Raw genomic sequence first — 72089 nt, forward strand, 5'->3', positions numbered from 1 at the left:
GTCAGGAGCTGGATATCAGTGGGAGTGGTTATGAAGTTGGGGGGAAAATCATTCAGCCAGTCTCAGTATATCTCAGGGAAGGAGGGAAAGACACAAACAGGATCTTTATGAGATATTGCAATCATAGGGCAGTGAACACCCTACCGGCCTTACCCTGCTCCTGTGAGTAAACAGTGGTCTGTCCATGGTCAGGGAGCAGAATAGCCCCCGTGTCCAAACTGACTGCAGGGAAAGCTGCAGGAAACCCAGGAAATGAAGATGTAAAAACTGAACCCCAAAGGTGAAATTGTTTTCTCCTCATCACCAGTGACTGGGAGATCAATCTTCCAATCCAGTGGATTCCCAAACCGGGAAGAGTGACAACCCTGACCACGTGAGTGGGTAGCAATTACAAAAACAGTGTTCCCAGGAGCCAGCACACAGAGAGTTAATTATTTGTGAATCCATTGTAATGTAAGAGCAAAGAGAAATTTCCATAAAAAATCAGCTGGAATGTTTCTCCACCATGACGTTCCTACCTAAGAATAAGCTGTATTCAAAACCATCTTCATCAAAGAGTATATAACGAGTGTAACTCTGTGCTCAAACTGCAGATCCACCTGAAGGTGCTGAGAGTCAGTCAGTGCGTTCACCAGGGATCTGAGAGAACACCAAGATGCTGAGAATCTTCTTAACTGTGTCTGTCCTCTTTGGGCATCAAATTGCTGCACGGGACCCAGAGCAGGAGGTGATCGACCTCTGTAAGGGTGTTGACTGTGTCAGGCCAGATCAAGTCATCCAGGACAAGGTCAGTACAGCTGAGAGTTTCCTCTGTTCTGTTGTGTTTGTACCAGTGGAAATTATTCCATGTTGTTTTTAGTCCCTAACCTGCAGTGCACCGACAGTGCACATCCCAACCCTGAACCATGAGACTGGACTGAAATTACTCCTCCGGCCCCATTAACACTTTCTACATGAGCTGCCATCGCCTGCCTGGCTCCCACTGCCAGCTTGTGCAGTAAGAAGAATATCAGGGCTTCCATCTCCAGCAGCAGGTGAAGGGAGGGGTCAGTGTGCTCACAGAGAGGGGGCTGGTGGGGGACAACACAAGGACTCAGGAGTCAGGGAGCTGTCCCACTGCACCTGTCTTCATTCAATCTAACCCTGTTTCTGAAAGGCAGCTGATCACAGGCTGAAGGTCTCTGTGTTCAATGTGGAAGAGGCCAAGTCTGGTTGTGAGTGGAATCCCCTCAACCCCAACCCTGGATTGCCCCTTAATTCCACATATTTGTTTCAATGAATTCAAATTCTATCATCTGCCCTAGTGGGGTTCAGTCCAGGTCCCCAGAACATGACCTGGGTCTCTGGATTAATACCCTTGTGATAAATCCCATTTGGTGATCATTCCTCACACCTCAAAGAATTTCTCTTTTCAATAATGTGTTAAAACAGACAGAGAGATGCACAACACCGGGACATGTGGGCATTAACATTGGCTCAATGTAGAAGCATTTCAATAACATTATCTCAATGTTGCTATTGATAACCCAAAGGGACGGAACAGGACAACATGAAAGATGAGCGAGTGAGAGAGAAAGGGAATGAATCAGGAAGTGCTGCTGTCAGGAATCCCATTAAAAACTCCAAACTCTGTTTCAGACTCAGTCCCTCCAGAACATGAAGGCTCTTCCACACCTGGACACTTGGGACAGTTCTCTCAGCATTGATGTACTTTGGTGGGAGTTCAGTTTATACCATACAGTGACATTTTTTACTCTCATTTCAGAATTATGATGAGGTGACATACATAAACTTACAATATGTTGAGACAGAGGTTCATGGAACGGATTTGGAGCAAGTAGTGGAGCTTGGTCTGGACAAACTGTTCAAGTATTCACGTTTTGGCAATGCTGAAGGTATGTCAGATATCCCATCAAAGTAACAACAGAATATAGTGACTGTTCACTCTTTCACATTTCTTGCTTAATACTTTCTACATTGACAAATACATTGACAAAAGATTCCTCAACTGTCAATCCCTGGGGATCCCTTGGTCACATGCTGCTATTTAGTCAAAGTGTCACCCTCTTTTGATACTTGGTTTTATGGTCCCAGAATCTGGGAAGGTTTCCCTCTTGTGGTGGGAGTGGGATTTCAATCTCACTGTCTGACTTCAGCCATGATCGCTGAATTGTCCTCACACAAATAAAGGCTCCCTGCCAGGCATGAAGCCTACTGTTGGAGTCCTTGTGGAAGGTGACACACCACCCATTCACCATCTGCGATTCCCTCCATCTCTCCCAAAGACCCACAAACAGCCTCACTCACTGACGTCTCTTTAACATTGAACATTGTAATACAATTAAAATAGCTCTGATGGCTTGGACACTATCCAAAACTATACTGCTGTCCTGTTGGTACGGTATTTGTCCTGTGAACAGTCTCCTTGTGGTCTCTGGACTCTCCTTCTAAAGATGACAAAAGTAATCTCAGCATTGTAAACACTGCAAATCAATTATTTCACCATTTAGGGAAGGTCTAATTCTTTTTTGAAACAGCTGTTGTGAACCAAAGTGTAAAACGTAATTTCTTTGTTCTGCTTCTCACAATGTGATCTATTTCACGCTGGGGAAATCGAACAGAGAGAAAACCTGTTTACTGCATTGTAAGAGGCCATTCAGCCCATCATCCTGTGCCAGCTCTCTGAAGGACCACTCACAAAATGCCACTTCTCCACCTTCTCCTCATAGCTCAGCACATTCTCCCCTTTCAGCATTGAATTCAATTTCTGCACAAAGCGGATTTTGGTCACATTGGGAAACCTTTATGTGTGAACAGGGGAAACAGATGTGTATTGTGCTCTCGTTTATGAGGTCAAGGATGGATTTTGTTGGTGGGCCAAAACTCCTGTCATTTGGGAAAAAATGGGATTGGTTTATGGTGTTATGATTTAGCTTCTATTTGGGGATTTTCTGCAGTGTTCTTCACTGATGGCAGATGTATCAAACAGTTGCTCAAGACAGAAAGAGAAACTAAAGTTTGCTGAAGCTCTGTACGGATGATAGAGAATGTCAAAGGTGTTTTTGGAATAGAAATACTTTTGGGGTATGTTTTGAAATCTTTAAATGTACGCTCTATGAAAATAATTCACTTCAATCTGTTTTATTTACACACCTTATAAATATTGCCTGCTTTACTGTTCAAAGCAATCTGCACGTTTGAGTGCTTGTGGTTTTTGTGACTGGTCTCTCTCTGAACTAAGAACAATTCACAATATGATCGATCCAGCCACAGACCCATCTGGGATCTGATTTGGGCTGTAATACCATCAGCTGGGATCATAATGTTTGGATTTCTGGACATGAATTTTGTTAAATTACTGCATTTAAGAAAGATCTATGTCTTTCTTTTTAAAGTCACAACTTGGCGGTGGTTCGGGACCTAAAACAGCAGCATTGTGGTGATGTTTGTTGCACAGTTTAATGTTGCTGACAGCTTTGTAGGAGTTAAAGTAATAACAGTGGGTTATTTGATCAAAATTAAAACTGGAGAATTATCAGATAAATGGAAGGTACAATGCAAAGTAGGATCTCATGCAGATGAGATTGTTCAAGTAATGATCCAACAATGTGAATGTGTTTCATTCATTCCTGGGGTGTTGGCATTGCTGGCTACACCAGCCTTTATTACCCATCCCTCCCTGTCTAGACGGCTGTTAAAGGTCAACCACTTTGCTGCAGGTTTGGAGTCACATATAGCTCAGTCCAGGCAAGGGCAGCAGTTTCTGTCTCCAAAGGGGTATTATTGAACCAGAATGGTGTTTTATCCCCAATAGTGGTTACATGGCTATCAGCAGATACTTAATTACAGATTTTTGTTCACCTTTGAACTCAAATTCTACCCTGACAGGATCTGAACCAGCGTCCCCAGGACATTACCAAGCTCTCTGGATTAATACATGAGCAATAATACCATGAGACCATGACGTCTCCCTAGTTGAAGAAAGGAAAATGAAAGTATGATGTCACAGGTGAAAGTAACACAGCTAGAGATAGAAATGACAGGCCTTCAGTTTGGAGAAGAACAGAAATAAGGGAAAGAGAGTTCAGAGAAAGTTGAAATAGAATGGGAGGTAAAGGTAAGAAAAATTAAATGGAGGCAAGGTGAAACCAAGGAATCTGAAAGAAAGAAAACTTGAATTCTAAAGAGCCAGGAACTCTGAGAACTGGAGGAGCGAAAGAAAAGCTTCAGTGGGAAAATGAAGAAAGAAGGAGGGAGGAGCTTGGAGGATGATTCTGGTTCCAATCAGGGATTTCCTTAAACCAAGAATCTACACAGAATCCTTACATTTACTGACAATGGAGTCAAAAGGTCTTGTGCCTCATCTGAAAAGGTTGTTGAACAGAGGATGTGGCTTCGAGAGGTCTCGACCTGAACAGGAAAGTGTGTTTTGGCAGGTACAGCTCTGATTGTGTTTGTCAGATTGTCAGAGGGACAAGCGGAGTAGAACTGCAGAGTACAACACAGTCAAAGACACAGTGCTCAATATTTAGGAGATTGTGCCTGAAGCTTCTCAATTAACAATTAGGATCGCAAAAAAGAAACCTAATTAAAAATTGTCAAATTTGCAAAAGAGAAGGAAATGCTGTGGGATCAGTGGTTCAGGTGTGAGGGGTTGAATGGCCTTCTCCTGCTCTCCGTTTGTATGGTTGTGTCCACGTGTGTTCCTGTATGATGTGGAATTCTCTGCCTGGAATAATGCAGGAAACAACTTCAATCACAGCGTTCAATGATGAACATCTAAATAATGGGAGAAAAGATGTGGATGTTTGGAAAGAGAGCAGGTCAGTGTAATGAGCTGGTTACCTCAACCAAACAGCCAGCACAGGAGTCCCCTCCCCCAGCGCTGTGTCTCACTGTGAGGCTATTATTCAATCTGTTACATCAGTGTCTGCCCCACTTCAGCAATGTCACCCTGACCCCTCACCTGTAACCTCTGACTCACTGTCAGTGACACCACAAATGATCACCGAATAAAATGTTATAACAGGGTTTTTCTCTATCTGCAGAAACAATAGTTCCTATCACTGCACCTTGGGTACTCACTGGATACTTGGTAAATGAAACATTTCCACAGAGATTCAATGTAGGTGTGACCATCGTTCCTGAAGTTAACAGTCCGCCCACACCAAACAGATCAAACCAAACAATAAAACAAAGATCGTTCTTTTCGGGTCAGTTCTTTGTGAGTTTTGATGCTGAAATATTGTGATTAATGTTTCTTTATGTATATTCCTGTTCGGGTGAAAGGAAAGACTGGTATTTTTAGGGAATGCTGGATGACTAAAGAAATTGAGTGTTTGGTTAGGAAAAAGAAGGAACCATATGTCAGGTATAGACAGGACAGATCGATTGAATCCTTAGAAGAGTATAAAGGAAGTACTTAAGAGGGAAATCAGGAGGGCAAAAAGGAGACAGGAGAAAGCTTTCGCAAATAGAATTAAGGAGAATCCAAAGAGTTTTTGCAAATACATACAGGACAAAAGGGCAACTAGGGAGAGAATAGGGCCCCTCAAAGATCAGCAAGGCAGCCTTTGTGTGGAACTGCTGAAAAAGGGGAAGATACTAAATGAGTATTTTCCATCAGTATTTACAGTGGAAAAGGATATGAAAGGTACAGATTGTAGGGAAATAGATGGTGACATCATGCAAAATGTCCATGTTGCAGAGGAGGAAGTGCTGGATGTTTTGAAACGGGTAAATTTGGATAAATCCCCATGACCTGATCAGGTATACCCTAGAACTCTGTGCGAAGCTAGAGAAGTGATTGCTGGGCCTCTTGCTGAGATATTTGTATCATCAATAGTCACAGGTGAACTGCCGGAATGCTGGAGGTTGGCTAACGTGGAGCCACTGTTTAAGAAGGGTGGTAAGGACAAGCCAGGGAACTATAGACCAGCGAGCCAGACGTCGGTGGTGGGCAAGTTGTTGGAGGGAATCCTGAGGGACAGGATGTACATGTATTTGGAAAGGCAATGACTCATTAGGGATAGTCAACATGGCTTTTTGCGAGGAAAATCACGTCTCACAAACCGGATTGAGTTTTTTGAGGAAGTAACAAAGAGGTTGATGAGGGCAGAGCAGTAGATGTGATCTATATAGATTTCAGTAAGGCGGTCGACAAGGTTCCCCATGGGAGACTGATTAGCGAGGTTAGATCTCACGGAATACAGGGAGAACTACCAATTTGGATACAGAACTAGCTCAAAGGTAGAAGACAGAGAGTAGTGGCGGAGGACTGTTTTTCAGACTGGAGCCTGTGACCAGTGGAGTGCTACAAGGATCGGTGCTGGGTGCTCTACTTTTTGTCATTTATACAAATAATTTGGATGCGAGCAGAAGTGGTACATTAGCAAGTTTGTAGATGACTCCAAAATTAGAGGTGTAGTGGACAGCGAAGAGGGTTACCTTGGATTGCAACAGGATCTTGACCAGATGGGCAAATGGGCTGAGAAGTGGCAGATGGAGTTTAATTCAGATAACTGCGAGGTGCCAATGGTAAGCTACTGGGGAGTGTTGCTGAACAAAGAAAGCTTGGAGTACAGGTTCATAGCTCCTTGAAAGTGCAGTCACAGGTTGATATGATAGTGAAGAAGGCATTTGGTATGCTTTCCTTTATTGGTCAGAGTATTGAGTACAGGTGTTGGGAGGTCATATTGTGGCTGTACAGGACATTGGTTAGGCCACTGTTGGAATATTGTGTGCAATTCTGGTCTCCTCCCTATCAGAAAGATGTTGTGAAACTTGAAAGGGTTCAGAAAAGATTTACAAGGATGTTGCCAGGGTTGGAGGATCTGAGCGACAGAGAGAGGTTGAACAGGCTGGGGCTGTTTTCCCTGGAGCGTTGGAGGCTGAGAGGTGACCTTGTAGAGGTTTACAAAATTATGAGGGGCATGGATAGGGTAAATAGACAAAGTCTTTTCCCTGAGGTCAGGGAGTCCAGAACTAGAGGGCATAGGTTTAGGGCAAGAGGGGAATGATGTAAAAGAGACCTGAGGGGCAACTTTTTCACGCAGAGGGTGGTACGTGTATGGAATGAGCTGCCAGAGGATGTGATGGAGGCTGGTACAATTGCAACATTTAAGAGGCATTTGGATGGGTTTGGAGGGATATGGGCCGGGTGCTGGCAAGTAGGATTAGATTGGGTTGGGATATCTGGTCGGAATGGACGGGTTGGACCAAAGAGTATGTATATCTCTATGGCTCTATGACTTTATGTCACCATCATTCCAGTGTGGGGTGTACAATCTTACAAATCACACAACACCAGGTAATAGTCGAACAGGTTTAATTGGAAGCATGAGCTTTCGGAGCGCCGTTCCTTCATCAGGTGAAGACACACACACACTCTCACACTCTCACATGCACTCTCTCATAGACCACATTACACACACACACACGTTGGTGGGGTTAATTTGTACTTGCAGAGTTACTTTGTACTTTGCTCAAAAACTGCATGAATCCATGTAAGACTCTGTTAGCTCACTTTTTAGGATAGTATCAGTCTAAACACGACGACACAGACAGGGACCACAGGGGGCTAACACCTTCAATGGCGCAACATCTTATCTGGGCTGACACCAATTGTTACAGTTAACCTGAGAATGTAACTTTTTAAAAAAATGTTGTGATTTACATCAGAAAGAAGTGAAACTATCATGGTCATTCTAACAGATGAGAGACTGAACAAAGAATCAAGGTATTTTTCCATGTATAATTTCAGTTACATCACACTGTCAACTTTTGCTATAAATTCTGTGTCTGACAATTGTGTACTCCACAACCACCTGATGAAGGAGCGGCGCTCCGAAAGCTAGTTCTTCCAATTAAACCTGTGGGACTATAACCTGGTGTTGTGTGATTTGTAACTTTGTACACCCCAGTCCAACACCGGCATCTCCAAATCATTCTCGTCAGGGTAAGACTGAGATTAACAGGTCCATCCAGTTACACTGGGACATTGGTCAATATGAATGGTGTTGTGGAGTGGTTCATATCTCACAATCTCCAGCTCCACCTCCTGAGAACACAGCCAGTCCTCCACATTCACATTACTCCAGTTCACACAGAGCTGGCTCCTGGATTCTGAAATTCTCATCTGCAGCATGGTTCACATTTTTCACAGAAGACTTTCACTTCATTTGAACAAAGGGTCTTTGAAGCAGCCCCTTTAGTCAGCTTCACCCTTCTAGGTAATGGCAGCTCATCCACTTCAATGAAATATTCCCACAATATTCCCATTCCTATTGATGCTGTTATGGTCGAGTCATAGAGTCACACAGCACGGGAACAGACTGTTCGGCCCAACCAGTCCATGCTGACCATAATCCCACACTAAACTAGTTCCACCTGCTTGGGCTTGGCCCATGTCCCTCCAAACATTTCTTATTCATGTCCTTATCCAAATGTCCTTTAAACATTGTAACTGTACCCATATTCACCACTTTCTTTGGATGCTCATTCCACACACAAATCAGTCTTTGTAGAAAAGTTGCACCTCATGTCTTTTTTAAATCTGTCTCCTTTCACCTAAAATATCTGTGGGCGGCATGGTGGCACAGTGGTTAGCTCTGCTGCCTCACAGCTCCAGAGACCGGGGTTCAATTCCCACCTCAGGTGACTCCCCGTGTGGAGTTTGCACATTCTCCCCGTGTCTGTGTGGGTTTCCTCCGGATGCTCCGGTTTCCTCCACAATCCAAAAATGTGCAGGTTAGGTGAATTGGCCATGTTAAATTGCTCGTAGTGTTAGGTGAAGAGGTAAATGTAGTGGGGTGGGTTGCACGTTGGTATGGAGTTGTTGGGACGAAGGACCTGTTTCCACACTGTGAGTAATCTAATCTAATCTAATCCCTGAACTCACCATCATACTCCCCCTTGTCTTAATTCCCCACTCGAGGGAAGAGACACCTGCCATTGACCATATTTATATCCCTCATGATTTTATAAACCTCTGTAAGGTCACCCTTCAACCTCCTCTGCTCCAGTGAAAGACATCCCAGCCTATCCAACCTCTCCTTTTCGCTCAAATCCTTCATTCCCGGAAACATCCTCGGTAATCTCTTCTGAAACTTCTCTCCAGCTTTAATAATATCCAGCCTATGACAGAGTGACCAGAACTGGACACATTACTCCAGAAGAGACCTCACCAATCTCCTGTACAACCTCAACACAGTGTCCCAACTCTGATACTCAAACATCTGAGCAATGAAGGCAAGTGTGCTCAACGCCTTCTTAACCACTCTGTCTACATTTGATGCAAACTTCAAAGAATTTTGTATCTGAACCATTGGGTCACCCTGTTGTACAACATCACAAAATACCCTACTTTTAATGGATTAGATTCCCTACAGAGTGAAAAAAGGCCCTTCGGCCCAACCAGTCCACACTGCCCCTCCGAAGAGTAACCCACCCAGACCCATTTCCCTCTGACTAAAGCACCTAACACTATGGTGTAATTTAGCATGGTCAATTCACCTGACCTGCATATCTTTGGATTGTGGAGGGAAACCCATGCAGACACGGGGAGAATGTGCAAACTCATACAGACAGTCACCCGAGGCTGGAATCGAACCCGGATCCCTGGTGCTGTGAGGCTGCAGTGCTAACCACTGAGCCACCTCATATTGCACAACTCATATGAGGTCTACCTGGCTGACCTCATTACAATCACTGCATCCTGCCCTCTCTGAATCCGAGACCAGAGGCCTGACCTTTTTCTTTTGTAGCTGCTCCTGGGATGTTTGAGCATCAGGTCAGGTTCCTTTAACACTGCCCCTGAGAGAGGCAGCTTGTGATTGGCAGTAACTTGCCTCTTACCCCTGGAGCATCTCTGAAGACGTTCATTCTGATCTTCAGGTGACAATGGCATCAAGGTGGTGACACCCGTCATGTCCATCTCAGATTCCGAGGTCTCTTCATCGCTTGATGGACAGGGAGAACCCACGGCTTCTGTCAGCCCTTCTGATGTGTCTGGCTTCTCGGGTCAGTTTGGATTCCACACTGTTTGCGCGTTTGCAGCTTTCATGTGGACCATGTGCTTGTTCAGGAATGTCGGACCAACATGAACATTATACATCACTGGCCCTGACCTTGCACTGACCATGCCTCTTACCCATTCAGGGATCATCCTGTGGTTCCTACACTAAACATTGTCCCCTGAAGTAAAGTGTCTTTCGTTCACCAGTGTCTTGTGTCCGGCATTGACATTCCAAATGCCACTGACATACCCCCATTCCCACAAACCCCCCAACCCCACCCCACCCCACGCAGGTCTGGGAAGATCAGGTTTAACGTGGTGTGGCATCTTCTCCCCATTAGCAACTCTGTTGGATATATCCCTAGAGTTGTAAGCGGGATGGTCCTGTACTCAAATAGGAGCCAATAAGTTTGGTATCTAATGAAGCCATTGGCTGTTCGTTAAGCATGTCTTCAAAGCTTGTACTGTTCTTTCTGCCACACTATTGGATGGTGGATGGTGTGGAGCTGTCATTATGTAAAATGCTATTTGACTATTCTCCAATTCTCTGCTGGTAACTGATGGCCCTTTATCTGTGACCAACAGTACTGGGAGGGCGTGTAGTGCAAAAGATGCAGCTTTTCTATTGTCGTCCCCATGTTTGATGAATGTACTCTATGCACATCCATCCACTTTTTGTGGGCGCCTACAATGACTAAGAACATTGAGCCTGTGAAAGGAGCCTGCAGAATCAATGTGTAACCGAGTCCAGGGTATACCGGCCATTCCCAAGAACGTGGGGGAGCTGCTGGTTGTAATTGTTGCCCTTTTTGGCACTCTGGGCACTGCCCCACAAGTGTGGTTATGTCTGCATCTAATCCTGGCCATCCGATGTAAGTTCTTGCCAAAATCTTCATTTTGAAAACCCCTGGATGACCCTGATGGAGTTCAGCCAGTATCTGGTGGTGACCTTTGCTCCCCATAACAAATCGCCATTGTCTACTGTGATCTGGTCCGGCCAGGTCCAAAAAGGTTTCAGATCTGGTTGTGACGGTCCTTTGGTTTCACCCATCACCACCAGCTGTTTTAGTTCTGCCAGGACCAGATTTTTCTGTGTCTAAAGTCTGATATGATCAGCTGTGAAGTGTGTCCATAACATTTCAAACCACGACGGACTCTTCCAGTGGTACTACCACCAGTGGTGTATCTGCCATTAGGAGGTGGCTCAATGCATCTGCATTTGTTACTTGACCTTCCTGATGGTGTTCCAACTTGTAACTATACACACTTAGTATCATAGCCCACCATGGGAGTCAGCCTGAAGCTACGGCCAGCACTGCCTTGTCCTCTTTAAGGAGACCAGAAGGGGTTTTGGGGTCTATTCTTATTACACATTTACATCCAGGAAGGTATTGGTGGAACTTCCTGACTCCAAAGTATGACCATCAAACATCCCTTCTCTATCTGGGCATGTTTACGCCTTACATTAGCCAGTGTCCTGGATGCGTACGCTATCGGGCGTTGCTCTCCATGTGCCACCTACCAGCCAATGGGAGCCTGATTGCTATATGGGGAGGCATCACATGTCAATAGCAGATCTCACTTGGGATGATAGCTGTTTCTTCACTTCCCTGAAAGCTGTGCCTTGGCTACATTCTCATTTCCAAGCTAACCCTTTTCTAAGAATTGATGCAAAGTGCTGGGAAGGAGGCTCGGTTATACACGAGCATTCCGTAATAATTCACCAGCCCAAGCAAGGACCTAAGCTCCCATACAGACATGGGAGCCGGGGCACCTTTGATCGCCCTCATTCCAACGGGTGTAACCTGGTCTTGTCAAAGCTGTGTCCCAAGTAGGTCACTTGGGGGTGCCTGAACACATATTTTTCTCCACTCTAAGCTGTATACCCACCTGGTAGAAACGTCTAAAGAATATGTTAAAGTTCTCGAAGAGTTCTGTATTGGTCTTCCCTGCTATTAGCGTGCCATGGTGGAAAATGTTCTCCATCATCCGCTGAAAGGTTACACAGGCTGACAATACCCAAATGGCAGTCCCATATACTGGTACAATCCCAAATGGGTATTGACTCTAGTATACTTCTGGGAATGCTCATCTAACTCCAATTGCAAGTATAGGTGGCTCATGTCCAGCTTTGTGAAGGACTGGCTCCTGCCAGCTTTGCATATAAACCACCTGCGTGAGGGATTGGGTATTTATCCAGCCGCAAGAAGCGGTTTACCATTTGTTTAAAATCCCCACAAAGGTGAACCAACCCATCTAGTTTCACAATCTAGTTTCACAATCAGTCCGATTGGTGCTGCCAATTTCCCAAACCGGACCGCTCTGATGATTCCATCACATTCCAGCCTCCTGATTTCTGCCTCGACTTTTGCCCGTAAAGCAGTTGGCTGTGGGCGAGCTTTCCAAGGTCGTGGAATTGCTTCCTGGCCAACTATCCCTTGATAGTCCCTAGACCTTCCTGAAAAACTTCTAGGTATTTAAACCTTTCTAATCAAGCTTGGGCCCAAGCCTTTTAGAACAATCAGCGGTACCTGAACCAGCTTATAAGAGACACAACCAAAGTTGGATCGATAATCTGTAAATGTTCTGTGCTGTGGGTCCTCAATCTAGCCGAGGTCTTGAGTAAACAAGTGTTGAAGTTCTAAGTCAATTTTGCTATCTGTGATCACTGAAATGGCCAGGCTGGTTTCAACCTCCATTAGAACCAGGTGCCCATTTAACTACATGTTTATTTTAATTCCTTCGAATTTGGAAGTTGTTAAAAAATGTAACTGTTCCAAACCAGATGTGAGTGGACTTCCCAGGGTGTGCACTCGCCTGGATACTGACCTATAATTTTCCTTATTCAATTTAGGTCGAGTGGGATACTTTTGCTGTCACAAGTCCTAATACCGGAAGCAACGACAATTGCTTGCTGGCCTGGATCCCGAAGAAAATTTTAACCCTTTGGTCAAGGCTTGTCTATGTCTTGGGGTTTTGATGTGATCTGACCTGGTGGCTCTCTGTTCAGTGTATGTCCTGAGTGAGGCTTTGCAATTGCCTTCACTCAAGTGGTGTTCCCCAAAGTCACTTAGACTGGTGAGGATATCCACTTCCATCGGAATATCCCGCAACTTATATGCTCCACTCACCACATTTGCCAACGATAAAGCCAGTTGTAGTCCCTGTTTGAAGTCCAATTGGGCTTTAAATAGTAGGTGTTTTTGCATAGTTACATCATCATTAATGAGTGTCTCAGCATCTCATTACGGATTAAACCAATGTTACCTGCCTCTGCCAGTTGTCTTAACCTAATCAAAAATACTGATATGGATTCTCCAGTTCTCAAATTGCTGAGTAAAAACGATAGCAATTCAGAATTAGATGAGGCTTGGCATTGTAATATTCCTTAACTAAATCCATCAACTCGTGAAAGGTTTTAGTATCTGGTTCTTCAGGCTGGGTTAGGCTCCTAATATCTGAAAAAGCAGCAGGTCCAAAAGCTATCAGGAGAATTAATTATAGCTTTACATCTGTCCCAATGTCATTTGCCCATTTAAAAATAAAACAAGGACGCATTCTCTCCACATACTGGGTCCAGTCATTGGCAAGATCGAACAAATCAAACTTCCCAAATAACAGCATGATGCCAGAAATGCTCACCCCAGCTCAAAGGCACCTGTTGTAAGCAAACTTCTTCAGGAGCACACTTTGCTCTCATCACCACTCAACTCCACAGAGGCCAGTATCCCGTCACCAAGTCACCCTTTATTTAATCATGGAAAGTTCTTTGACACTGATCCAACTTCCTCAGAACCATCTCAGAGTGTGAGAATGTCTGATACTCTTGTCCTTGTCTGTCAGCCAGGGCTCCCTAATTGTGGAATGTTAATCTGGTCCAATCAAGGAACTCCTATTCTCCTATCTTGTGCCTTTCTCTTTAATATGCAAACTCCTGATTCAGTTTGTCGGAGGTTCAGAAATGCTTGGGGCCAATGCAGAGGTCAGGTACTCTTTAATGATCAGTTCACCATTTTGGTAAATCCTTCAAATCTCACCGTTATTTACATGGCCAGTCAGAAATGTGGTCTACTACCCAGCTGGACAGGTGCAACAAGATTCATGAAGCTCAGTGCTAGCCAGGACTCAGCACTGCATTGGAACAGTGTAGCTGTTACCACCAGGGAAGTCCATCCTCTCGGTCACTGACACATCAAGACTGCATTAATGTACAACTCATAAGGATATTGTTCGCCAAATTGATTTTGTGCCTGATACCAACACTCCCAATGACCTTTACTCCTGAGAGTCACACGAGCAGAGATATCATAATAGAATTGTACAGCATGGAGACAGGCCTTGCAGTCCAACTCATCTGCGCCAACCAGGTGTCCGAAACTGAACTCGTCCAATCTGCCTGCGTGTCCCGCTAAACCTTTTTTTTTAGATTAGATTACTTACAGTGTGGAAACAGGCCCTTCGGCCCAACAAGTCCACACCGACCTGCCGAAGCGTAACCCACCCAGACCCATTCCCCTACATTTACCCCTTCACCTAACACTACGGGCAATTTAGCATGGCCAATTCACCGAAACTGCACATTTTTGGATTGTGGGAGGAAACCGGAGCACCCGGAGGAAACCCACACAGACACGGAGAGAACGTGCAAACTCCGCACAGAGTTGCCTGAGGCAGGAATTGAACCCAGGTCTCTGGCACTGTGAGGCAGCAGTGCTAACCACTTACCTATCCATGTACCCATGGAAATGTTTTTAAATATTGTAATGGTAGTCAGTTCTACCACTTCCTCTGGCAGGTCATTCCATGCACACACCACCATCTAAGAAAATGTTGCCCCTCAGGTCCCTTTTAAAGCTTTCCCCTCTCACCTTTCAACCTATGCCCTCTAGTTTTGGACTCCCCCACTGTGGGGAGAAAACCTTGGCTATTTTCCATATCGATGCCTCTCATGATTTTATAAACAGAACCCATTCACTTCACTTTCACCTCCAAATTCCTCTCCTACTCATGTATCATCTGACTTGGCCATTTGTCACTGATCACCGAACCATTTCAGAATTCCCTACCTGAACACATTCTGGAGGGGTGTTGATGACATGATCTCTCCAGTCTTGTGAGGACTGAATCCACAGCGCAGCATATGGTCCACACCTCAGATTGAAGAGATACAGAACCTCTGATCCTGACCACCCTGTGTGAAGGATCAGTGAGAAGAGGGTGGCATTTAACCTGGTGGAGCAGCAAAGGTCATTGACCTTCCTCTACACTAACCCAGTGGCTGCCACTGACCAGGCTGGCAAGGTCAGGTGTTGTGCCTTCCTCTGGCAGTGCCAGGAGAACAGGATGTCCCTCCTCTGCTCTGCCCGATCCACAAGGATCTCAAGGTCGCTGTCCATGAAGTGAGGTGCTGATTTCTCCTTGTCTGTTTCCATGCCAAATATATGGAAGTGGGCAGTCAGGGACTGACTGCGCTTGTCCGGATGCATGATGGTCCTTAAATATGGTGCCTGTGCTCGGGATCCCAGGATATCTCCACAGTGGAGGGTACTTCTGTCTACAGAGAGAATTGGGCTAGCATCAGACAAGAGGCGAATATTAATGAGGCAAGTTTGGAGTGAACCAAGAAAAGTACAGCACAGGAACATGCCCTTTAGCCCACCAGACTGTGCTGCCACGAGATGCCTTTCTAAACTAAAACCATTTTGCTTCTCCACTGTCAGTATTCCTTTGTTCTCTGCCTATTCATCTGTTCATCAATTTGAATTTCAGAACCATGAGATCATACTGCAGCTGTGCAAAACTGTTGTGGCCCCATTTGGAATATTGCGTACAGCACTGGTCACCGCGTTATAGGAAGGATGTGGAAGCTTTGGAAAGGGTTCAGAGGGGATTTTTTCCAGGATGCTGCCTGGTATGGAGGGGAGGTCTTACGAGGAAAGGCTGAGGGACTTGAGGCTGTTTTTCATGAGAGAAGAAGGTTGAGAGGTGACTTAATTGAGACGGACAAGATAATCAGAGGTTCAGACAGAGAGATACTGAGAGCCTTTTTCCTCAGATGGTGATGACTAGCATGAGGGTGTGTAGCTTTAAATTGAGGGGTGACAGATATAGGACAGATGTCAGAGATTGTTTCTTGACTCAGAGGGAGTAGGGGCATTGAACGCACTGACTGCAACAGTAGTAGACTCGCCAACTCTAAGGGTATTTAATGGTAATTGGATAGGCATATGGATGAGAATGGAATAGTGTGGGTTAGATGGGCTTCAGATTGGTTTCATAGGCTGATGCAACATCGAGGGCTGAAGGGCCTGTACTGCGCTGCAATGTTCTATGTTCTATGTTCTATGATCTAAGTCCTGCTTTTGCTTGTTTTACCAAAATGCAACAGCATAATTTATCCAAATTAACTCGATACGCCACTCCTCAGCCTATTGACCCAATCGATCAATAACTCTTTGCAATCTTACATAAACCTCTTCACTGTCCACTACACCACCAATTTTACTGCCATCCACAATCTTACTAACCATGCCCTCTATATTATTTCAAACTGTATCAATATCTGTCTGATCAGACTCAGTGACTGAGCTTCCACAGTTCAGCAGGCAGTCTTCCAGAATCAATAAAACTGTGAAGATTTCAGAGTAAAACCCAATACATCCACATCTCTCTAGCCAACTCTATCAATATGATGGGATATGGATAGTCAGGTCCAGAGTTGTGTCAGATTTCATCCGATCAATTTGTGCAATACTATTTGTTCACTAAGACTAATCTTCTCCAACTCCCTATTCTCACCAGTCCCTTGGGTTTCTGTTATTTTTGAGAGATTATTTTATCTCCCTTTCTGAATGCAGACACAGCATAATTGTTATTTAACTTCAGTGGACAACCCCAAACATCTTCCTTCTTTGAGATGTCTGATATCTGAGGAAGTGAAAATGTACCCGTTATAAGGACAGAGGATGATGTCAGAGTTTGAGATGTCAGTCCCATGAGGAACACCCTCTCAGTTCCCAGAAAACTCTCTATAACCCGGGAAGAAAACAGTGAGTCCTGTGGGAATTTTGTTTGATTTCAAATAAATCCCTTTGTAAATCAGATTTTGTAGCAGAAAGGATACAGCTGAGGGATTTCTTTTTCCCCAAGGCTGTAGTTCTAATAGATGCGACTGGAGTCAGTAGCTCACAGGCAGTAATTGAATGGAGGTGATCAGTGTCTGGCCCACTGACTGGAGAGCTGATAAGAGCCCCACATCAGCCCTCTCAGGGAAAGCTTGCTGCATTCAATGACCCTCAAGCACTGCTGGCTCCTGACTGCTGATGGCACTGTACCTGAGAGACCAAGCACTGACTCCCAGGCTGATAGGTGTGTGATACCAGGGAGAGGATCACAGGACACTGTCATGGGGATGTGGTGTGAGTGAGGTGGGTCAGTAGAAAGGGCAGGAGTGTGGGTCCCGCTAATGGCCAGATCCTGATGTTGGTTTATTTTCTTCTTCGTTCATGAGATTTGGGTTTGACCCATCCCTAATTGCCCTGGAGATGGCGACGGTGAGCTGAGTTCATGAACTGCTGCCATCCTTTGGGTACTTGGGCATCCACAATGCTGTCAGAAAGGGAGTTCCAGGTATTTGATCCAGTGACACTGAAGGAACGGTGATATATTTTCAAGTCAGAGTTGTGTGTGGTTTGGAGGGGATCTTGCAGGAGGTGGTGTTCTCATGTAATTACTGCCCTTAGTCCTTCGAGAGAGTAGAGAGCACAGATTTGGACGTTGATGCCAAAGGAGCAAGCTGATTGGTTGCAATACAATCTGAGGGATTTTCCAGCCTTCCCTATACAGGCAAATGATGTGTAGTCTACCCCACTCCTGACCTGTACCTTGTCGATGGTGGACGGGGTTCAGTGAGATACTGCAGTGTATCTTGTAGATGGTACACGTTGTTAACTTTGTGTGTTTATGGTGGGAGGAGACATTTCCAAAGGAGCTGATTTCCGGGGCTGAGGTGGGAGAGGCTGTCCTTGTCATCGAGGCTGTGTCTGAACAAATGTGATATTAAGGAGTTCCAGCAAAACTGGAATCAATGGGAACTGGGAGGAATTTCCACTGGTTGGAGTCATACCTGCACATGCTCACTAACCACCTCCCTCTTCAATGGGACTGACTGAAGCCGTCTCAAAGCTGTCTCTGTTACCAGTTTCATTTCATTCTTCATCTCAATTGACCCCTCCTGAGAAATCTTTTCTGTCCCTTTCAGGTGTTAAGGAACACCAGCCCAAATAAATCTCTGAAGAAGAGTCACACTGAACATGAATCACTAACTCTGCTTCTGTCTCCAGAGATTCAGCAAGACCTGGACAATATCTGGGATTGGGCTGACAGGTGGCAGGTGAAATTTAGAATGGAGAACATAGGACATACAAGAGTGCAGCACAGAAACAGGCCCTTCAGCCCAACATATCTGTGCTGACCATGATACAACTCTACACCATTCCTAACTACCTACACAAGGTCTATATGCCTCTGTTCCCTTAAATGTCTCTTAAACTTTACTCCCATATCTACATCTTCCAGCGCCCTGGGTAGCACATTCCAGGCACTGACCACACTGTGTATAAAAACCTCCCCTTGCACATTCTCCTCTCACCATAAACCTGTGCCCTCTAGTGTTTGAGATTTCCTCCCTGGGATAAAGACTCTGACTATCCACCCTCTCCATGCATCTCATTATTTAATATATTTCCATCAATTCATCCCTCAGCCTCTGATGTTCGAGTGAAAACAATTCGAGTGTGCCCAAATTCTCCTGATAGTGAATACACTCCAATCCAGGCAACATCCTGATAAATCTCTTTTGCACCATGTCCGAGGCCCCCACATCCTTCCTGTAATCTGCAGCTCGACATTGCAACTTTTATTCTCAAGCCCCAGATTGATAAAAGCAAACATGCCACATGTCTTCTTTACAACCTTCTCCACTTGTATTGCCACGTTCAGGGAGCTACTGACTTGACCCAAGATCCCTCTGCAGATCAATTCTTGCCATTTATTGTATAATTTTGAATTCTTCCATTTGACCTTCCAAAGTGCATCATAGCCTGGATTAAACACCACATGCCATTTCATTGCCCATCTTTCCAAGCGATCTCTATTTGTTGCTGTATCCGTTGACAACCTTCCTCACTGTCCATAACTGCACCAATTTGGATTGCACCACATAACTGTCAGGCACTGACCATCTCCAACAAGAGAGAAGGTAAACATCACCCACTGACATTCAATGGCATCACAGTCACTGGATCCACCACTTCAGTGAAAAAAGACACAACTTATTCATTCAGCTCCTCGACCACTTCTGTATTCCTGAAAATAAATCCATCCAACTCTGTCTGGAATGGACCCACATCCGTTTTAGAGAAATCATCACAAATGGAAGCTTTTGCAGTCCATTTTTGATTTTTATGGATTGCATTCATACTCAATTCTCCTGTTCCTTACAAGTTTCATGGTCCTCCTTTGCGGAACCATTCTAGTGAGAACCCTCTGCAACCTCTTAAGGAGACTCATGTATTCCCTAAAATGTGATCATCAATGGCCACAATGGTCATAACAGAATTTCATAGGGGTTCAGCAAAACTTCCTCGATTGAGGAATCAATCATCTCGTTATAAAGTCAAGACCCTGTTTGCTTTGCTATTCACTCTCTCAATAAAGATCGGTGCACCAAAATTCCCCTGCCGTCTCTGCCATGCAGTTTTTTGAACAGTGCCCTTAGGTTTATGTCGACTCTCAGAATTCCTCACCAAAACTGTATCCCCTTATCGGCCACGGGACTGTCCATTCTGGGAGCTTTTCGATTCTGTTCCTGTAATCATGATGGGACGGAATGATGGAGGGTTCCCAATGGGCTGAAAGCCTGACTCCTGTTGCTGTTGCCCTGTAACCTACTCTGATTCAGACAGGTTTTGTCACGAGGAATGAGAATTAAATGTTTATATTCTTAATTCCGTTGCAGGACTATTCCCAACATAACTGATGGGAAACAATATGAAGAACTGGTCCTTGATTTCCTGAGAGACTTGGAAAAAGACAAGTGAATATTTAATGGGAAATTTGTTATTGGTTGGTATAAGAAATATGGACTAACACAAATAGCTTTAGAAAAGGAATTGGAATGAAACTTTTCTAGAAGGTTCTGTTACCTTTATACATTTTGAACAGTGAGATGTGCTTAATTCTAAAACTGTTTTGTCTTCCCCAAACTACACATTGCATTAACCTAGACTACTGTGCCTAACTCTGGTCTCCGTACCTTGAGAAAGATATACCCTTCTCCCTCACTTCCAGTGAATGCAGTGACTGTTCCTTAGACATATTATGGACATGTGCCCACTTTGGGCTTATGCCCAAAACATTGATTCTCCTGCTCCTTTGATGCTGCCTGACCTGCTGCGCTTTTCCAGCAACACATTTTTAAGCAATTCCACCAATGTCCTATCTCAGAAATCCCGGTGTCCTGTTTATAAACACTGCCCTCTACTGGCAGTCAGTTATTGTATTTCCAATCAAGAATACAAGCACTTATTCTTCATTCAAAATTATTCAGTTGCATTAACATCAAAAGAGAGTATTTTGTTCTCCATTTACAGTCACTTTTCCCACTGGTTTTTTAGTCTAATGATTCCAATCAATGGAATTATCCAAGTTACACTTCATTGGCCCCGGAATTCTGATTGGGAATCAGTCGTTGTCAACGATACACTTCCCCCATTCCCCCTGACCCGACAACACCCCCAACATGACCGTGTCAGACCGGACAAACCCCCCTCCACCTGACACCCATGACCTAACTGGTCCCGAAACTCCATCACCTCCTCACCACTCCAGGATTCTACAGATCCCTCATCACTGACCCACTACTCCCCTTCACCCCAACCACAGCCCCATTGGAATGGGATACCTTCCCCCCACCCCATTACCAGCAAAACAACAGCCCCTCCATTTCACCAGCCTTCACACCCCATTCAGCCCAACCACACTGGACTGGAAAGCTGCCCCTGAACAGACACCCCTGATCCTGCCAATGGGATTGGGACTGACAGCCAACTGCATTCCCCAATACCCACCACCCAATACCCACCCAGCCCCTACCTCACTAACCTGAAACCCCACCCACAGTGACCCAGGTAGAAGTGACCCTCCGCCCCGCACCCCATCCCTAAACCATCAGGACCTGGAATATCCCGACCCTCCATACAATCCCAGCAAATCCATTAATCCCATTCCACTCCATTCTGATCCCAGAAAAACCAACATGCCCCCTCTACACCAACCTGATCTCTTGTCAGACCCCAAAGGTTCTCTCACTTACTTGACAATATACCCCTCCACCCTGGCACCATTTTCTCCCACTATCCTGGTCCTCTACCTTCCTCACACACATTTGATTGAAACCCCTCACCCACCTGCCACTTTGTCCATCCTCCTTCCCAGCCTCTCACCAACTGCAGTCCCTCCCGCTCCTGCCCATCATTCACCCTCCACACTACCCTCCACTCTCACCTCCACACGATGGTTTTCAGCTGTCCTGGGGGCTGTACCATTTTGTCTTTCCCCTGGGTTATAAAAAAGAAGATCCACCATTCAATGAGATCATTGCTGATCTTCTCCTTCCAATCCACTTTCCCACACTGTCCCTTGATTGGGTAATCTGTCCAATGATGTCATTGCACTCACTGTAATTCACTCTTGGGTACGGAGAGTAAAACAACTGACGTCATCCACTGCTACAACTGAAGTGAGATTTTTGTACTCATCACTCCCTTTGTAATAAAGGATAAGATACTGTTTGTTTCTCCAGTAGCTTGCTGAACCTGTACATTAACGCTCTGTGCTTGTCGTAGAAGGACATCCAGGTCACTCTGAATGTTACCATTTTCCAGTCACTCACCAATTCTAAACATTGCCCTGGGATATTTTTTCCACATTTGGCTACCATTACATTTCCCCAAATTCTATCCCATCTGCCCAGTTCCTGCCCCCTCCCTCAAACCCATTTGGAGGAACCATGTGGTCTTCCAGCCACACATTAACCAGACATCAGGTTCCAGCTCTGGTCGCTCTGACTGTCCCTGACAGAGCTGTCCTGGATGCTTGTGTTCCTTTTAATATCCTTTATAGTGAGGATTTCTCTTCAAAACTAAATTATTGCCTGGTGTTTCAGATTCATTTGGGCATTGGGGACATTAGTTTAAAGACTTCTTCCAGCACGTATAGAGGGTTAAATTCAATTGTAGATGGGGAGCTGGGTCCTTCACTGGGAAGCAGGGATTAAATGTTCTTTTCTCTAATCTTGTTTGAAATGAATGAATCGTGTACAGCCTGAGACAGGATGGTCCTGGTGATGGATTATACTTCTGTTTAATCTCAGTCATGCTGGGTCAGAATGTTTCACGTTGATGTGGTCAGAGCTCATTGACAGTGGGAGGGATTACAGAGCCTGGTTGTTTGAGGTTGGTTGGTGCTGGAACTGCCCTGTGGAGTATTCCTACATGGAATGGATTTGTATTCCATCAATACTCATTGTTGTGACCCTTTTGGAATGATATCCCACCTTCATCTGAAAGTTAGTGATACATGAAAATCAGTCTGCTTTTTGCTATGGTGTCTGGGGTCAGAGGTTACACTTGTTGAACTCTGCAGCACAAGGGGAGGGGGCAGGAGAGTGGGAGGGGTCAGTGAGAGGAGGATGAGGGATGTGGAGTGGAGCCGAGAGGAAGGAATGAAGCAGCTTCAAACTGATCTCTAAAATGGCGATAGAATCCCAACGTGAAATCAGAATCCAGAGTCTGATGATAGAATAAAATTCAGCTTCAGATCTCCTCGCCCCACACTGGTAGCTCCCACTCACATACAGACTGACTGAATGTGTGATTGAAGAAATGATCTATTCCAATATGATTCCTGTTAAAAGGCCGTTCATTCACAGGTTTCTCGTGTGGAGTGAAGAAGCCATTGGCTTCGAGTCAGTGTTTGTCTGTGTTTTTCTTACTGCTGGGAATGTATTCTCACTGTGAAATAAAGAGGGTGATGCATCACAACACTCAGTCTCCTGTTCAATTCTCACTCTGGGGGAAATCCGGGTCACTGATCACATCACAATTTTAACATTAGATACAGCCTTCCACATTTCAGTGAAATGCATGTGTCAAAGTATTGAAGATTTAAAGTAATCATTCTATTTCAGAAAATGATCCCACATTAATGGAGGGCATTTGGCCCACTGTGCGCATGAGCCATGGGCAAGGTGAGATTGGGGATATAAAATCATGGAATTACATGTGTGGTTCAATAATTAATGTGTATGGAATGGCTTTCAGTTTCACAACACTCCAGGTGTAGTCTCCCTGATGCCTCGTAAAGTTTCATCACCTCCTTTCATCCTGCCTTTCTCCTGGAATTAATGCCAAAATTCCTTTTCCTGTATTACACACTAGTTCCTATAATCCACGCATTAGGACACCCAGATCCCTCTGCAATGAAGCTCACTGATCTTTCTTCCCTCTCACTAATCCAAGGTAAATTCCAATCTGTGAAATTTTAGCCATTCATTTGTAAATTTCTATTTTTTTTCATTACAGCCTACTTTCCCATCAATTGTTATGTCATTGACAAATCCCAGATCCTTTGGAATGGGAGAGCAGGTTTGAGGGGCTGAATGGCCCACTCCTGTTCCTATTTCCCATGGTATTGTAGTTACAGGGAAAGTCACTATCGTCCCAGAGGCTGTTCTCTCCCATTAGACAGAGGTGGCTGCTGGTGCAGAGTTATACCTGAGGGTCAGCAGGCCTCAGGCAAGGGGTGAGGGGGAATATGATGCGGTAGCATTGTTGGTATGGGATAGAATAGCAAGGATAGTAAGAAATGATTTGGAATCAGAAGATGTAGAATCCATAAAGGTGGAGGTAATAAATGAAACAGGTGAGAGGATACTGTGACAAGTTGTCTATCAGAAGTACCACAGAATCCCTTCAGTGTGGAAGCAGGCCTTTTAGCCCATTGAGGCCATAACAACCCCCTGAACAGTATCCCACCCAGTCACACCCCCTACCTATCCCTGTAACCCTCCATTTAACATGGCTCACCTACCTCACCTGCACATCCCTGGGCACTCTCGGCAATTTAAACTATTCACCTTTGGACTGTGGGAGGAAACTGGATTACCCAGAGGAAATTCACACAAATACAGGAGAATGCATAAACTCCACACAGACAGTTGCTGCCATGGGTGGAGCTAAAGGAGACAGGCAGGAGGCTGGAGGAACACAGCAAACCAGGCAGCATCAGGAAATGGTGATGTCGATGTTTCGGGTGTAGCCCTTCTTCAGGACAGGGGGTGGGTGTAAGGGGAGCTGCAGATAAAGGGGGTGGCAGGGGCAGGGTGGTGAAGTGGGGAGAGGTGAAGGCAGGCAGAAGGTACGACCTGGTTGGTCAATGTGAGGAATGAATCTGGATGGTGGCTGGGGAGCAGTGGAAGGGATGGGGAGGGGCTGGGAAAGGAGTTGGGGAATGGGAAGTGAGGATAATTGAAATTGGAGAACCCAATGTTGAGTCCCCTGGGCTGTAGGCTGACCAGGCGGAAGATGAGGTGTTGTTCCTCCAATGTGCGGTGTGGTTCATTGTAACAATGGAGGAGGCCAAGGATGGTCATGTCGGAAAGGGAGTGGTTAGGGCGAAGTGAAATAGGAAGTTACTGGGAAGTCCAGTCAGCCCCTACAGGCCCAGCTGCAATGCTCGGTGAATGTTCCCTCAGTTTACATTCTTTCTCCCTGATATAGAGAAGACCACACCGGGAGCACCTGATGTAGTAAACTAGGCTGGAGGAGAGGCAGGTGAACCTCTGTCTCACCTTGAAGGACTGTTTGGGACCTTGGATGGACGTTAGGGGAGTGGTGTACCAGCAGTTTTTGCATCTTTTCCGGTTGGATGGGAAGGTACCTGGGGGTGTGGGGGGTGTTGATGGGGCAAGTGGTGTAAACCAAGAACTGTTGAAGGGAACAGTCCTTGTGGAAGGCAGAGAGGGATGGGGGAGGGGAAGGTGTTCTTGGTGGTGGGGTCTCGTTGAAGTTGGCGGAAGTCTTTAAGGATGATGCGTTGGATGAGGAGACTGGTGGGGTGGTAGGTGAGGACAAGGGGGCCTCTGTCTTTATTATGTTGAGGGGCTGGTTTAGAGGAGTGTAGTGGGGAATGGGGGTGGTGTGGTGGAGGGCTGTCTGGATGACAGAAGGAGGAAAGGCACCGGGTTTGGAATAGGTGGACATCTGGGATGCTTGCGAGCGGAATGTCTCCTCGTTGGAGCAAATGCGGTGGAGGCAGAGGAATTGGGAGAATGGGATGGAGTTCTTTCAGGATACTGGGTGGGAGGAGGTGTAGTCCAGGTTTTAGGGGAGTCTGTGGGTTTGGAGTAAACAATTGTCTGGAGAATGTCACAGGAGATGGAAATGGTGGGGTCAAAAATGGAGAGGGAGGTGTCCGAGATGGACCAAGTAAATTTGAAAGCGGGGTGGAAGTTCTGGGTGAAGTCGATGAACTGCTCCAGTTCAGCCTGGGAGCAGGACACTGCACCAATTCAGTCAGCGAAAGAGTTGGTGCACAGTACCTGAGTACGTACTGAAGAGGGACTGTTTGACATTGCCAACAAAGAGGCAGGCTTAGCTGGGGCCCATCTGGGTGCTCATGGCCACCCCCTGGGGTTTAGAGGAAATGGGAGAGTTGACAGAAACGTTGTTGAGGGTGAGGACTGATTCGGTGAGATGGAGGAGGGTGTTGGTGAAGGGAGACTGGATTAGTCTGTGGGAGAGGAAGAAGCAGAGGGCCTCAGGCCATTCTTGTGGGGAATGGATGTGTATAAGGACTGCACGTTGACAAGGTGCAAGGCAGAAAATACAGTTGTGAACCTGGAGGAATCCTGAAGGTTCAGAGGGGAGGGGAAAAAGCAAATAACTGAAGCAAAGGGGAATTATGAGAAAAGACCAGCAACTAACATGAAGGGGAATCCCAAAGTCTTCTGTAGACATAAAAATAATAATTGAATGATTAACGGAGGAGCAGGACTGATTAGGGACCAACAAGGGGATTTACACAGAAGCAGGAGGGTATGGTTGAGGTGTGAAATGAACACTTTGCATCTGTCTTTACAAACGAGGAGGATGGTGCCCAGGCCCTGGTGACAGAGGAGGGAACACAGTCACAAAAGGTTTCAATGTTAATAAGGTCATGGTCTTGAGATACAAGCTGTGGTTAATGTCTGGTTCTTGTGATTGGATTTTTTATCTGAAGCAGTACAAACACCAGGGGGTGCCATTGTAATGGAAAGACTGGAGCAGCTGATGCAACCATCGAGAAGTGCTGCATTAAAGTGAGATTGACAGGGACAGAGTTTAGGAGAAAGTGAGGACTGCAGATGCTGGAGATCAGAGCTGAAAATGTGTTGCTGGAAAAGCACAGCAGATCAGACAGCATCCAAGGAACAGGAGAATCGACATTTCGGGCTTATGCCCAAAACGTCAATTCTCCTGCTCCTTTGATGCTGCCTGACCTGCTCCGCTTTTCCAGCAACACATTTTTCAGGGACAGAGTTTGCTTTACATAAACAGTGAGAATCCTGTGGTTACATAAGGAGTTATTTTAATTCACTCCCAGGATGTGGGTGTGGCTGGCTGGGAGAGTATTCATTGCCCATTTCTTGTTGACGTTGAGAAGGTGAACTTCTTTCTTGAACTGTTTGGAACCTAAAATGGCTGGTCAGAGAAGTTTCTGATGCATGCTGGGAAGGAGAATGGCCAAGTGAAGCTAATTCAAAACCACTGAAAGAAATCTGAATTAGTTGCGTTGTAAACAGTTCACAACAACAGAACTCTGTAAAGAGATCAGCCATTCAAGAAAGTCGACAGGTTCGAAGGCAATGGACGTGATAAACAGTTAATCCTGCACACAGAACTCATATCTTGTGAAAACACAGCATTACATTGCTCAAAGACAGTCAGATCAGTGACAAAATTACTAGTGAGCCCCGTGGATGACTTCACAGCTGGAGGGGGCACTATTACAGTCACAGAGCTGTACAGTGTGGAAATAGACCCTTCCGTCCAACTCTTCCATGCCAACCAGTTATCCTAAACTAATCTCGTCCCATTTGCCAACATTTGGCCCATTTCCCTTGTCACAAAGCTGGTTCCTTTTTTCTAAAAGCTGTTCCTTTTCTCAAGGATACTGTGTCCTTGGTTTTTTTAAAAGAGGGGCCGTAAACACTCCCGGTGCTGATTAGACTGCTATTAAACGGTATTGAGAGGAAAATTGACATTTCACACAAAAGCCCTTCATCAGGAATGGGCTTCCTCTCACTGAGCAGTTAAGTTCAGTCCAGAACTAGTTGGGACCTCAGCAGGGGACTGTGTGAACAGGCTCTCTCTCTTTTTCTGCCCTTCTAACTTCAACTTGTAAACACCTGTTCCATTTTTTAAACTGTGTTTTAAGGGGGTTTGTTTATTGGGACTGTTGTGTATATTCGGAGCCACATAATTAAGTCTTGTGTGGATAGACGGAGTTCTGTAGGGGTCCTTTATTCTGTTCTTTGTGTTTCATTGTATAATCTTGTGAATGAATTTTTATCTGTTTTAAAACCTGTTCGTCAACCTAGCTACCTCACTCTGGGTAACTTTCACTGTACACCTACCAAAACAAATTGTAAAGTTGTGGTCTGGGCTGCCTGTTTAAGAATGTTTTGAGTGGTCTGGTGTAGCCTATAACAGATTAGGGGCTCTTTGTGGGATTAAAAAACGGAGAGTGGTCGGCGCTAGTGTCTTTATTCCTGGTGGTGGTTTGGTTGGGGAGACACAGCTTGGAATAGTAATGGCTCGTTCAGTCGCCAAAGGTTTTCTGGAAGTGGATGTGGGGACTTTGGAAGGTTCGTAAAAGGTGAATAAGACCAAGCTGCAGGAATTTGCAGACAAGCTGGAATTGGAACTGCCTGCTTCTGTGAGGAAAGGAGAGAGAATTACAGCAGTAGCTCAGTGTTTAAACTTGCTGGAGAAACCATCAGAACTATAGAGATGGCCAGAATTCAATTGCAATTGAAGCAGCTTGAGTGAGAGGCAAGAGATAAGGAAAGGGCAGCAGGAATGGGATAGTTTGAGTTACGATTAAAAGCAGAATAGAGGGAAGAAGAGAGAGTAGCAGAACAGAGAGAAAAAGAGAGAACTTTTGAACTTCAAAAACTGACACTTAAAAAGGGAAGTCAGCTTAAAATGCTGGAGATAAAGGCTGAGGGTAGGCTCAGCGAGGAAGAGAGTGAGGAGGAGCAAGCCCCTGGTGGTCAGAGGCCTAGTGAGAAAATGCTTAAGTATGTTCAAGCATTGCCTAAATTTGATGAGAAGGATGTGGAAGCCTTTTTCATCTCATTTGAGAAAGTGGCTAAACAAATGCAGTGGCCAGTGGCAATGTGGGTTTTGTTGATCCAAATGAAACATGTCAGTAGAGCATGTGAGGTATTCACATCACGATCAGAGGAGGGATCTGGGGAGTATGAGGAGGTGAAAAAAGCCATTTTAAATGCATCTGAGCTTGTACCAGAAGCCTATAGACAACGTTTCAGGAATGTAAGGAGGGACCCTGGTCAAACCTATATTGAGTTTGAAAGGATCAAACGGAGTAATTTTAATAGATGGATAAGAGCTTTAAATATCGAGCAAACCTGTGGTTTCCTGAGAGAGGTAATTATTTTGGTGGAATTCAAAAATTCATTACCCGAAGTCATGCAAAGGAAGAGCAGAGAGTTAAAATGGTAAGGTGAGCAGCTGAAGTGGCTGATGATTATGAGCTGCTTCATAAAACTCAGTTTGGCTTCCAGAATCAATTTCAGTCGATGAGGGATAGAAACTGGGACAAAAAGGGAAAGGTAGATCTCCGTGAAGGTCATAAGGATAACTTACCACAGGGTAAAAAAGAAACCCTTGAGGGGGACAAAGAAGTATAAAAGCTCTGGTGTTTTCATTGTAATAAAATGGGCCACACAAAATCACAGAGTTGGTGGGCGAGGAGAAAGCCAGATGCAGGAAAACCAGACAAGCCTGGGAGTTTTGTTGGACTAGTAACAAAAAGCACAAGGGAAGTTGGACAACTGCCTCAGAGTGGACAAGATGATCAGAGATTGATTAAGGAGGAAGTGCCAGATCTGCTTAAAAAATATACATGCAAGGGTAAAGTTTATTCACATTGGACAGGAGAACTCGGTCAGAAGGTTTTAATATTAAGGGACACAGGATGCTTTCAGTCTGTAATGCTGAAGGATGAGGAGATATGTACTCCTGAGAGACTATTGCCAGGAAAGGGACTGGTTACAGGAATTCATGCTGAGAGAAAAAGTGCTCAGTTATGTAAACTGAGAGTCCAGAGAAGAGTGGAGAATTTGTGGTAGGAGTACTGGGCAAACTCTCAGCTCCAGGAATACAATTTGTCCTTGCAATTGACATAACTGATTCACCGGTAGGTGTGCTGCATACACTCGTTGAAAAACCAGTGGAGACTCAAGCAACTGAAGCCCTGCAGGAGTCTTATTTGGAAATGTCCCAGATTGTGTCTTAACGAGGTCACGGAGGCACATGTTTTGGAAACAGGAGAGATCAAAAGGCACAGGTAAGGAAGCTGACATTGCTTTATCTGAGACTTTTCTCGATTAGATAAGTGGAACAGGAGCAAATAAGTTAACATGCAAGTAACTTTAGCCCTGCTAGGCTGACTGAGTAATAGCAAAAAGATGAGAACTTAAAACAGTGAGATCGAAAGACATTTACAGAGGAGAGTGAATGCATCACTGGGTGTTATTACTTAAGAAATGATGTCTTAATGAAGAAATACAGACCATCACACATTCAATCAGATGAGAAATGGGCAGAGATTCATCAAATTGTTTTGCCAATAGGGTATAGGAAGTGAATGCTATGATTGGCGCATGAGCTACCATTTGGAGGCCATTTCGGGGTGAGGAAAACACAGACTAAGATATTTTTACTGGCCTGGACTAAACAAGGATGTAGTTGAACTTTGCGAGATGCCTAGTCCAGAACACCCTCTAAACCCTTCCTATTCATATGCTCATCCAGATGCCTTTTAAATGTTTCAATTTTACCAGCTTCCACCACTTCCTTTGGCAGCTCATTCCAAACATGCACCACTCTATGAAAACGTTGCCCCTCGGCTCACTTTTAAATCTTCCTTCTCTCACCTTAAACCTATGCCCTCTGTTTTTGACTCCCCTACTCCAGTAAAAGACCATGACTATTCACCTACCTATGCCCTTCCTGATTTTATAAACCTCTATAAGGTCATTCCTCAGCCGCTGACGCTCTAGGAAAAACAACCCCAGCCGAGTTAGCCTCTCCTTATAGCTCAAACCCTCCAACCCTGGCAACATCCTTGTAAATCTTTTCTGAACCCGTTCAAGTTTCACACCATCCTTCCTATCGCAGGGAGACCAGAATTGCATGCAACATTCCAATAGTAGCCTAACCAATGTCCTGTACAGCCACAACATGATTTCCCAACTCCTTGTGTCAATGCACTGATCAAGAAAAGCAAGCATAGCAAACACTTCTTCACTATCCTATCTACCTGCAACTTCACGTTCGTGGAATTATGAACCTACACTCCAAGGTCTCTTTGTTCAGCAACACTCCCCAGTACCTTACCATTAACTGTGTTTGTAGAATCCCTTTGGATTCGCCTTTACCCTAGTTGCTGTGTCAAACCCTCTTTTTACCCTCCTGATTGACCCCTTGTGTATAGTTCTACAGCCTTTATATTCCCTTAGGGATTCACTCAATCCCTGCTGCCTTTACCTGATTTTTGCTTTCTTCTTTTCTTGACCTGAGCCTCAATTTCTCCAGTTATCCAGCATTCCCTGCACATACCAGCCTTGCCCTTCACCCGAACAGGAACATACTGTCTCTGGACCCTTGTTTTCTCATCTTTGAAGGATTTCTATTTTCCAGCCACTTTACCTGCAAACATCCGCTTCCAATCAACTTTTAAAAGTACTTGCTCAATGTCATCAACATTGGCCTTCCTCCAATTCTTTTACATCCACTTTATTCTTTTCCATCAGTGGTTTAAAACTGACAGGATTATGGTCACTGGCCCGAAAACAGAAGCCAATCTTCCATCCATTTACACGGCTTGTTGCCACGGAAAGGCTTCCAACATCATCAAACACCCATCACACCCCAGCAATGCTCTCCTCCAACCTCTTCCATCAGGCAGAAGATACAGAAGCTTAAACACAGGCACCAACCGGATCAGGAACAGCATCTGCACTGCTGTTATTAGACTGATGAATGGACTCTCTACCTTCAAATCATGCTGAGCTTGCTAATGTTAATCTAGCCTGGCGCACACCCTGTGTCATGTAACCTGTATGTTTCTATCCATGTTTTTTATTACCCTGATCTGTATGTCCTTGCTTACTATGATCTGTCTGTATTGCTTGTACACAAAGCATTTGACTGAACTGAGGGACATGTGATAATAAATAAGTCGAATCAAATCAAAATGCTCCCCCACTGACACCTCAGTCACCTGCCCTGCCTTATTTCCCAAGAGTAGGTCATGTTTTGCTCCTTCTCTAGTGGGTATATTCTCATACTGAATCAAAAACTTATCTTGTTCACACTCAACAAATTCCTCTCCATCCAAGCCCTTAACACTATGGCAGTCCCAGTCTATGTTTGGAAAGTTAAATTCCCCCACCATTACCACTCCATTATTCTTACAGATAACTGTGATTTCCTTACAAATTTGTTCCTCAACTTTCCGTGAAGTATTGGAGGGTCAAAGTTGACCATTCCTTTCTTATTTCTCAGTTCCACCCAAATAACTTCCCGAGACGTACTCCAAGGAATATCCTCCCAAAGTACTGCCGGAATATTATCCCTAATCAAAAATGCCACTACGCCCCCCCCCCCCCCCGCCCCCTTCCCAAAGGATTTGTATCATGGAACATTAAGCTGCCAGTCCTGTCCATCCCTCAGCCACGTCTCTGTAATTGCTATGATATCCCAGTCCCATGTTTCTAACCACGCCCTGAGTTCATCACCCTTAGGCCTCTTGCATTGAAATAAATTCTGTTAATTTATCAGTCCTACCTCATTTTCTGTTTTGTTCCTTCCTGCCCTGTCTGTTTGGCTCACTCCTTTGCCCAACTGCACCAGTTTCAGACTGATCTGCTTTCTCACTATCTCCCTCAATCCCACGTGACCCCACTTTACTCCTCCCGAGCAGCTTCAGCAAGTCTCCCCCCAATATATTAGTCCCCTTCCAATTCAGGTGCAATCTGTCCTTCCGACACAGTAACCTCCATCCCAGAAAAAATTACAATGATCCAAAAATGTGAACCCTTCTCCCCTGCACCAGCTCTTCAGTCACACTATTCCTTCTCTCGCCATGTTGTGGCACCAGGAGTATCCAGATATTACTACCCTCAAGGACCTATGTTTTAAATTCCTGCCTAACTTCTCTATTCTCTTCTCAGAATCTCGTCTATTTGTCTTCCGAAGTCATTAGTTCCAATGTGTACAATGACCTCCTACTGGTCTCTCTCTCTGTCTCTCCTTTGAGAATATTCTGCCCCTTCTCTGAGATGTCCTTGATCCTGGCACCAGGAAGGCAACTGACATCTCTATCTTGGCCACAGAAATGTCTGGCTATGCCTCTGACTGGAGAGTCCCCGATCACAATCGATCGCTTGGAACCTGACGTACCCCTCATTGTATAAGAGCCAGTCTCGGTACCAGAAACCTGGCTGTTCATGTTACATTCTACTGCGAGTCCATCACCCCGACCTTTTCAAAAACAGCATACATGTTTGAGATAGGACCAGCTACAGGAGACTCTTGCACTACCTGCTTCCATCTCCTATCTTTCCTGGAGGTAATCTATCTATCTGACTGCATCTGCGTTTTTATCTCCCTTCCTACAACTGCTATCCATCACACCCCCATTGCCTTTAACTGCTGCTACAACTGATCCATGCGATCTGATAGGATTCACAAACAAGCCCACTTCCTGCAGACATAACCATCAATAGCATGGAACTGGGGAAGATATTTCTGAAAAATAATCCAGTGAAATGATATTGGTTGAAATTGAAAATAAGAATGGAAAGATCACTTTGATGGGATTGTACTGTACATCCCCCCAATATCAAGAGAGAAATTGAAAAACAAATATATAGGGAGATCTCAGATATATATGTGCATAATAAGGTTATAATAATGGGAATTTGAATTTTCCAACTATTGGTGGGGGCTACAACAGTGTTAAAGGACTGGATGGTGAAGAATTTTCTTCATAAATATGCAGTTGCTCCTACGAGAGAAGGTGCAAAATTGGAGCTTCTTTCGGGCAATAAGGCTGGGCAGGAAACTGAAGTAAATGTGGGGGAACACTTTGGGTCCAGCCGTCACAATTCTAATAGCTTCAAAATGGTTATGGAGAAGGATACACCTTCCATAAAGGTTAAAGATTTGAATTGGAGTGAGGCAAATTTTAATGCTAAGAGATAAGAACTTTCAAACGTTGATTGGAGTAGACTGTTGACAGGTAAAAGGATGACTGACAAGTGGCAGGCATTCAAGAGGGTGATGATGAAAGTTTAGAGACATTTTGTACCTGTTAGAGTGAAGAGTAAGGTGGGTAAGATGAAGGAACAATGGACGGATAAAGGTATTGAGGTTCTAGTCAAGAATAAAAGAGAATCTTATTTTAGAGAAGGACAACTTGGTTCAACTGAATCTCTTAATCAATACAAGGAGTCATAGGGGCATTCTTAAGAGAGAAATCAGGAAGGCAAAGAGAGGATATGAGATAACATTGGCAGATAAGGTTAAGGATAATCCAAAGAGATTCTACAAATACATTTAAGAGCAAGAGGGTAACTACAGAGAGGGTAGGGCCTCTTAAAGATCAAGGAGGTTGTCTTTGTGCTGAATCCCAGGAGATGGGAAGGATAATAAATGAATATTTTGCATCAGTTTTTGCTGTGGAGAAAGAAGTAGAGTCTAGAGAATGCAGAGAAATAAACTTTGATGCTTTTAAAACAAAAGAATTTCTCTGCATTCTCTAGACTCGATTTCTTCAGTTCTTGGAGAGGTCATGAGGTCACCAGGGAGCAGCGGAGCCTGTTGGGATACATGAGTGTACAGTTTAAATTTCTTTATCATTCTGGTTTTCTTCAGTTCCTGGAGGCAGTCAGAGAGGTCACGAGGTTACATATTTGGACAGTTGCTTAACCCGAAACACTACCTGGGTCGTGTCTCTCACCCATCCTTCTCCTCTCACCAAAAAAATAGTTCTGTGTGTCAGTGTGTACGGTGACAAGTGTTTTCATTCGTGTTTTTTTTCCAGCGGTGTTTTTGGGAATTTAGAATAGCGGGAATGGAGGTTAGGGCAGTTGAATGTTCCTCCTGCAGTATGTGGGAGGTAAGGGTCACCTCTAGTGTCTCCGCTGACTTCAGTCGTGGGACGTGCATCCAACACCAGCTCCTCGAGAACCGTGTTAGGGAACTGCAGCTGGAGGAACTTCGGATCATTTGTGAAGGGGGTTGAGAGGAGTTACAGGGAGGTAGTTACTCCACAGCCGTGAGAAGAAGGTGAATGGGTTACTGTCAGGGATAGGAAAGGGAACTGGCAGCCATCCTGTGGTGGTTCCCCTCAACAACAAGTATACCATTTTGGATACTGTTGAAGAGCGACTCCTTACCATGGGTGAGCAATGGGACACAGGTCTCTGGCACAAAGTCTGTCCCTGTTGCTCAGAGGGGAAGCGGGTAGAAGAGCAGAGCTTTAGTCATTGGGGACTCCATAGTTCGGGGGACAGAGAGGAGGTTTGGTGGGAACAAGAGCGATTCATGATTGGTGTGTTGCCTCCCAGGTACCACGGTTTGTGATACCTCTGATCGTGTTTTTGGGATCCTTGAGGGGGAGGGGGCACAGCCCCAATTTGTGGTCCACATATGCACCAGTGACATAGGTATGAGGAAAGGTGGGGATCTAAGGCAGAAATTCAGGGAGTTAGGGTGGAAGCTCAGAGCTAGAACAAACAGAGTTGTTAGCTCTGGTTTGTTGTCCGTGCCACGTACTGGTGAAGGGAGGAACAGGGAGAGCGCGGGGCTGAACACTTGGCTGCAGGAATGGTGCAGGAGGGAGGGTTTTGGATTCTTGGATAATTGGAGCTCTTTCTGGGGAAAGTGGGACCTGTACACACATGATGGCCTTCACCTGAACCATAGGGGTACCAACATCCTGGGGGGGGGGGGGGGAATTTTGCTAACGCTCTCTGGGAGTGGAGGGGGTGGGCGGGCAATTAAACTAACACAGCAGAGGGATTGTATTGTAGTTGCTGTGTACATGAGGTTGAGGTTAGTGAGGTCAGGGATCGGTCAGCAAGAGGGCACTGGCAAGCAGGGTGTTGGTTTGAAATGTCTGAACTTCAATGCCAGGAGTATCCGGAATAAGGTGGATGACCTTGCAACATGGGTTGGTCCCTGGGATTTCGATGTTGTGGCCATTTCAGAGACATGGCTAGAGGAGGACCAGGAATAGTTGTTGCAGATTCCAGGATTTAGATGTTTCAGCAAGATCAGAGAAGATGGTAAAAGAGGTGGGGGTGTGGCATTGTTAATCAAGGGTAGTATTACAGCAGCTGAGATAACGTTTGAGGACTCATCCACTGAGGTAGTTTGGGCTGAGGTTAGAAACAGGAGAGGAGAGGTCACCCTGTTGTGAGTTTTCTATAGGCCTCTGAATTGTTCCAGGGATGTAGAGGAAAGGACAGCAAAGATGATTCTCGATAGGAGCGAGAGTAAAATGGTAGTTGTTATGGGGGACTATAACTTCCCTAATATTGACTGGGATTACTATAGTTCAAGTAGTTTAGATAGGTCAGTTTTTGTTCAATGTGTGCAGGAAGGTTTTCTGACACAGTATGTAGACAGGCCAAGAAGGGACGAAGCCATATTGGATTTGGTACTGGGGAATTAGATTTGGAGGTAGATGGACACTTTGGCGATAGTGACCATAAGTGTTTACAATAACAATGGGCAGTGATAGGTATATACCACAGGGAGAGAGTATAACTGGAGGAAAAGCAGTTATGATGTGATTAGGCAAGATTGAGGATGCAGAGGATGGGGAAGGAAACTGCAGGGGATGGACACTCTTGAAATGTGGAGTTTATTCAATGAACAGCAGGTCCTTGATAAGTATATACTTATTAGGCAGGGAGGTAGTTGTCGAGAGAAGGACCATGGTTTACTGAAGAAGTTGAAGCTCTTGTCAAGAGGAAGAAGAAGGCTCAGTTAGGGGGCTTGGGAGGTAGAAGTTAGCCAGAAAAGATAGACAGAGAGAGCTAAGAAGAGTCGGTGCTAATCAAAGATAGTAGTGGAAAGTTGTGTGTAGAATCTGAGGACATAGTGGAAGCACTTGATTCTTACGTTTTGACAGTATTCACATTGGAAAAGGGCAATGTTAGTGAGAACACGGGGAGACAGAATTAGATGGGAATGTGGTTGACAAAGAGGATGATGAAGCAATTTTGGAAGATCTGAAAATAAGACCCCTGGGCTAGATGGGATTTATCCTCACATTCTCTGGGAAGCCAGGGAGGAGATTGCTGAGCCTTTGGCTTTGATCTTTATGTCATCTTTGTCGACAGGAGTAGTGCCAGAGATTGGAGGATAGCAGATGTTGTTCCCTTGTTTAAGAAGGAGAGTCGGGACAACCCTGGTAATTATAGGCCAGTGAGCCTTACTTCGGTTATGGGTAATATGTTGGAAAAGATTGTAAGAGATAGGATTTATAATCATCTGGAAAGGATTAATTTGATTAGGTTTTGTGAACGGTACATCATGCCTCACTAATCTTATTGAATTCTTCAAGATGGTGACAAAACAGGTGGATGAAGGTAAGGTGATTGATGTGGTGTATACGGACTTCAGTCAGGTGTTTGATAAGGTTCCACACGGTAGGCTATTGTACAATATTCGGAGTTTTGTGGTTGAAGGTGATTTAGTGGTTTGGATCAGAAATTGGTTAGCTGAAAGAAGACAGGGGGTGGTGGTTGATGGGAAATGTTCATCCTGGAGCTCAGTCACTAGTGGTGTGCCGCAAGGATTTTTTTCGGGCCCCACTGCTGTTTGTCATTTTTATAAATGATCTGGAGGTGGGTTAGGAAATTTGCAGATGACACTCAGGTAGACAGAGTTGTGGATAATGTCAAAGGATGTTGTGGGTTACTGAAGGACAAAGATAAGATGCAGAACTGGGCTGAGAAGTGGCAAATGGAGTTTAATGCAGACAAGTGTGAGGTACTTCACTTCGGAAGAAATAACAGAAATACAGAGTACTGGGCTAATGGTAAAATTCTTGGCAGTGTAAATGAACAGAGAGATCTCGGTGTCTGGGTGCATAAATCCCTGAAAGTTGCCTCCCAGATTGATAGGAGCTGAAAATGTGTTGCTGGAAAAGCGCAGCAGGTCAGGCAGCATCCAGGGAACAGGAGAATCAACGTTTCGGGCATAAGCCTTTCTTCAGGAATGAGGAAGGTTTGTCCAGCAGGCGAAGATAAAAGGTAGGGAGGAGGGACTTGGGGGAGGGTCGTCGGAAATGTGATAGGTGGAAAGAGGTCAAGGTGAGGGTGATAGGTCAGATTGGGGTGGGGGCGGAGAGGTCAGGAAGAAGATTGCAGGTTAGGAAGGCGGTGCTGAATTTGATGGATTTGACTGAGACAAGGTGGGGGGAGGGGAAATGAGGAAACTGGTGAAATCCGAGTTCATCCCTTGTGGTTGGAGAGTTCCTAGGCGGAAGATGAGGCGCTCTTCCTCCAACCGTCGTTTTGTTGTGGTCTGGCAATGGAGGAGTCCAAAGACCTGCATATCCTTGGTGGAGTGGGAGGGGGAGTTAAAATGTTGAGCCACAGGGTGGTTGGGTTGGTTGGTCCGGGTGTCCCAGAGGTGTTCTCTGAAACGCTCCGCAAGTAGCCGGCCTGTCTCCCCAATATAGAGGAGGCCACATCAGGTGCAGAGGATGCAATAGATGATGTGTGTGGAGGTGCAGGTGAATCTGTGGCGGATATGGAAGTTTCCTTTGGGGCCTTGGAGGGAGGTGAGGGGGGAGGTGTGGGCGCAAGTCTTGCACCTCCTGTGGTTGCAGGGGAAGGTGCCGGGAGTGGAGGTTGGGTTGGTGGGGTGTGTGGATCTGACGAGGGAGTCACGGAGGGAGTGGTCTTTACGGAATGCTGATATGAGAGGGGAGGGAAATATATCCTTGGTGGTGGGGTCCGTTTGGAGGTCGCGGAAATGACGGCGGATGATGCGCTGTACATGGAGATTGGTGGGGTGGTAGGTGAGGACCAGTGGGGTTCTGTCCTGGTGGCGGTTGGAGGGGCAGGGCTCAAGGGCAGAGGAGCGGGAAGTGGAAGAGATGGGGTGGAGGGCATCATCGACCACGTCGGGGGGGAAATTGCGGTCCTTGAAGAAGGAGGCCATCTGGGTTGTGCGTTTTTGGAACTGGTCCTCCTGGGAGCAGATGCGGCAGAGTCGAAGGAATTGAGAGAATGGGATGGCGTTTTTACAGGGGGCAGGGAGGGAAGAGGTGTAGTCCAAGTAGCTGTGGGAGTCGGTCGGTTTGTAGTAGATGTCCGTGTTGATTTGGTCGCCTGAGATAGAAATAGAAAGGTCGAGGAAGGGGAGGGAGGAATCTGAGACTGTCCAGGTGAATTTGAGGTCGGGGTGGAAGATGTTGGTGAAGTGGATGAACTGTTCAACCTCCTCGTGGGAGCACGAGGCGGCGCCGATACAGTCATCGATGTAGCGGAGGAAAAGGTGGGGGGTGGGGCCAGTGTAGTTGCGGAAGATGGATTGTTCCACATATCCTACGAAGAGGCAGGCATAGCTGGGGTCCATGCGGGTGCCCATGGCTACTCCTTTCGTTTGGAGGAAGTGGGAGGATTGGAAAGAGAAGTTGTTCAGGGTGAGGATCAATTCAGTCAGTCGAAGGAGGGTGTCAGTGGAAGGGTACTGGTCGGTACGGTGGGAAAGGAAGAAGCGGAGGGCTTTGAGTCCTTCGTGATGGGGGATGGGGGTGTATAGGGACTGGATGTCCATGATGAAAATAAGGCGTTGGGGACCGGGGAAGCGAAAATCATGGAGCAGGTGGAGGGCATGGGTGGTGTCCCGAACGTAGGTGGGGAGTTCTTGGACTAAGGGGGACAGGACGGTGTCAAGGTATGCGGAGATGAGTTCGGTGGGGCAGGAGCAGGCGGAGACAATGGGTCGGCCGGGGCAGTCAGGTTTGTGGATTTTGGGCAGGAGGTAGAAGCGGGCGGTGCGGGGTTGTGGGACTATGAGGTTGGAGGCGGTGGATGGGAGATCCCCCGAGGTGATGAGGTTATGGACGGTCTGGGAGATGATGGTTTGGTGGTGGGGGGTGGTGTCATGGTCAAGGGGGCAGTAGGAGGAGGTATCTGCGAGCTGGCGTTTAGCCTCAGCGGTGTAGAGGTCGGTGCGCCAAACTACTACCGCTCCTCCCTTGTCTGCTGGTTTGATAGTGAGGTTGCGGTTGCAACGGAGGGAGTGGAGGGCTGCGCGTTCCGAGGGTGAGAGGTTGGAGTGGGTGAGAGGGGTGGGGGAGTTCAGGTGGCGGTTAATATCGCGGCGGCAGTTGGCTATGAAGAGGTCGAGGGCAGGTAGGAGGCCAGCATGGGGTGTCCAGGTGGATGGGGTGTGTTGGAGGCGGGAGAAGGGGTCGTCAGAGGGTGGGCGAGAGGAATAGATTGATAGGCCCAGATTGATAGGGTTGTTAAGAAAGCATATGGTGTGTTGGCATTTATTGATTTGGGGGATTGAGTTTCGGAGCCACGAAGTCATGCTTCAGCTACACAAGACACTGGTAAGGTGGCACCTGGAGTATTGCGTGCAGTTCTGGCCACCACATTATAGGAAGGATGTGAAAGCTTTGGAAAGGGTTCAGAGGAGAGTTACTGGGATGTTGCCGAGTATGGAAGGAAGGTCTTACGAGGAAAGGCTGAGGGAACTGGGGCTGTTTTCGTTGAAGGTTGAGAGGTGACTTAATCAAGACGTATTAGATAATCAGAGGGTTAGATAGGGTGGACAGGGAGAGCCTTTTTCTTTGGATGGTGAAGGCTGACATGAGGGGACATAGCTGTAAATTGAGGGGTGATAGATTTAAAACAGATATCAGGGGTAGTTTCTTCACTCAGAAAGTAGTAGGGGGCGTGGAATGCAGTATCTGCAATAGTAGTAGACTAGCTGACGTTAAGGGCATTTAAATGGGCATTGGACATACATATTGTTTAGACTGGAACAGTCTAGGTTAGATGGGCATCAGATTATTTTACAAGTTGACACAACACCAAGGGCCGAAGGGCTTGTAACATTCTATGTTCTATGTTCTAAGAGGAGGTTCAGGAGGTCTTAGAGAATACAAAGGTGGATAAATCTCCAGGAACCTAGCTAATGAATGCCAGAGTGTTGTGGGAAGTAAGAGAGGACATTAAAAGACCCCTTGCAGAAATATTTGCAACATCTGAAACTATGGGCGAGGTGCCTGATGACTGGAGAGTGGCTGATATATCTTTGTTTAAGAAAGGATGTAAGGAGAAATCGGGGAACTGTAGACCTGTGAGTCTGACTGCGGTTGTAGGTAAACTGTTGGAAGTGACTATCAAAGATGGGATTTGTGGACTTTCAGAGAGGCACAAATGATTAAAGATAGTTGGCATGGTGTTGTCTGAGGAAAGTCATGTCTCACAAACTTGGTTGAGTTTTTTCAGGAAGTTACCATGAGGATTGATGATGGCAGAGCATTAGATGTTGTTTATTTGAATTTTAGTAAAGCCTATGACAAGCTTCTCCATGGTAGATTAATTGGTAAAGTTTAGGTCACATGGGATTCAGGGTGAGCTTGCCAATTGGATACAAGATTGGCTTAATGGCAGGAGACAGAGAGTAACGGTGGAGAGTAATGCTTTTCAGACTGGAGGCCTGAAAAGCATTACAGTGTTTAAAAGACATTTGGATAAGTAAATGAATAGAAAAGGTTGGGAGGAACATAGGCCAGGAGCAGGCAGGGGGAACTGATTAGTTTGGGATTACAGTTAGAACATTGGGTCTGTTTCTATGCTGTATGACTCTGTGATTCTCTGTGTTGAAGGGGCAGTGTCAGGTCCAGAGGCTTTAGGGATGGGGTGTGCTGCTACCAGATCTGGAAGGATGGGTCAGTACCACCTGGGTCACTTTGGGTGGGGTTTCAGGTCAGTGAGGGAGGGGCTGGGTGGGTGTTGGGTGGTATTGGGTGATGCGGGTGGTTGTAGTTCCAATCCCATTAGCAGGAGCAGGGGCCACTTTTGGGTCAAATGGGGTATCAAGTCTAATGAAAGGGAGGGGTTGTTGTTTTGCTGGTGATGGGGTGGGGTGGTGACAGTTCCAATGGGGTTGTATTTGGGGAGAAGGGGAGTAGTGGGTCAGTGATGAGGGATCTGTAGGCTCCTGGGGTTGGTGGGGAGGTGAGGGAGTTTTGGGTCCATCAGATCACGGGTGTCAGGTTGAGGGGGGTCATTACGGGGTTGGTGTCAGGTCAGGGGGAACGGGGGGAAGTGTGTCGGTGACAATGACTGACTCCTGACCAGAATTCTGGGGCCAATGAAGTGAGAAACTTGGATAAAGCCATTGATCAGAATCATTGAACTAATGAACCAGTGGGAACAGTGAGTGTAAATGGGGAATAAAATGCTTCCTGCTGATGTTAATGCAGCTGAATAATTTTCAACTGAGAATAAATGCTGTACAGTATTCTTGGTTCAAGTTTAAATTATTGACTGCCAGTAGAGGGCAGTGTTTATAAACAGGATCCCAGAATTTCTGAAATAGGAACCTGATGGAATTGGTCAAAGTCCCAATATGGGCACAGTAACATAACCTATTGTATGAACAGTCATTGTATTACTAGAAAGTAGGTATAAGTGTATATATTTTTCTTAAAGAGACCAGAAATATGCACAGTAGTCTAGATTAATACATTGTGTACCTCAGCAGCCTCCTGGCTGCTAAAATGCGGATAGATTGCTAACTTGGCCTAACAGCAAGGGATGCTGGGTATATTGGCAAAGTAAAGCTGGAAAGTCACAAAGTCCACACACCAGACACAGTGCAAACACAGCAGTCGGGTGCTAATGACATTTGCTAATGTAAAAGGCAACATTTATGCAGAACAGACATACTCTCAACGACTTATAAGACCTTAAGACATAGGAGTGGAAGTAAGGCCATTTGGCCCATCGAGTCCATTCCGCCATTTAATCATGGCTGATGGGCATTTCACCTCCACTTACCTGCATTCTCCTCGTTATCTGCTGAACAAAGGAGGGCCCTGACAGCAAGGTACAGTGCTGGGCCCTTCTACACAAAAATAAACTAACATCAGCAATCCATCCAAATGATTGACTCTGTTTCCAACTACTAAGTGTATCTCCCTGATTGGCCAGAACAATAGAAAGTTCCAGAAAACCATCTCAAAGATATAAAAACAGGCTTCACCTACAGACTGGTGGGCGGCACGGTGGCACAGTGGTTAGCACTGCTGCCTCGCAGCGCCAGAGACCCGGGTTCAATTCCCGACTCAGGCGACTGACTGTGTGGAGTTTGCACGTTCTCCCCGTGTCTGCGTGGGTTTCCTCCGGGGGCTCCGGTTTCCTCCCACAGTCACAAAGATGTGCAAGTCAGGTGAATTGGCCATGCTAAATTGCCCGTAGTATTAGGTAAAGGGGTAAATGTAGGGGTATGGGTGGGTTACGCTTCGGCGGGTCGGTGTGGACTTGTTGGGCCGAAGGGCCTGTTTCCACATTGTAAGTAATCTAATCTAATCTACCACTTTGCTCTTGGAATCTTCTGGAGGCGTTCTGAAGAGACTAACATGGCAAGAGGCAAAGACCAACTGACCATCCAGAGAGAGAGAGAGGAAGAAAGCAGCTTCACACACCCAGAGAGGGAGAGCAATTGTGTAAATCTCCAAGAAACTCGGGAATTATTGTAACCTTAGGAGCCAAATAGGATTTGACGTTGTGTGTTTAGTATTAAAGGTTATTGTAACTTTGTTTCTAATCAATTTGGCAATATTTTTCATTAGTACTGGCTTATATTCATGTTGATCCTCGAGGGTAGTACTATCGGGAATACTCTCGGTACTATGAGCTAATGAGGGTAGGAATAGAAGGATAGAGCAGGTGAATGCGTGGCTCAGGAGCTGGTGTATGAGAAAAGAATTCACTGTTTTGGATCATTAGAATCTCTTCTGGGGTAGAAGTGACCTGTACAAGAAGGATGGATTGTGCCTGAATTGGAAGGGGACTAATATACTGGCAGGGAGATTTGCTAGAGCTCCTCAGGAAGATTTAAACCAGTAAAGGGAGAAGGGGGGGTGGGGCTCAGGGAGATAGTGAGGGAAGAGATCAATCTGAGACTGGTACAGTGGAGAAAAGAAGCAAGTCAAACAGTCAGGGCAGGCAGGAACAAAGCAGAGAACAAGGTAGGACCGATAAATTAAACTGCATTTATTTCAATACAAGAGGCCTAACAGGGAAGGCAGATGAACTCAGGGCATGGTTAGGAACATGGAACTGGGATATCAGAGCAATTACGGAAACATGGCTCAGGGATGGACAGGATTGGCAGCTTAATGTTCCAGAATACAAATACTTGATAAGGGATAGCATTACAGCTGTACGTAGGGAGGATATTCCTGGAAATACACCCAGAGAAATTATTTGAGTGGAACTGAGAAATAAGAAAGGGATGGTTACCTTGTTGGGACTGTATTATAAACCCCTAATAGTCAGCAGGAAATTGAGAAACAAATTTGTAAGGAGATTTCAGTTACCTGTAAGAATAATAAGGTGGTTATGGTAGGAGATTTTGACTTTGCAAACATAGTCTGGGACTGCCATAGTGTTAAGGGTTTAGATGGAGAGGACTTTGTTAAGAGTATACAAGAAAATGTTCTGATTCAGTGTGTGGATGTACCGACTAGAGAAGGTGCAGAGCTTGACCTACTCTTGGGAAATAAGGCATGAATGGGGCTGAGATGTCAGTGCGGGAGTACTTTGGGGCCAGCGAACATAATTCTATTAGTTTAAAAATAGTGATGGAAAAGGTCTAACAGTTGAAGTTTTAAGTTGGAGGAAGGCTAATTTTGACGGCATTAGGCCATAACTTTCAAAAGCTAGTTGGGGGCAGACATTCGCGGGTAAAGGGAAGACTGGAAAATGGGAAGCCTTCAGAAATGAGATAATGAGAGTCCAGAGACACTATATTCCTATAAGGGTGAAAGGAAAGGCTGGTAGGTGTAGGGAAATGCTGGGTGACTGGAGAAACTGAGGCTTTGGTTAAGAAAAAGAAGGAAGCATATGTCAGGTATAGACAGCAGAGATTGAGAGAATCCTTCGAAGAGTATAAAAGCAGTAGGAGTATACTTAAGAGGGAAATCAGGAGGGCAAAAGGGGGACATGAGATAGCTTTGGCAAATAGGGTTAAAGAGAATCCAAAGGGTCTTTACAAATACATTAAGGACAAAAGAGTAACTGAACAGCGAATAGGGTCCCTCAAAGATCAACAAGGTGGCCATTGTGTGGAGCTGCATGAGATGGGGGAGATACTAAATGAATATTTTGCATCAGTGTTTACTGTGGAGAAGGACCTGGAAGATATAGAATGTGGGGACATAACTGGTGACATCTTGAAAAATGTCCATATTACAGAGGAGGAAGTGCTGGATGCCTTGAAACACATAAAAGTGGATAACTCCCGAGGACCTAACCAGGTGTACCCTATAACACTGTGGGAAGATGGGAAGTGATTGCTGGGCCCCTTGCTGACATATTTGTATCATCGATAGTCATAGGTGAGGTGCCAGAAGGCTGGAGGTTGGCTAACATGGTACCATTATTTAAGAACGATTGTAAAGATAAGCCAGGAAACTAAAAACCGATGAGCCTGACGTCGGATGTGGGTAAGTTGTTGGAGGGAATCATGAGGGACAGGATGTAGATATATTTGGAAAGGCAAGGACTAATTACGGATAGTCAACATGGCTTCGTGCATGGGAAGTCATGTCTCATGAACTTGATTGAGTTTCTTGAAAACGTAACAAGGAAGATTGAGGAGGGCGGAGATGTAGACATGATTTATATGGATTTCATTAAGGCGTTTGACAAGGTTTCTTATGGGAGACTGGTTAGCAAGTTTAGATCTCGTGGAATACAGGGAGAACGAGTCATTTGGATTCCAAACTGGCTTGAAGGTAGAAGACAGAGAGTGGTAGTGGAGGGTTGTTTTTCTGTCTGGAGACCTGTGACTAGTGGAGTACCACAAGGATTTGTGCTGGGTCCACTATGTTTCATCATTTATATAAATTATTTGGATTTGAACATAGGAGGTATAGTTAGTAAGTTTGCAATTGACACCAAAATTGGAGGTGTAGTGCACAGCAAAGAAGGTTACCTCAGATTACAACAGGAACTTGATCAGATGGGCCAATGAGCTGAGGAGTGGTAGATGGAGTTTTATTTAGATAAATACTGCATTTTGGGTTAGCAAATCTTAGCAGGACTTACACACTTCGTGGTAAGGTTCGAGGGAGTGTTGCTGAGCAAAGAGACATTGGAGTGCAGGTTCATAGCTCCTTAAAAGTGGAGTCGCAGGTCGATAGGATAGTGAAGAAGGCATTTGGTATGCTTTCCTTTATTGGTCAGACCACTGAGTATCGGAGTTGAAAGGTCATATTGCGGCTGTACAGGATTTTGGTTAGGCCACCTTTGTGCAATTCTGGTCTCCTTCCTGTCAGAAGGATGTTGCGAACTTGAAAGAGTTCAGAACAGATTTACAAGAATGTTGTCGGAGTTGGAGGATTTGAGGTATAGGGACAGTCTGAATAGGCTGGGGCTGTTTTCCCTGGAACTTCTAAGGCTGAGGGGTGACCTTGTAGAGCATTATAAAATCATGAGGGGCTTGGATAGGATAAATAGACAAAGTCTGTTCCCTCGGGAGAGGAAGTCCAGAACTAGAGTGCATAGGTTTAGGGTGAGAGGGAAAAGGTGTAAAAGAGACCTAAGGGACAACTTTTTCACGCAGAGGGTGGCACATGTGTAGGAATGAGCTGCCAGAGAAAGTGGTGGAGGTTAGTGTAATTGCAACATTTACAAGGCACCTGGATGGGTCGATGTTAAAGAACACTGCTGAAATTTGCTGTCCATTTTCAAACTGACCTTTTGAAGTTGATAATCCTTCCTTTGGTTTTACAATTTATCTTCAATTGCTCCAATCGCTTTCCTATTTTTAAGATCACCTTCACAGCAGAAGCATTTATTTCTCACCTTTACATTTTCTATGTTTCTGTTAAACTTTTTTCAAAAGCTGAGTTCAGTTTGATATTTGCCAAATGACAGGTTATCGAGATTGTGAGACGACTCAGAGGGTATATAGCACAAAAATGTGATTTTAATTAGAATCAAAAAACAGTTCACTCCACTCCCAAAGATTTGAAATTCATTATAAAACCAATTTTGAATCTTTGATGTTGTGCATGAACAACATCCTAATTTTCAGTGAGCCCTCTTTAACTATGGGGTGAGTTCCCACCTCCGTGCAGTGTAGTGAGGTACACAGCTGTGATTCAGTATACGGGGTGTCCCTGTCTACTGCCCATTTTTCAGCTGTTTCTACCTTATCCTCATCGACACCTGCTGCAGCCACTGACTCACCGTTTCTTCTTGTTTAAGTATTAACTCATCTTCCTGAAGAAGGGCCTGTGCCCGAAACGTCGAATCTCCTGTTCCCTGGATGCTGCCTGACCTGCTGTGCTGTTCCAGCAATAAAGTTTCAACTTAACTCATCTACACAACTGTAAATATCAAGTGGTGATGATCACTCCCCTTTCTGATCTTTATCATTCTTTGAAGCTTCCATGAACATTTTCCCCTGGGTTGGGGAGTGGCCCGATGGGTTGAACCCATCTCTCAACATTCCCTTCATCAATTTTGACTGTTGTTCTGCTGTAAACCCGGTGATGGAGCCCTCTGACATTCAATCAAAGTTTACAGCCTTTCCCTCATTCCCCTTCCTGGCTGCATTTTTACACATTCTATGATGATACTTTTCCCCTTCAGATGTGACTTTAACCATTGGAAAAGGCATTGAGACTGTGACTCCTCTTGTGAGATCTGTCAGCACAAACCTGACGTGGTTTTGCATTTTGTTCAGAAGAAGCCCAGTTAAATGTATGGCTTTAATGTTTTGTAATATTATTCCTGGGTAAAAATGGCAGAATAGAGTATTCAACCCCTCGAGACTGTCCCTCCATTCCCACCCACTGGTCTGTCCAAGTGTCACTCCAGCTCCCACTCCCATCTCTTCACCACTCCCTGCTCCAGGTTTCCCTTCCCCTTCCCCAGTCGTAATCTCTACCAGACCTTTTCTTGGACCACTTTCCCGATGCCAGGGATCATTCCCTCCAGTCTCAGGTGGTGTCCCCGTGCCGTGTGGTATCACTCTCCCACCCACCAGCCACCTCCTCGTTCCTGCTTGGTTCAGGTTTTACCACAAGGTTTGTCACTGTTCCAGGGAGTAAAGAGCCTGGGGGAATTACAGGTACATTTTGTGTCTCATGTTGTAAAATTTCCAATTAATCAAATTCAGGGATTCGGATGGTCAGGTGTGGATGAAGTCAGTTTCGGGCTCGGAATGATGTTTTTCTGTATCACTCATGATTCAACATTAAACTGTTCTGTCACCATGGAGACGTTAATGAGTAAAGTGGCCATTTGGTGACTTGTGTTTCTGTTAGTGCAAAGTAATAAAGTTAGCTCAGTATCTCGCTCATGAACAGCAATGGTGTAAATGTTGGTCAAATCTGGACCACCCAATATTCACTGAAGTAAAGTCAAACTCAAAAGGCAGACCTGAAGCTAAATTACACACGTCCATCAGACATTTACAGGGTCTGCATTTCAGAGCAATGGCTGGAGCTGATGTTCATCTTTAGAGGTAGTTCAGGTGCTCCTCATTGACATCAAAAAAATGAAGCTGGAAAACACATGAACAGAAACATGATTGGTTTAGGAATTTCACATTGCAGACACTCAGTGTTGTTTATTCCTTCTTGGGGTGTGGGAGATTCTGACAAGATTGTTTTTTATTGGCCATTCCTTGATGCTCAAAGATGGTGGTGAGTCCTCAATGGTAGTACTATCGGGAATACTCTCGGTACTATGAGCTAATGAGGGTAGGAATAGGAGGATAGAGCAGGTGAATGCATGGCTGAGGAGCTGGTGTATGAGAAAAGAATTCACTGTTTTGGATCATTAGAATCTCTTCTGGGGCAGAAGTGACTTGTACAAGAAGGATGGATTGTGCCTGAATTGGAAGGGGACTAATATACTGGCAGGGAGATTTGCTAGAGCTCCTCAGGAAGATTTAAACCAGTAAAGGGGGAAGGGGGAGTAGGGCTCAGGGAGATAGTGAGGGAAGCGATCAATCTGAGACTGGTACAGTGGAGAAAAGAAGCAAGTCAAACAGTCAGGGCAGGCAGGAACAAAGCAGAGAACAAGGTAAGACTGATAAATTAAACTGCATTTATTTTAATACAAGAGGCCTAACAGGGAAGGCAGATGAACTCAGGGCATGGTTAGGAATATGGGACTAGGATATACAGAGCAATTACGGAAACATGGCTCAGGGATGGACAGGACTGGCAGCTTAATGTTCCAGAATACAAATACTATAGGGAGGATAGAAAGGGAGGCAAGAGAGGAGGGGGAGTGGAGGTTTTGATAAGGGATAGCATTACAGCTGTACTTAAGGAAGATATTCCTGGAAATACATCCAGGAAATTATTTCAGTGGAACTGAGAAATAAGAAAGGCATGGCTACCTTATTCGGATTGTATTATAGACCCCCTAATAGTCAATGGGAAATTGAAAAACAAATTTGTAAGGAGATTTCAATTATCTGTAAGAATAATAGGGTGGTTATGGAAGGGGATTTTAACTTTCCAAACAAAGTCTGGGACTGCCATAGTGTTAAGGGTTTAGATGGAGAGGACTTTGTTAAGAGTGTCCAAGAAAATGTTCTGAGTCAGTGTGTTGATGTACCGACTAGAGAAGGTGCAAAGCTTGACCTATTCTTGGGAAATAAGGCATGAAGAGGGCTGAGGTGTCAGTGGGGGGACACTTTGGGGTCAGCGACCATAATTCTATTAGTTTTTAAATAGTGATGGAAAAGGATAGACCAGGTCTAACAGTTGAAGTTCTAAATTGGAGGAAGGCTAATTTTGACCTCAATAGGAAATAACTTTCAAAAGCTAATTGGGGGCAGATGTTCATGGGTAAAGGGACCACTGGAAAATAGGAAGGCTTCAGAAATGAGATAACGAGAGTCCGGAGACAGTGTATTCCTTTAAGGGTGAGAGGAAAGGCTGGTAGGTGTAGGGAATGCTGGATGACTGGAGAAATTGAGGTTTTGGTTAAGAAAAAGAAGGAAATCAGGAGGGCAAAAAGGGACAAGAAATAGCTTTGGCAAATAGGGTTAAAGAGAATCCAAAGAGAGTTTGCAAATACATTAAGGACAAAAGGGTAACTAGAGAGTGAATGCAGCCCCTCAAAGATCAGCAAGGTGGCCATTGTGTGAAGCTGCATGAGATGGGGGAGATACTAAACGAGTATTTTGCAGCAGTGGTTACTGTGGAGAACGCCATGGAAGATATAGAATGTGGGGACAGAGATGGTGACATCTTGAAAAATGTCCATATTACAGAGGAGGAAGTGCTGGGTGCCTTGAAATGCATAATGGTAGATAAATCCTCAGGACCTGATAAGGTGTACCCTAGAACTCTGTGGGAAGATGGGAAGTGATTGCTGGGCGCTGTAAATACATCCCTTACTTTAAAAACAGAAGGCTGGCTGTGACTCTGGATGGATTCAGCACTCAAAACCCTGTGGTGACTCTGTGACCAAAGCAGGGGGGGGGGTCACGTGACGTCCCCGTCACACATCCGGAAGAGCGCGGGGCGGTCACGTGGCGTCCCGTTTCGCACCCCGGAAGAGGGTCGAGGAGGTCACGTGATGCTCCATTTCGCGGGCAAAAGAAGGTCACGTGGGGTCGGACAGCTATGAATGCGAGGAGGCGGGGAATGGAGTCAGACCAACACCCAATCAGAAGATAATTCTACCTCAGTGTTTATATGACGTTTTTTATTGTATAAAAGACTGGGGCAGGGATAAAACGAGGTCTTACTTTTTGAACTGACACACTTTGTAGTTTGTCAGGGACAAAGAGGTTTAGACCCAGAGCTCTGAGTGCTTTGTCCACTTACTGTGTAAAATAAATTAAGAGTGTGAGACCGAATATCTTCTCCTATTGCTTCATTTAAAAGAACACGCAGGACTTGGCTCACACACAGAAGAAAGTAAATTTAAATTGGTAGATTGAGCCAAAGTCCAACAATTTGGTGACCCCGACGTGATGAAGACGGAGAAGTGACGGAAAGAGAGAAAAATAGAAACAACGGACAACTGACGTTTGATGACAACAACAAGCGGCGCCGCATAAAAAAAGGTGAGCAGACGCCTGTTTACATCGAAGTTCTGCAATTGGAGATACTAAATTGATTGTTGTCATTATACTGCAAGTGTCCTAGTAATAGTAAGTGGACAAAGTATTGATAAGGTACGGACGGGTTTAAAGTCCCTTGGGGTTAGAGTCCCCATAAAAGCAACAAGGTACGTAAATGTGAGGAGGTTTAAAGTCCATGGAGCAGGATCTCATAAAAGCAACGCTCACAAATTTTGATGTATGATTGATGTTTTATAAGTTTTAGAAATTATATTGGGGAATGTACGGAGGGTGGAAGAAAAGCAAGTAGCGTTTTGAAGACCAAGACGGTGGTGTTTCAGTGAGAGAGAGTTGGTAGTGGAAACCTAACGGTGACAACGAAACTGCTGATAAATCTCGCTGAAAGGGTCAGTTGCTTGGGTGTATTTCATCCAAACTGACCAGCCACCGGCTTTGTCTTTGATTGGGTTGGTTGTTTGGTTATATTTATACCTAAACTAACTGACTACTGGACGGGAGGATTAAAATAAAAATACATAAAATGGAAGGGGAGTTTGATAAAGAGTGTGAAGAATATGGAGGATGTTCTTCCGATTTAATGTTGCCTGTAAAACAGCAGTGGGGTAAACCCAGAAGTTAGTTAGTCAGTGGGCTTGCAAAGAATAAACAAAAAACAATGCTGGAGAAATATGATAAGATTTGGGAGGAATTACAGAAACAAGGCAAAGTCCCTAAAGATGAGGAGAAGAAGAAATTGTCACTATTTTTAGGAAAAGCAGAAGAGCAAGCTAAATTAGAAGTAGAAGAGCACATGAAGGGAAAGAAAGGGTCAATATTAGTTAGAAGAAAGTGGACAAAAGAATGCGGGGAGAAAGAAGAGAGGAGGATTCATCTGCACAACATGACGTTAGCCTGTATGGCGGTAGAAACACTACAAAAGAGAGTAGGTGATACCTTTACAACAGATTTGACAAAGGAGATAGAAAAGGCAGGACCATCTGCGCCATTATATCCAAAATTGCCTGTGGTACAATCACCGCCCCCATATCCTGTAATACAAATGCCACTTATGTATGTTCAAGAAGGGGTGTTAGACATGCGAGAAGTAGGAACAAGAGAGTACAATGTAGTAAAACAGAGACTGGCGGAGGCTGTAGAAGAAAGCATTAGAAAAGTAGAAAAATTAACATTAGAAGTTGATCAGAGGGTTAAGGAAGCGGAGGAAGCAAATAGGGTGACAATGATGCACAGTAGGAACAAAGAACAGCTAAAACAGGGGAGATGTTTTGCAGTGCAGGAGCCAGATGCTCATTCAACACCATATAGTGCTGAGAATGAAAAGAGGGGAAGATTACATGATTCAGGTCAGTTATTGGATGATGGATTCTCAGACAGAAGAAGGAGAGATTTGAGGGAAGAACAGGATAGAGAGAAATTGGGTGAGGAGGAGTCTAAAAGTAGTATAGATATTGAGGATGAAGAATCCCTGACAGACGATGATCCAAACACCTACCCGGTCACCTTGAAAGGCTCACTCACAATGCATACTGAACATGGCCCTCCACTGAAGCCCCTCCCTGAACTAAGTTACAACTTGCGTCAAAGAGACACATTACGACAACCTATAAAGTATCAGCACTACCAAATGCCATTAATTTACAGAGGCTCTTATCTGGGGAATGTCTATCAGCCTTTTACATTTACTGACATGAACTGTATCCTGGATAAAATGCCCCCACCCATGGAGGGGGGTGGGCCCTGGATGGTAAAGTTTTCTCAATATACACTAGGGTACAAGTTAGCCATGGGCAATTGGAGAGCATTGCCGGGTAAGCAATTGAATATGTGGGAAATACAGCAGATTGAAGCGTCTGCGGGGACCACCTTACGACCTGATTCGGAACCGTTTGTGCAGCATGCCACCAGTGTGGGAAGGGCAATGAGGGATAGGTTTCCGATTCCACCGGGAGCGATGCACTCACTCACCTTCACAATGAAGGAGGGTGAGGATATGTCTGTCTTTTTGGCTAGGTGTAAGATACTGCGGGGAGCCATCCAGGGTCAGGTCAGCTACAGACCACGTTATTTAGGAATGCCGTCATGACAGGGATGCCAAAGGAAGTAAAAGAGGCAATGGAGAGTAATCCTGACATCCCAGGTTGTACTACAGAACAGTGGGAAAAACATTTGACGCATCACATGAAACGTTACAGGACAAAACAGGATGAGGATAAACAGAGTAATGAGTCAGCTAAAGTGCAGTTGCTGAAGTTACAGCTCGATGAGGCTGGAAGGAAGGCTAATGATACAAAGAAGGCCTCCCAAAAGACGACTAATCAGATGGTTCAGCGGCCGTTGCCACAAAACAATCCACTGAGTTTAGACCCAACACCTGATTGGATGCCACCCTACCCCCAATATGGGGGCAGACCTATAGGTGTACCAGGAGGAATGCGTGGTAGAGGAAGGGGCCGCGGAGGATTTAGAGGTCAGCCACTCAACACCTGTTTTGAATGTGGCCAACCCGGGCATTGGAGAAGGGATTGTCCCATGTTGTGGGGAACCCATGGAGGCCAGGGATTGATCCGAGGACAGTATCTCCGTGCACGTCAGCCTCCTTTTCAACAGGCTGTTCAGCCTTACCAAGTCCCAAATGCAGCTGCAGCCCCGGGGCAAGGACAGTACCCCCAAACTATGCTGGAAGGGCAGGGGTATGAAGATTGATGGGACCCGAGAACCCAGGGGCATTGGGGTTGGCAGACCCCTATATGCAAATGAGGGTAATGGACAAGAATCTGTCTTTTTTGGTTGACACGGGTGCAAGATTTTCTACCATCACTTGTGATATACCTCGGTCAAACATGTCATCCTCTAGTGTCCAGTTAGTAGGGTTCTCGGGTAAACCAGAAAATCTGCCTTTGACATCGCCACTGATCACATCAGTGGCCGGACAGACTTTTTGTCACCAGTATATTTCATCACCCGCATGCCCCGTGAATTTGATGGGACGTGACCTGCTGGTGAGATGCGGGGTTTCGGTTTTGTGCGGACCAGATGGACTGGTGGTGACCTTTCCAAATGGCCATTCCGTCAACTGTTCTATGACAATGATTCACTCTGGATCCCAAATGATGTTATCACCGGACACATCACCAACAGCAGAAGGGCAGTGGGCAGATATATACTGGGGACTTCTCGAACCCGAAAACAGGCAAAACAACGGCATACAGTCTTTATACAGCCAATGGCGACCCTGGGTTCAGATGTTGCACCCTTATGCTCCTCCTGCAGATCCCCTTCATGTTACTTTATATTATGATAGAGATGATAATGAAATTTATCAGCATGCATTCTATCAGCACTTAGAAGGGACTCAATGGGATATTTCTTCCAGTTGTATTCTGCTTGGAAATGAAGGTGTGGCGGGTCTTGTTGAATTAACTGCAGGACAGTTGGAATGGTACGAGATGTCTGAAGAAGCTATACCTCATGTCACATTGGCCGTGCATGCTGAACATCAGGCCAAGGATCTGGGACCTATGTCCAAACGCTTGATGGTGTTAACGGACTGGGTGTGGACTCAGTTACCCGGTTTACAATATTCACCACCGGAGGAAGCCTGTCGAATTATGTACAGGACAACTGACAAGGTACTGCTGGAACATAGGCAGATTGAACGGTTTCATGGTAGGGAGAAAACAGACCATCCACAGGCTGCGGCGATGCTTGACTCTCTACCAGATACCTTGTGGTCAGCAAGTTCAACGGACGTTGGTTACTGCAAACACGTCACACCAATCACATTTGATTTCATAGACCACACTCCGATTTGGCAGAGACAATATTCACACAAACCAGAGGCTGAAGCCGGCATTGCCGACACAATTGAAGGATTGTTAGCAGCAGGGGTGCTAGAACCCTCCCAGTCAGCTTGGAACACCCCTATCTTACCTGTAGAGAAGCAGAATACAGGCAGATATAGGATGGCACATGATCTTCGACGGATTAATAGTGTTGTTTCTACTCCAACAGTTCCAGTTCCAAACCCCTACACTGCAATGTCTGTGCTGACCCCTGACCATAAGTGGTTCTCGTGCATTGATCTGGCCAACGCGTTCTTTTGTTTGCCCTTAGCTGATCATTTGAGGGACATTTTTTCGTTTACCTATAAAGGCCAACAATTACGTTATACAAGGGTCCCTCAAGGGTTTATTTTGTCACCTGGGATGTTTAATCAGGTACTGAAACAGCAGCTGAAGGATCTGACGCTCCCAAAGGGGGTGGTATTGATCCAGTCTGTGGATGACATTCTTTTGGCAGCACCCGATCATGTTTCTTGTTTGGAAGCCACAAAGTCGTTGCTGTTTCACCTGTATAGTGTCGGCTTTAAAGTTTCACGGGTTAAATTGCAATGCTGCAGACAAACGGTGTCTTTTCTGGGTAGAATTATTTCTGCTAAGGGAACAGGTGTGTCTCCGTCCCATAGATCCTCCATTCTGCATCATACCAAACCAGTCACTGTAAAAGACATGCTCTCATTTCTTGGGTTGGCAGGATACAGTAGACATTTAATGCATCATATGGGGAGCTCACTTTCCCTTTAAGGGCTATGGTAAATGAGCAAGGTATGAGAAATTTGTCAGCCCATTTGCAGTGGACTACGGAGGCAGACGAAAGTTTCATCTCTCTTAAACAGGCTTTAACGCGGGCTGCTGATTTAGCGGTCCCAGATTACAAAGAGCCATTTTTCCTCGATATTTCTGAAAAATTACACACAATAAATGGTGTTCTTTTTCAGAAAAAAGGGGGAGGCAGGCAGGTGTTGATGTACGTAAGTCTTACTCTTGACCCAGTGGAGGACAGACACCCGCCATGTACAAGACATGCAGCAGGGGTAGCAAAGATTCTCCAAAAGGTAGCACATATAGTCATGGGCCATTCATTAACAGTACTGACGACACATAGTACAGTGGCCTATGTGAACTCAACAGCTTTTACAATGACGTCATTGCGGCAAACTAGGTTAGAGAAAATCTTGAATGCACCACATATAATGTTTACACATGAACGAATTAACATGGCTGATAAAATGGGAGAAGGAGAGCCACACATCTGTGAGGAAAGGGTACAGAGAGATACCAAAGTAAGGGCAGATTTACAGGCAATTCCATTAGTAGACCCAGAAGAAGTGCTGTTCACAGATGGTTGCTGTTACAGACATCCAATTAAAGGACTTAAAGCAGCCTATGCAGTGGTGCGACAGACAAGTGAGGGATTTGAGGAAGTGTTGACAGGAAAAGTGACAGGTAAAGAATCAGCTCAGTTGGCTGAACTACAGGCAATGATAGCTGCGTTAGAATGATCAGAGGGAAAAAGAGTAAATATCTATACCGACTCTGCATATGTGGCAGGGGCTATACAGGTAGAACTTAGTCAATGGATCAGGGCAGGATTCTTAACAGCAGCAAAAACCCCAATTAAACATGAAAAAGATATGAAAAGATTAGCGGAGGCCCTGATGAACACTGCAGAAGTGGCGGTGGTCAAGTGTAGAGGACATGATAAAGCAGATACAGTAGTAGCGAAGGGTAATCAGGAAGCAGACTCAGCAGCAAAGAAAGCAGCAGGGTATACACCACAGTATATAATGATGCAAACAGAGAGAACAGTGTATGACCTGCTGCCCGCTTGCGATGCGAATGTGTTAATAAAAGAGCATCAGAAAGCCTCTCCTCATGAACTGACAGTATGGAGAGAGAGAGAGAGGGGCCACAGAGTCAGAAGGGATTTGGAGGTCACCGGATGGTAGACCAGTGCTACCCCCAGGTTTGATAGCTTCTATGCTTCAGGAGGCTCATGGGCTCACACATTGTGGAAAAACACAGATGCAGAGGTATCTGACACATTGGTAGCGTCCGTTCTTGCCAGCAATGATTGAAAATTATATCATGGAATGTAGAACGTGCACAGAATATAACCTGAGACCAACAGTGAAATCACACGAGGGAAAATTCCCTCTTCCAAGAATGCCAGGTCAGGAAATAGTGATTGACTACACTGATATGATAGAGAGAGTAAATGGATATCGGTACCTTCTGGTAGCAGTGGATGCATACACTGGTTGGCCAGAAGCAATACCTGCGAAAAAGGAAGATGCAAAGACAGTGATCAAATTCTTGATAAACCAATATATTCCAACGCATGGGTTTCCAAAGAAAGTCAGGTCAGATAATGGCACACACTTCAAGAATAAAGACCTGCAAGAAGTTGAAGCAGCTTTAGGACTGAAACATGCGTTTGGAACAGTGTACCATCCTCAGTCACAGGGAAAAGTGGAAAGAATGAATCAGTCCATAAAAGGAAAAATAGGAAAAGTGTGTGCACAAACAAAGTTAAGCTGGGTGGATGCCCTACCCTTAGCTTTAATGTCCATTAGAAGCTCAGTAAACTCTATTACAGGGTTCGCCCCGTATGAGCTGACAACAGGGCAGCAGTTCCCGGGACCAGGAGCTGGAATACAGATGTTAGAGGGAGGAGGAGCCTCTTTAAGGTACAAACCTTACTATGACCAACTAACAGCTTTGATGTCAGCTTTCTCCAAACAGGTTGGACCGGAAAAGGGGGAACTACAGAGCCAGGTGCCATCTACGACAGACTGGGTGGGTCCTGCTGAAGGTGATCAAACGGAAGTGGTCGGAGCCGAGGTGGACAGGACCTTATAAGGTGGTGGAGAGGACATCTCATGCGGTTAGACTACAGGGGAAAGGAGAAAGCTGGTACCATTGGAGCCAGTGTGCAGCCACGGAACCGCCAACGAGAACTTTAGAACAAATAAGAACAGAAAACGAGTAGAAGGGTCCTAAATGTTTAATGTTTGTACGAAGAAGGTTTTGGAAAAAGGGGGAGTGTGCTCTATGTTTGGAGATCAATGTTGTACGTTCATCCCCAACAATACGGCACCTGATGGTTCGGTCACTAGAGCCTTGGAAGGGCTAAGAATTTTGTCTGAAGAAATGCATGAACACTTGGGTATGTACAATCCTCTAGGAGGACTGTTTGATTCATGGTTTGGGAAATGGAAGGGATTAATTGCCTCTGTGTTTATGTCCCTCGGGGGTATGATTATTGTGTTAGTGTTGTGCGGATGTTGTTGTATTCCCTGTATTAGATCTTTGTTAAACAGGATAATTATTACAGCAATTGAAGGGAAGGCTCCCCCGTCTTACCAGATGTCACAGATGGAGACGGAAACCATGGCTTTAGCAAGGAGGGAGGACTATGCATCAGAGAGCGAATATGATGTATAGAACTGGTTGGTTGGTCTCATTTTCATGAGACCAAAAGGGGGACTTGTAAATATATTTCTTACTTTAAAAACAGAAGGTTGGCTGTGACTCTGGATGGATTCAGTATTTAACACTGTGGTGACTCTGTAACTCAAGCAGGGGGCGTGGCCACGTGACGTCCCCATCTTGAACTCGGAAGAGTGCGGGGCGTGGCTACGTGACATCCCGTTTCGCACCTGGAAGAGGGCGGGCGATCACGTGACGTCCCGTTTCGCACCTCGGAAGTGGGTTGAGGAGGCCACGTGATGCCCCATTTCGCGGGCAAAAGAAGGTCACGTGGGGTCGGACAGCTAGGAATGCGAGGAGGCGGGGAATGGAGTCAGACTAACACCCAATCAGAAGATAATTCTACCTCAGTGTTTATATGACGTTTTTTATTGTATGTATGACGTTTTTTATTGTATAAAATACTGGGGCAGGGACAAAACGAGGTCTTTCCTTTTTGAACTGGCATACTTTTATAGTTTGTCAGGGACAAAGGGGTTCAGACCCAGAGCTCTGAATGCTTTGTTCACTTACTGTGTAAAATAAATTAAGAGTATGAGACCGAATATCTTCTCCTATTGCTTCATTTAAAAGAACATGCAGGACTTGGCTCACACATAGTAGAAAGTAAGTTTGTAGATTGAGCCAAAGTCCAACAACATAAACCAGTCTGAATGCAAAATATTCCCAACTTTATTAGAAACAAAATTACAAAAACCTTTAATACTAAACACACAATCTCAAATCCTATTTGGCTCCGAAGGTTCCAATAATTCCCAAGTTTCTTGGAGATTTACACAATTGCTCTCTCTCTCCCTGGGTGTGTGAAGCGGCTTTCTCTCTGTTTCAGCCAGGTGGTACTGACCCCTCCTTCCAGACCTGGTAGCACCACACCCCATCCCTTAAACCTCTGGACCTGACACTGCCTCTTCATCACATAGAATCATAGAGTCATACAGCATAGAAACAGATCCTTTGTTCCAACTATAATCCCAAACTAACCCGTCCCATCTGCCTGCTCCTGACCCATATCCCTCCCAACCTTTCCTATTCATGTACTTATCCAAATGTCTTTTAGACACTGTAATTGTACCCGCATCCACCACTTCCTCTGGAAGTTATTTCTGCACACACAAACCACACTCTATGTGAAAAAGATTGTGAAATTCTCTCCTCTAACTTTAAAAATGTGACCCCAAGTCTTGAAGTCCTCCATCCTTGGGAAAAGACAACTACCATTGACTCTATCTATATCTCTCACTATTTTATAAACTTCTTTCAGATCACTGTTTAACCTTCGACACTTCAGTGAAAAACATCCCAGTTTATCTCACCTTTCTTTATAACTCAAACCTTCCATACCCAGCAACATCCTGGTCAATCTCTTCTGAGCCCTCTCCAGCTTGATAATACCCTTCCTATAACAGGGCAACCAGAACTGCTCACAGTTTCCCAGAAGAGGTCGCACCAATGTCCTGCACAACCTCAACATGAGGTTCCCAACTCCTATACTCAAAGGACTGAGCAATGAAGGCAAACTTTGCTAAACGTCTTTTTAACCACCCTCTCTATATGTGATGCAAAGTTCAAAGAATTATGTACTTGCACCTCAGCTCTACAACACTACCCAAGGCCCTACCATCAATTGAATAAGCCCTACCCTTGTTTGTTGTACCAAAATGCAATGCCTCGCATTTATCCAAATTGAACTCCATCTGCCATTTTTCTGTCCATTGGCCCATCTGATCAAGATCCCTTTGTGATCTTAGAAAACCTTCTTTCCTGTCTATTATACCACTGATTTTTGTGTCATCCATAAACTGACTAACCATTCCTTTTATGTTCTCATCCAAATCATTTATATCAATGACAAGCAGAAGAGGGCCCACAACCAATCCCAGGTCACAGGCCTCCAGTCTGAAAAGCATTACTCTCCACTGTTACTCTCTGTCTCCTGCCATTAAGCCAATCTTGTATCCAATTGGCAAGCTCACCCTGAATCCCATGTGACTTAACTTTACTAATTAGTCTACTATGGAGAAACTTGTCATATGCTTTACTAAAATCCAAATAAACAACATCTAATGCTCTGCCATCATCAATCCTCATGGTAACTTCTTGAAAGAACTCAAGCAATTTTGTGAGAAACGATTTTCCTCAGACAACACCATGCCAACTATCTTTAATCAATTTGTGCCTCTCTGAAAGTCCACAAATCCCATCTTTGATAGTCACTTCCAACAGTTTACCCACAGTCAGACTCACAGGTCTATAGTTCCCCGATTTCTCCTTACAGCCTTTCTTAAACAAAGATATATCAGCCACTCTCCAGTCATCAGGCACCTCACCCATAGTTACAGATGTTGCAAATATTTCTGCAAGGGGTCTTTTAATGTCCTCTTTTACTTCCCACAACACTCTGGCATTCATTAGCTCAGTTCCTGGAGATTTATCCACCTTTGTATTCTCTAAGACCTCCTGAACCTCCTCTTAGAACATAGAACATAGAATGTTACAAGCCCTTCGGCCCTTGGTGTTGCGCCAATTTGTAAAATAATCTGATGCCCATCTAACCTAGACTGTTCCAGTATTAACAATATGTATGTCCAATGCCCATTTAAATGCCCTTAATGTCAGCTAGTCTACTACTATTGCAGATACTGCATTCCACGCCCCCTACTACTTTCTGAGTGAAGAAACTACCCCTGATATCTGTTTTAAATCTATCATCCCTCAATTTACAGCTATGTCCCCTCATGTTAGCCTTCACCATCCAAAGAAAAAGGCTCTCACTGTCCACCCTATTTAACCCTCTGATTAAGTCACCTCTCAACCTTCTTCTCTTCAACGAAAACAGCCTCAGTTCCCTCAACCTTTCCTCATAAGACCTTCCTGCCATACCAGACAACATCCCAGTAACTCTCCTCTGAACCCTTTCCAAAGTTTTCGCATCCTTCCTATAATGTGGTGACCAGAACTGCACGCAATACTCCAGGTGTGGCCTTACCAGTGTCTGGTGTAGCTGAAGCATGACCTCGTGGCTCCGAAACCCAATCTCCCGATCAATAAACGCCCACACACCATATGCCTTCTTAACAACTCTATCAACCTGGGTGGCAACTTTCAGGGATTTATGCACCCAGACACCGAGATCTCTCTGTTCATTTACACTGCCAAGAATTTTACCATTAGCCCAGTACTCTGCATTCCTGTTATTTCTTCCAAAGTGAACTACCTCACACTTGTCCTCATTAAACTCCATTTGCCACTTCTCAGCCCAGTTCTGCATTTTATCTTTGTCCTTCAGTAACCCACAACATTCTTCGACAATATCCACAACTCTGTCTACCTGAGTGTCATCTGCAAATTTACTAACCCAGCCTTCTACGCTCACCTCCAGATCATTTATAAAAGTGACAAACAGCAGTGGCCTCCAAGCAGATCCTTGTGACACACCACTAGTGACTGAGCTCCAGGATGAACATTTCCCATCAACCACCACCCTCTGTCTTCGTTCAGCTAGCCAATTTCTGATCCAAACCACTAAAACACCTTCAATCCCAAAACTCCGAATATTGTACAATAGCCTACCGTGTGGAACCTTATCAAACACCTTACTGAAGTCCGTATACACCACATCAATCACCTTACCTTCATCCACCTGTTTTGTCACCGTCTTGAAGAATTCAATAAGGTTAGTGAGGCACGACCTACCCTTCACAAAACCTAATCAAATTAATCCTTTCCAGATGATTGTAAATCCTACCTCTTTTAATCTTTTTCAACATCTTACCCACCACTGAAGTAAGGCTCACTGGCCTATAATTACCAGGGTTGTTCCGACTCCCCTTCTTAAACAAGGGAACAGCATTTGCTATCCGCCAATCTTCGGGCAATACCCCTGTCAACAATGATGACATAAAGATCAAAGCCAAAGACTCAGCAATCTCCTCCCTGGCTTCCTCGAGAATCCGAGGATAAAGCCCAGAGGTCTTATTTTCAGATCTTGCAAAATTGCTTTGTCATCCTCTTTGTCAACCTCAATCCCATCTAATCTTGTAGCCTGTATCTCCGTGTTCTCACTAACATTGCCCTTATCCAATGTGGATACTGTCAAAACGTATTCATAAGTGCTTTCACTATGTCCTCAGATTTCACACACAACTTTCCACTACTATCTTTCATTGGCCCTAATCTTACTCTTGTCATTCTTTTATTCCTGATATACCTATAGAAGGCTTTAGGGTTTTTCTTGATCCTATCACCAACAACTTCTCATGCCCACCTCCACATCCCCCCCTCCTCACGCCCGAACACCCCCTACCCCCTCCCCAACACTGACTCTTCTTAGCCCTCTCTGTCTATCTTTTCTGGCTAACTTAAAGTGACCACCGACCTCCAAATCTAACACCTGGCCAGGTTCATTCCCAGTACAAAATCCAATATGGCTTCATCCCTTCTTGGCCTGTCTATATACTGTGTCAGAAAACCCTCCTGCACACATTGAACAAAAACTATCCCATCTAAACTACTTGAACTATAATATTCCCAGGAGAAAGTGAGGACTGCAGATGCTGGAGATCAGAGCTGAAAATGCGTTGCTGGAAAAGCGCAGCAGGTCAGGCAGCATCCAAGGAGCAGGAGAATCGAAGTTTCGGGCATGAGCCCTTCTTCAGGAATGAGGAAAGTGTGTTCAGCAGGCTAAGATAAAAGGCAGGGAGGAGGGACTTGGGGGAGGGGCGTTGGAAATGTGGTTTGCGCTTTGGCGGGTCGGTGTGGACTTGTTGGGCCGAAGGGCCTGTTTCCACACTGTAAAGTAATCTAATCTAATCTAAAAAAAACTGCCCTAACCTCCATTCCCGCTATTCTAAATTCCCAAATACACCGCAGGAAAAAACATGTAACATGACCGAAAACACTTATCACCGTACACACTGACGCACAGAACTTTTGTTTTGCTTCGAGGAGAAGGATGGGTGAGAGACACGACCCAGGTAGTGTTTCAGGTTAAGCAACTGCCCAAATATGTAACCTCGTGACTTCTCTGACTGCCTCCAGGAACTGAAGAAAACTGGAAAGATAAAGAAATTTAAACTGTACACTCATGTATCCCAATAGGCTCCGCTACTCCCTGGTGACCTCGTGACCTCTCCAACTACCTCCAGGAACTGAAGAAATGGAGTCCAGAGAATGCAGAGAAATTCTGCTGTTTTAAAAGCGTCAAAGTTTATTTCTCTGCATTCTCTATTTCCTTCTCCACAGCAAAAACTGATGCAAAATATTCATTTATTATCCTTCCCATCTCCTGGGATTCAGCACAAAGACAACCTCCTTGATCTTTAAGAGGCTCTACCCTCTCTGTAGTTACCCTCTTGCTCTTAATGTATTTGTAGAATCTCTTCGGATAATCCTTAACCTTATCTGCCAGTGTTACCTCATATCCTCTCTTTGCCTTCCTGATTTCTCTCTTAAGAATGCCCCTATGACTCCTTATATTGATTAAGAGATTCAGTTGAACCAAGTTGTCCTTCTCTAAAATAAGATTCTCTTTTATTCTTGACTAGAACCTCAATACCTTTATCCGTCCATTGTTCCTTCATCTTACCCACCTTACTCTTCACTCTAACAGGTACAAAATGTCTCTGAACTTTCATCATCACCCTCTTGAATGCCTGTCACTTGTCAGTCATCCTTTTCCCTGTTCACAGTCTACTCCAATCAATGTTTCAAAGTTCTTATCTCATCCCATTAAAATTTGCCTCAGTCCAATTCAAATCTTTAACCTTTATGGAAGGTGTATCTTTCTCCATAACCATTTTGAAGCTATTAGAATTGTGATGGCTAGACCCAAAGTGCTCCCCCACATTTACTTCAGTTTCCTGCCCAGCCGTATTGCCCGAAAGAAGCTCTAATTTTGCTCCTTCTCTCGTAGGAGCAACTGCATATTTATGAAGAAAATTCTTCACCATCCAGTCCTTTAACACTGTTGTAGCCCCCATCAATATTTGGAAAATTCAAATTCCCCATTATTGAAACCTTATGATGCATACATATATCTGAGATCTCCCTATATATTCATTTTTCAATTTCTGTTTTAATATTGGGGGGATGTACAGTACAATCCCATCAAAGTGATCTTTCCATTCTTATTTTCAATTTCTACTCATATATTTTCATTGGATGATTTTTCAGAAATATCTTCCCCAGTTCCATGGTTATGTCTGCAGGAAATGTGTTTGGTTACAAATCCTATCAGACCACATGGATCAACTGGAGCAGCAGTTAGAGGCAATGAGGAATGTACAGGAGCTAGGAGGTGTGATGGATAGCAGTTGTAGGAAGGGAGAAAAAAATCACAGATACAGTTACGTCGATGGGTTACCTCCAGGAAAGGTAGAAGATGACGGCAGGTCGTGCAGAAGTCTCCTGTAGCTAGTTCCATCTCAAACACATATGCTGTTGTTGAAAAGGTCAGGGGTGACAGACTCTCAGTAGAATGTAGCATGAACAGCCAGGTTTCTGGTACCGAGACTGGCTCGCATGTAATAGGGGTACGTCAGGTTCCAAATGATCGATTGTGATCGGGGACATTCCAGTCAGAGGCATAGCCAAACATTTCTGTGGCCAAGATAGAGATCAGTTGCCTCTCTGGTGCCAGGAGCAAGGATATCTCAGAAAAGGGGCAGAATATTCTCAAAGGAGAGAGAGAGAGAGACCAGTAGGAGGTCATTGTACACATTTGAACTAACGACTTAGGAAGACAAATAGACGAGATTCTGAGAAGAATTTAAAACATAGGTCCTTGAGGGTAGTAATATCTGGATACTCCTGGTGCCACACCCTAGTGAGAGAAGGAATAGAATGGCTGAGGAACTGGTGCAGGGGAGAAGGGTTCACATTTTTGGATCATTGTAATTTTTTCTGGGATGGAGGTTACTGTGTCGAAAGGACAGATTTCACCTGAATTAGAAGGAGACTAATATATTGGGGGGAGACTTGCTAGAGCTGCTCGGGAGGAGTAAGGTGGGGTCACATGGGACCAAGGGAGACAGTGAGAAAGCAGATTGGTGCAGTTGGGCAAAGGAGTGAGTCAAACAGACAGGGCAGGCAGGAATAAAACAGAAAATGAGGTAGGACTGATAAATTAAACAGCATTTATTTCAATGCAAGAGGCCTAAGGCTGATGAACTCAGGGTGTGGTTAGGAACATGGGACTGGGATATCATAGACATGGCTGAGGGATGGATAGGACTGGCAGCTTAATGTTCCAGGATACCAATCCTTTGGGAAGGATAGAAAGGGGGGGCCAAGAGAGGAGGGGGAGTGGCATTTTTGGTTAGGGATAATATTACACTGTACTTTGGGAGGATATTCCTGGGAGTACGTCCAGGGAAGTTATTTGGGTGGAACTGAGAAATAGGAAAGGGATGATCACCTTAAACTCTCATTTAGCAGAAAATTGAGGAACAAATTTGTAAGGAGATCTCAGTTATCTGTCAGAATAATGGAGTGGTAATGGAAGGGGAATTTAACTTTCCAAATATAGACTGGGTCTGCCATAGTGTTAAGGGCTTGGATGGAGAGGAATTTGTTGAGTGTGAACAAGAAAAGTTTCTGATTCAGTATGAGAATGTACCCACGAGAGAAGGAGCAAAACATGACCTACTCTTGGGAAATAAGGCAGGGCAGGTGACTGAGGTGTCAGTGGGGGAGCATTTTGATTTGATTTGACTTATTTATTATCACATGTACCTGAGTACAGTGAAATGTTTTGTTTACGAGCCATACAGACAGATCATAGTAAGCAAGGACATACAGATCATTGGGTGAAAACAATCTTGGACAGAAGTATACAGGTTACATGACACAGGGTGTGCGCCAGGCAAGATTAACATTAGCAAGTTCTGCATCATTTGAAGTGAGAGAATCCATTCATCAGTCTAATAACGGCAGTGCAAATGCTGTTCCTGATCCGGATGGTGCCTGTATTTAAGCTTCTGTACCTTCTGCCTGTAGAAGAGGTTGTAGGAGAGCATTACTGGGTTGTGATGGGTCAGACTGAGAGGATCCTGTGTTCCTTAATATTGTAACCTCCTAACCTACTGCTCCTGTCCAATGTGAATAAACTTTGCCCTTGCATGTATATTTTTTAAGCAGATCTGGCACTTCCTCCTTAATCAATCTCTGATCATCTTGTCCACTCTGAGGCAGTTGTCTAACTTCCCTTGTGCTTTTTGTTACTAGTCCAACAAAACTCCCAGGCTTGTCTGGTTTTCCTGCATCTGGCTTTCTCCTCGCCCACCAACTCTGTGATTTTGTGTGACCCACTTTATTACAATGAAAACACCAGAGCTTTTATACTTCTTTGTCCCCCTCAAGGGTTTCTTTTTTACCCTGTGGTAAGTTATCCTTATGATCTTCACGGAGATCTACCTTTCCCTTTCCACGTGTGTATTTCTTTTTGTCCCAGTTTCTATTCCTCATGGACTGAAATTGATTCTGGAAACCAAACTGAGTTTTATGAAGCAGCTCATAATCATCAGCCACTTCAGCTGCTAACCTTACCATTTTAACTCTCTGCTCTTCCACATGAGTTCGCACGACTTCAAAATAATTACCTCTCTCAGGGCACCACAGGTTTGCTTGATATTTAAAGCTCTTATCCATCTATTAAAATTACTCTGTTTGATCCTTTCAAACTCAATATAGGTTTGACCAGGGTCCCTCCTTAGATTCCTGAAACGTTGTCTATAGGCTTCTGGTACAAGCTCAGATGCACTTAAAATGGCTTTTTTCACCTCCTCATACTCCCCTGATCCCTCCTCTGATCGTGATGTGAATACCTCACATGCTCTACTTACATGTTTCATTTGGATCAACAAAACCCACATTGCTACTGGCCACTGCATTTGTTTAGCCACTTTTTGGGCTTGTATATCCTTGAGTTTAGAAGACTGAGAGGGGATCTGATTGAGACCTTTAAGATTATGAAAGGATTGGACATTCTGGCAGCAGGAAACATGTTTCCGCTGATGGGTGAGTGCCGAACCAGAGGAAACAGCTTAAAAATACAGGGTAGACCATTTAGGACAGGGATGAGGAGAAACTTCTTCACCCAGAGAGTGGTGGCTGTGTGGAATGCTCTGCCCCAGAGGGCAGTGGAGGCCCAGTCTCTGGATTCATTTAAGAAAGAGTTGGATAGAGCTCTCAAAGATAGTGGAATCAATGGTTATGGAGATAAGACAGGAACAGGATACTGATTAGGAATGATCAGCCATGATTATATTGAATGGCGGTGCAGGCTCGAAGGGCTGAATGGCCCCTACTCCTGCACCTATTGTCTATTGTCTATTGTTTTTTCAAATGAGATGAAAAAGGCTTCCACATCCTTCTCATCAAATTTAGACAATGCTTGAACATATTTAAATGTTTTCTCACTAGGCTTCTGACCACCAGGGGCTTGCTCCTCCTCACTCTCTTCCTCACTGAGCCTACCCTCAGCCTTTATCTCCAGCCTTTTAAGCTGACTGCACTTTTTAAGTATCAATTTTTGAAGTTCAAAAGCTCTCTCTTTTTCTGTCTCTGCTCTCTCTTTTCCCTCTCTTCTGCTGCTCTCTCTTTTTCTCTCTGTTCTGCTTTTAATCGTAACTCAAACTGTCCCATTTCTGCTGCCCTTTCCTTATCTCTTGCCTCTCACTCAAGCTGCTTCATTTGCAATTGAATTCTTGCCATCTCTGTAGATTCTGATAATTTCTCCAGCAAGTTTAAACATTGAGCTACTGCTGTAATTCTCTCTCCTTTCCTCACAGAAGCAGGCAGTTCCACTTCCAGCTTGTCTGCAAAGTCCTGCAGCTTGGTCTTATTCACCTTTCGCAAAACTTCCAAAATCCCCACATCCACATCCAGAAAACCTTTGGCGACTGAAAGAGCCATTACCATCGCAAGCTGTGTCTCCCCAACCAAACCACCACCAGGAATAAAGACACTAGCGTCGACTGCTCACTGTTTAAAATTCCACAAAGTGCCGCTAATCTGTTATGGACTACACCAGACCACTCAAAACATTCTGAAGCAGGCAGCCCAGACCATAACTTTTGGTTGGTGTACAGTGAAAGTTACCCAGAGTGAGGTAGCTAGGTTGACTATCAGGTTTTAAAACAGACAAAAATTTATTCACAAGATTCACAAAGATTAGAATAAAGAACCCCTACAGAACGCAGTCTATCCAAACTAGACTTAATTATGCGGCTCCCAATATATACAACAGTCCCAGTAAGCAAACCCCTTTAAAACACAGTTAAAAAAAGGAACAGATGCTTACAGGTTGAAGTTAGAAGGGCAGAAAAAGAGAGAGCCTGTTCACACAGTCCCCTGCTGAGGTCCCAACTAGTTCTGGACTGATCTCAACTGCTCGGCTCGAGGAAGCCCATTCCTGATTAAGAGCATTTGCCCAAAACATCGATTTTCCTGCTCCTCAGATGCTGCCTGAGGACCTGCTGTGCTTTTCCAGCACCACACTCTTGACTCTGCTCAGTTAGAGAGCAGACCACTCTTCTTCCATTGTACAGATCACTTCTGATACATGACCACTTTGGCCTGAAGTCTCACCTGCTTGTATATAAACAAAAAGGCCTCTCAATACCGTTTAATCTCTGAACCAAACCAGTCTAATCAGCACCGGGAGCGTTTACGGCCCCTCTTTAAAAAACCAAGGACATAGTATCCTTGAGAAAAGGAACAGCTTTTAGAAAAAAGGAACCAGCTTTGTGACAAGGGAAATGGGCCAAATGTTGGCAAATGGGATGAGATTAGTTTAGAATATCTGGTTGGCATGGAAGGGTTGGACGGAAGGGTCTATTTCCATACTGTACAGCTCTGTGACTGTAATAGTGTCCCCTCCAGCTGTGAAGTCATCCATGGGGCTCACTAGTAATTTTGTCATTGATCTGACTGTCTTTGAGCAACTTAATGCTATGTTTTCACAAGATGTGAGTTCTGTGTGAAACAGGATTAATTGTTTATCACGTCCATTGCCTCCGAACCTGTCAACTGCCTTGAATGGCTGATCTCTTTACAGAGTTCTGTTGTTGTGAACTGTTTACAATGGAACTAATTCAGATTTCTTTTAGTGGTTTTGAGTTTGCTTCACTTGGCCATTCTCCTTCCCAACATGCATCAGAAACTGCCCTAACCAAACACTTTAAGGTTACAAACACTTTAAGAAAGAAGTTCACCTTCTCAACAGCAACAAGGAATGTGCAATAAATTCTCTCCCAGCCAGCCACACCCACATCCTGGGAGTGAATTAAAAACAACTCCTTTTATACTCACAGGATTCTCACTGTTTCTGTAAAGCAAACTCTGTCCCCCTGTCAATCTCACTTTAATGCAGCACTTCTCGATGATTTAATCTGCTCTCCCAGTCTTTCCAGTACAACGGCACCCCCTGGTGTTTGTACTGCTTCAGATAAAAAATCCAATCACAAGAACCAGACATTAACCACAGCTTGTATCTCAAGACCATGACCTTATTAACATTGAACCCTTTTGTGACTGTGTTCCCTCCTCTGTCACCAGGGCCTGGGCACCATCCTCCTCATTTGTAAAGACAGATGCTTCCGTGTACATCCCCTTGTCGGTCCCGAATCAGTCCTGCTCCTCCTTGAATCACTCAGTTATTATTTATATGTCTACAGAATACTTTGGGATTCCCCTTCATGTTAGTTGCTGGTCTTCTCACAATTCCTCTTCGCTTCAGTTATTTGCTTTTTCCCCTCCCCTCTGAACTTTCAGTATTCCTACAGGTTCACATTTGTATTTTCTTGTCTGCAAATTCCTGCGGCTTGGTCTTATTCACCTTTCGCAAAACTTCCAAAGTCCCCACATCCACATCCAGAAAACCTTTGGCGACTGAAAGAGCCATTACCAGCCCAAGCTATGTCTCCCCAACCAAATCACCACTAGGAATAAAGACACTAGCATCGACTGCTCGCTGTTTAAAATCCCACAAAGAGCCCCTAATCTGTTATGGACTACACCAGACCACTCAAGTCCTTATATGCTTCCATTCCCCACAAGAATGGCCTTGAGGCGCTCTGCTTCTTCCTCTCCCGCAGTTCCATCCAGTCTCCCTCCACCAACACCCTCCTCCGCCTCACTGAACCAGTCCTCACCCTCAACAACTTTTCTGTCAATTCTCCCATTTCCTCCAAACTCCAGGGGTTGGCCATGGGTACCCAGATGGGCCCCAGCTATGCCTGCCTTTTTGTTGGCTATGTCAAACAGTTTATCCTCAGAATGTACACAGGCACTGTGCTCCAACTCTTCCGCCATTACCACTGATGACTGAATTGGTGTTGCGTCCTGCTCCCAGACTGAACTGGAACAGTTCACCGACTTCACCCACAACTTGCACCCCGCTCTCAAATTCACTTGGTCTATCTCGGACACCTCCCTCTCCTTTCTGGACCCCACCATTTCCATCTCCGGTGACAGTCTCCAGACGGACGTTTACTACAAACCCACAGACTCCCATAACTACCTGGACTACACCTCCTCCCACCCAGTATCCTGCAAGAACTCCATCCCACTCTCCCAATTCCTCTGCCTCCACCGCATTTGCTCCGAAGAGGAGACATTCCACTCACGAGCATCCCAGAGCTCCACCTCTTCCAAACCAAGTGCCTTTCCTCCCTCTGTCATCCAGACAGCCCTCCACCACACCACCCCCATTCCCCACTACACTGCTCTAAACCACCTACCCACTCTCTGAATCCACGCATCATCCTAAAACACTTCTGCCAGCTTCAACTAAACCCCATCACCAAGAACATCTTCCCCTCCCCAGTCCTCTCTGCCTTACACAGGGATTGTTCCCTTTGACAAAAGGGTTCAATGTTAATAAGGTCAAGGTCTTGAGATACAAGCTGTGGTTAATGTTGGTTCCTGTGATTGGAATTAATTTTTATCTGAAACAGTGCAACACCAGAGTGTGCCATTGTACTGGAAAGACTGGGAGAGCAGATTCTTTATGCCACTTTCCCCAACATCTCCCTCCCCCACCCCCAACCCACACCCCTAATACCTTCCCATCCAACCGGAAAAGATACAAAACCTATCTGCACACCACTTGCCTCACAATTTGGCTGATGTTCCTGACTCTCACACTTGCAAGAAGTGTATCCAGCTGCAGCTCTTGTTTTACTGCATGATGGCTCTGGAGCTGCGGGTGGACTCACTGTGGAGCATCTGCAATGCTGAGGAGGTCGTGGAGAGCATGTTTTGCGAACTGGTCACACCGCAGTTGAGAATTGCTGAGGGAGACAGTGAATGGGTGACCAAAAGGCAGAAAAAGAGTAGGAAGGCAGTGCAGGTGTCCCCTGCGGTCCCCTCGCTCCAAAACAAGTATGCGGTTTTGGATACTGTTAGGGAAGATACCCAGGGAGGGCAGCAGTTGCCAAGATCATGGCACCGTGGCAGGCACTGCTGTTCAGAAAGGTGGGAAAAAGACTCGATTGGCCGTGGTCATAGGGGATTCTATTGTGAGGGGAGGAGATAGGCGGTTTTGTGGCCGAAAACGGGACTCCTGGATGATATGTTGCCTCCCAGGTGCTCAGGTCAGAGATGTCACCGATCGGCTGCAGAACATTCTAAAAGGGGAGGGTAAACAGCCAGTTGTCTTGGTGCATATAGTCACCAACGATATAAATAAAAAATGAGATGAGGTCCTGAAAGCAGAATTCAGGGAGCTAGGAGAGAAGTTAAAAAGGAGGACTTCAAAGGTAGTGATCTCGGGATTACTACCAGTGCCACGTGCTGGCCAGCATAGAAAGGAAAGAACAGGCAGGATGAACACGTGGCTTGAGGGATGGTGTAGGGGGGAGGGGTTCAGATTTGTTGGACATTGGGACCGGTTTTGGGGAAGGTGGGACTATTACAAATTGGATGGTCTACACCTGAACGAGACTGGAATTAATGTCCTTGGCAGAGTTTTTGCTACTGCTGTTGGGGAGG

At 45.0% G+C, this 72089-nt stretch overlaps 1 protein-coding gene across 1 annotated transcript; it reads left to right on the forward strand.

Annotated features, from left to right (window-relative positions):
• The first annotated feature begins 655 nt into the window (after positions 1-655).
• On the forward strand, positions 656-29659 carry LOC148151764 (uncharacterized). The gene is made up of 5 exons (XM_087976784.1): positions 656-787; positions 1766-1895; positions 5049-5213; positions 9895-10020; positions 29565-29659. The coding sequence occupies exons 1-5, from the start codon at positions 656-658 to the stop codon at positions 29657-29659; spliced, it is 648 nt and encodes a 215-aa protein (XP_087832910.1).
• Positions 29660-72089: the final 42430 nt, after the last annotated feature.

The sequence above is a fragment of the Chiloscyllium plagiosum genome, unplaced genomic scaffold (assembly GCF_037043375.1).
Source record: "Chiloscyllium plagiosum isolate Xiang-an unplaced genomic scaffold, Cpla_swu_hap1 HiC_scaffold_3, whole genome shotgun sequence".
NCBI classification, from domain to species: domain Eukaryota; kingdom Metazoa; phylum Chordata; class Chondrichthyes; order Orectolobiformes; family Hemiscylliidae; genus Chiloscyllium; species Chiloscyllium plagiosum.

Coding starts and splice junctions, on each gene's coding strand:
- LOC148151764 (XM_087976784.1), top strand. CDS start 656: ATGCTGAGAATCTTCTTAACTGTGTCTGTCCTCTTTGGGCATCAAATT. Junction 788..1,765: donor ATCAAGTCATCCAGGACAAG/GTCAGTACAGCT, acceptor CTCTCATTTCAG/AATTATGATGAGGTGACATA. Junction 10,021..29,564: donor TGATGTGTCTGGCTTCTCGG/GTCAGTTTGGAT, acceptor ATTCACCGGTAG/GTGTGCTGCATACACTCGTT.